Here is a 60,948-nt window from a genome sequence, read left to right on the forward strand (position 1 = left end):
AGGAACTCAGCAGATCAGGCAACATCTATGGAGGGAAATGGACAGTCGACACTTTGGATCGTGACCCTTCATCAGGACTGGAAAGAAAGAGGGGAGATATTCAGTATAAAAAGATGAAGGGAGGGGGTGGAGCAAGGGCTGGCAAGTGATAGGTGGATCCAGGTGAGGGGGGTGATTGGCAGGTGGGAGAGTGGGAGGAGGAGAGTGAGAACGATGTAAGAAGCTGGGAGGTGATAGGTGGAAGTGACAAAGGGCTGAAGAAGATGGAATCTGATAGGACAGGATGGAATCTGATAGGAAAGGTTATCTCCCCTCTTTCTTTCCAGTCCTGATGAAGGGTCTCGACTCAAAATGTCGACTATCCATTTCCCCCCTTAGATGCTTCCTGACCCACTGAGTTCTCGCAGCATTTTGTGTGTTGTTTCAGATTTCCAGCATCTACAGTCATTCATGTGTCTCCATTATCAGGTTGTGTATATTTTGATTTTTATTTCTGGCCGGGGTACAGAGAATTCAGCGAACTTGGTGGAAACGATTCACTATTAACTAGCAATCCACCTTGTTAATCTAGTTGTATCAAGGGACTGTCCCATGGTGAACTACAGGGGTTCAGAGCATTAGACATCAATATTATTAACCTACTCCTTTACTCTTACTTTACTCTCCTACTACTTTTAGATGTTATTGTGCCTTCCAACTTTTTGACTCTTAGTTATCCACAGAAAAATGAAACACCTACATTTCTAATGAGTGAAAAATAATTCCAGTGAGCTTGTTTTTTCATTATAAATCATCTTTCTTAAATGCCTTCTCAGGGAATATAAATTTAAAACTTGCTACCCAGCAAGTCGTTCTGATCAGTCCCAATTACAGAATAGGAGGAAAAAATGAAAGCCTTGCATTTCACAATCTCAGGATGTTTCTGAGGTGTTTTATGTCAATGAAGTACTTTTGAAGCATAGTCACTGTTGTAATTTAGTCCGTTATCGAAGCCTCCCACCTTTTTTGCTAAAAACTAACTCGGTACAACTAATCTTCCAAGATCACAGTGTTCAAAGTCATTGTATATTAATATTCTTAAAGCATTTATAAATATCTAAAAAATTAACAGGTATATGTTGATGAAATAAAAACAGACCATACCAGTAATACTCAGCAGATCAGTCAGCATCTGTGGAGAAACAAAGTTAACATTTCAGATCAATGATCTTTCAATAGAACATCCTGATGAACGTCAGTATAATAGGGAGGGCTTCAAAGAGGTAGGCATTTGTGATGTCTTCAGGGATCAATGAAAAGTGGGTGGAGAAGAGGGGCTGGGAACTATAATGGTGCCAAAGTGATGGCAAAAAGAAGCAGTTAGATACTGTATGTGTTGTACAGAAGAGGTAACACAGAATAAAAGAACTGGTCCTGAGGGAATAGATTATGGAAGCATGTCCTAGAGCAAAGAGAGAAGAAAGCATGGGCTGAGGTAGCTATTAACTTGCAGTTACCAAATGTTGGAGCGAAGGGTGAGAGTACTAAAGTTTGGGCAATTTGCAGCTTTTGGTGCAGAACTGGGAACATATTGGAGAAGTTGAGTATTCAGTTGGTGAATGTGTGGATAAGGCTCTGGTGGTGTTGGAGTACGATGGGGAGAGAGGAAGGCAATGCTGTAGTTAGTGGACACAAGCAGTTTTCTTGATGGGTTTTATCAACAGTCTGAAGCTCGGCTTGGGGTTGACACCAGTGGCTGTGGAGTTCCAGGGAATCGGTGCATAACTGCAGTGATATTATTACACCAGCAGTGTAACATATAGAGTCATAGAGTCATACAGTATGGAAACAGGCCCTTCATCCCAACTGGTCCATGTCGACCAAGATTCCCATCTAATCTAGTCCCACTTACCCATATTTAGCCCATATCACTCTAAACCTTTCCTATCCATGTACCTGTCCAAGTACCTTTTAAATGTTGCTGATGTACCTGCCTCAACTACTTCCTCTTGAAGCTCATTCCATATACTGACCACCCTCTGGGTGAAAAAGTTGCCTTTCAGGTTCCTATTAAATTTCTCCCCTCTCACCTTAAACCTATTTCCTCCAGTTCTTGATTCCCCCAACCCTGGGAAAAATACTGTTCGCATTGACCCTATATAGGGACCTTATGATTTTATACATCTCTATAAGATCACCCCTCATTCTCCTATGCTCCAATGAAAATAGTCCCAACCTGCTCAATCTCCCTCCATAACTCAGTTCCTCAAGTCCCGGCAACATCCTCATAAATCTCCTCCGCACTCTTTCCAACTTAATGGCATCTTTCCTATAACAGGGTGACCAAAGCTGAACACAATATTCCAAAAGTAGCCTCACCAAAGTATTGTACAACTGCAACATAACATCCCAATATCTCAGGACTGACTCTGTTTCACTGTCCAGGAGACACAAACCCTTTCATCCAGCTAACACCAAAGAACTTTGTTCACTGTACAATGGTATTAATCATCTTGTTTACCATCTTAGACAATGGTGTCACAAAATTAAATCCAAAATTTGACAGGAACATCACAATGGTGAGAAAGTTATTATCGTGGTCATCATCTTTGATAATAGAAACTGCAATTAAAATTGTGAAAATTTGCAATTTGTGATTCTTCATCTCCACACAGATGGTAGTTCAAATGTCACTTACTAACATTTGCAGAAAATATTTGGTCTGCAACAGGAAGTGGTTAAACCAGAAATGTGGCCCCAACCATTCCCAGCTGCAAAACGGCACGGACGACAAGCAAGTTGTCTGGTTTTCAAACAAGAATGTGCTGGATAAGCCTTTCTCAACCAGCGGAGGGACAAGCTGTAAAGAATTAAAAGTGGAACCAAATGGGATTGCCCCTGAAGGAAGGAATGGAGTTCATCATACTTGATTAATCTACGCCTGTTGCGCCTGACACAGGCAGCATGTCAACTCTGTACTGCCTACTCACTTACGCAATTAACACATGCAGTAAGAACTAACTCTCCAAATGAGTTGTGCACAACTCAGCAAAGGGTTAGTATCATTAGTTTAAAGCCAGCCTTCTTCAAAACATAAGAAATAGGAGCGGGAGTAGGCCATCCAGACTTTTGAGCCAGCTCCATAATTCATCAAGGCTGATCTTCTACTTCGGCACCATTTACCTGCATTCTCCCCATAACCCTAGATTCCCTCAATGTCCAGAAATTTATCGATCTCTGCTTGAAATGATTGAGCCTCCACAGCCCTCTGGGATAGAGAATTGCAAAGATTCTGAACGAAGAGATTTCTCCTCATCTCAGTCCTCAACAGACTCCCACTTATTCTGAGACAGTGACCCCTGTTGCTAATACCAACAACTTTTAAGCCTCTTTCTTCGATTTAATGTTGTCTTTAACTTCTCGTTAGCCACAAATGAATCAGGTTTCTTTTTGGCGGTTTGTGCCTTAAAGGGGTTTTTTTGCAATTTATCTGTTATTTCTTTAAATGTCAGGCATTGTCTATCCACTGCCAGACCTTTTAATGTACTTTTTTAATCAACCATAGCAAACTCTCCCCTCATACCTCTTCATAGATTGTTAAGATTTAAAACCCAAGCTTTGGATTGAACGACAGCACCTTCAACCTCAATGCAACATTTTATCATATTATGGTCACTGGTCCCTCTTCCCGAAAGAAGAGATCGTCAGTTAACCCATTCTCACTGACCTAAAATATCCTTCTCTCTTGATGGTTCCTCCACATATTGATCTAGAAAACCACTTTGTGTACATTCCATAGATTTATCCTTCAGTTTATAACTGCCAATCTGACTTGTCCAATCTATACTTAAAGGGGAGATAAACTGAGGCTGTAAGTGCAGGCAGAATTACAGGAGGACTGTACAGGAGGGCAATGAAAAAGGGCACAACACATAGGAGACTGCCAACTCCAAGATTTTCAGATGTTGCACTGGAGGCCTTGGTGAGGAGAGAAGAGAGGATGTCAGATGTGCTCCTTCTGAGGGGGTCCAGGGGGCTGCTCACTTAAACTCCCCAAAGGCAGTGGAAGCAGACGCAATAGAGGTCAATGCCTAGAGAGGAAACCATGCTGCAAAAAGTTCAGTGAGCCTACAGGGGTGGTTAATGTCTGTGAATTTACTTACAAATGCCTTGTCTTACCAAAGATGCTCCTCACCTCGAACAATGCTTAATTGTTCATCAACATTCACCACTGTCAGGTCTCATACCTAAATTTCTTTGGTTTATCTCAGCCTCACTCACTCAGCCCTGTGGCAAGCCTCAAACCCACATCCCTCAGCTTATACACCCTGCCAGCTGGCATGGCATTCACTGGTACATTTCCCTCTCTCAGGCGACAGGGTGGAGAATTGTTAGTGGGAGCATCTGCTCATTGGCAGTGAATGGCCATGACTACATGATCTGACTCACAAAGAGCGTGTAACAATCACCGCTAAGGCTGTGGTCAGATACAGGGCAGATGATAGCATTCTCATATCAAATCCTAGAAATCGAAACTATTATCCCTCAATTTCCTCTCATTTACAAGCTGTAGATGGCATAGACATGCAGCTCTTACTTTGGTCCCTGATTCTCACCACACTTCTGTTTTTCTTCTTTCAATGTCAGTAACCTTAACCTGGCCAGGCAGAGGTGAAAGAGCAAGAAGTCAATGAAAATAAAGACACCCTTACACTTAATGTAACTTACGAATCACAGCACAGATACCATACATAAATTAGTGTTAACTTGGAGGTGGTAGCCACGGGTGGATTCAGATGAGGAATTTGATGTGGTGGCCTGCAGAAGAAGATGGGTATGCACAATGAAATGCTTGGCATATTGTCAAGAAACTATGTGCAATGCCAAGTACCATGATGAAGTCCAGGTCCAAATTTGTTCAGAACTTTACACAGAACTTGAGGCCTAATATTTCCTTCATGTTGTGGGAAATTCTTGAAGACCCAAAGAGGGTGGGCCAATATCTCAGTTGCACTGCAAGCAAGGTCCATTCTTTCCTGGGAACTGCAATGGAAGCTCTGACTACTGCCATTGACAGCATTCATGGGAATTTCCAGGGCTTCACAGCAGTCCAAGCAATGATCTTACTAATTGATTACTGAGATCGCTGCATGTTTGGTACCACTGCATGTTTGGAAAGTGGATTGCAAAATGAAATCATCAGCCATGTAGACAGCAGCTAACCCTTGTATTTCAGTGGTCACCTTTTCAAGTTCAAGTTATACTTTATTGTCATTCACCCATATGCTATAAAAACACATGGAGGAACGAAATGTCGTTTCCCCCAGACTCTCACAACAGAGGACATACATAGAACAGTAGCTGTCACACTTTACTCTGTACTGTTGTTGTTTGTATCTGTACTACATCAATGCACTCTGTACTGACTCAATGCAACTGCACTGTGTAATGAATTGACCTGTATGATCAGTTTGTAAGACAAGCTTTTCACTGTACCTCGGTACAAGTGACAATAATAAACCAATACCAATACCAACACAGACAAAAAATTGTGCAAGTACAAATAGTGCAAAAAACAGTATATACAGAATACAAAATTAGTGCAGGGTTAGTGCAAAACCGAGTTGGACGATGAAAATACAGAACTCAGTGTATCGCACTAAATGTATAAACATGTTCAGCTGCAGCCAAAGTTCTTATACGCTGTTATGCAAACCAGGGCTTTTGACGCAACATTTGTCTGAAACTGCCTCCAGGGTATTCAGGAGCCTGACAGCCTGGGGGAAAAGCTGTTGTACAGTCTAGTAGTTCTAGCCTGGATGCTCTGGTCCCGCTTGCCAGACGGCAGTGAGACAAATAGGTCGTGGGAGGGATGAGAAGGGTCATCTATAATTCTGCAGACCTTGCGTGTGCATCGTGTGTTGTAGAGATCCAGGATGGAGGGAAGAGGTAATACAAATTCAGATGGAATGGCTGACTGCTGTGAAATGATGGTGTCGTGACTGCAGCCAGGCTACTGGACATTGAACTTCATGTTATGTTACCCTTGGTCACATAACAGCTGGTGTTTGAGGGAGTGGAATCCCTTTGAGCTCCCGTGGATCTCAGAGTTGGCATGTAGTGCATGTAAAGAAGTATGCAAGCAATCGATGGCACCTTGTATAAAGGGGGTGGGGAGGGGGAGATTTGCATTCCTCACAGAGCTGCTTGCTTTCTCTATCTGCTGCTTCACTGCATGAGAGAATGAAATAAAGTCAGCTTTCTTGGAACAGTGGAAGACCACTTAAGCAACAGCAGATGACAACCTGGAATTTGCTGTAAATAGCTCCAGCTCAACCCAGAAGGATGCTGATGCATTAAAGTTCATGTAGCCTGTTACCTTGATAGTAACAAACAATCTGCCGGAGGAACTCCGCAGGTTGAGCAGCACCTGTGATGGAAAAGGAATCGTCGAAGTTTCATGTCGAAACCCTGCATCAGGATCCAGCATCTGCCGTCTCTTGTGTCTGTCCTGTGAGATAGCTGAACCAGGTGGCTGACTTCAAAGAGAATGTCTCAATGTCTGACATATTAAGAAAAAGAGAAAATGTTGGAAATATTCAACAGGTCAGGTTGCATCTGTGGGAAGAGAAGCAGAGTTAATATTTCAGGTTGAAGGTCCTTTGTCAGAACTGCAAAGGAGAGAAATGAAGCTTGTTAAGCTGCAGAAAGTGTGGGAGAAGGAGAGATGTCTCTGATAGGGATAAACCAGGGTGATCATGTAGATCAACTGTAAATATGGTTATCTGGTTTAAAAGACAGAAAATGCTGTAAATGCTCAGCAGCTCATGCTGCATCTGTAGCAAGAGTAATAGAGTTAACATTTCAGGTTGAACACCCTTTGTCGGATATGGGAAGAAGACAAAAGAAGCAGCAGAGAGGGTGGGAGAGGGATGATGATGGAGTAAAACGTGGGTGACCATGGGGATAAGCTGTAAAGAAGCTTATCTGGTCAATGAATGAATGGGAACAGTTAGAGAGTGAGAATATAGACAAAAGAATGGAGGAGTTGCAAAATGCAGAGCAGGAAGACATGCCCGGCAGGTCAGGCTGGACATGTCCTCCACTTACAGAGAGAAAAAAAGAAAAAAACAAATAAGCTGAGTCAATATCACAAAAGGATGACTGATACAGACAGATAAATACCTGAAGTTGTAGAACTCAATACTGAGTCCAGAAGACTGCAATGTACCCAGGCAGAAGGTGAGGTGCTGTTGCTCAAGCTTGAATTGGGCCTCATTGTAACAGTGCAGGAGGTCACAGATTGATAGATCAGAGTAGGACTGGGATGGAGAATTAAAGTGGCAGGCTGCAGGAAGCTCAGGGTCACCCTTGCAAATGAACGCAGGTGTTCTGAGAAGCGATCACCGAATCTGCATTTGGTTTCTCCAGTGCAGGGAAGACCGCATTGTGAACACCAAGTGCAGTACACTAGAATGGAAGAAGTGCAAGTGAATCATTGCTTCACCTGGAAAGACTGTTTGGGTCCCTAGATGGTGGGAAAGGAAGAGGTGAAAGGACAAGTGCTGCATCACCAGCAGTTGCAAGGGAAGGTGCCGCAAGGGGTTGGGGGTTGATTGGTGAGAATGGAGGAATGGACCAGGAAGTCACAAAGGGAATGGTCCCCGCAAAATGCTGAAAGGGGAGGAGTGGGGATGTGTCTGGTAGTGGAATTTCTTTGATGGCGGTGGAAATTGCTTAGAATGATCTGTTGAATCCGGAGGCTGGTGGGGTGGAAGGTGAGGACCAGGGAACACTGCCCTTGTTCTGGAGGAGACGGGACAAGAGCAGAGGCACAGGAAATAGATGAGATGCAGTCAAGGGCTTTGTTAAGAATGATAAAGGGAAAACCACTCTTCAGGAAGAGAAAGTAAGATGTACAAAAAGCGATATGACTATTCTTCAGAGAAATGTAGAGTTAGAAACAATCTGATTGAGATTTATAAAATAGTGAAGAGAATAGATTTCATCCAGTTGATTGCTTGTTCCAGCTAAATAGATTAAACATTTTTAAGTTGCATAATGCAAGATCTACTTAGATTTCATGAGGTGGTTCATTCCCAAGAGATCTGGATTATGCAGCGAACACCATTTCATTAAGTACAGGCCGTCCCCAGATTACAAATGTCTGACTTATGGATGTGCCTAAATACGAATGAGCTCCCATAATATTATTAAATTCAGAAGTCCAAGGTACATGCTGCTCGTTCCTACACACAGCAGAACTAGTGTCCTCTCTCTCTCTCTCTCTCTCTCTCTCTTTCTCTCTCTCTCTCTCCACTTTTAGTAACGGTTCTTTCTTATCAGTCTTATGTGCGTTTTGATGCCATTTATTACAATACTATGGAGGTATGGTTACTATATCGAGTGATTTTTGTGTGTTTTCCAATTTACAGTAAAATCGATCTACAGATGTCTGTAAAAATGGAATCTGTTCATTACCCAGGAATTGACTGTATCTCCAAATCATAGTAGGACCTGTTTTTGACATACAGAGATCACCATTTATTGAAGGTAGGAACTACTAGACTGGTGTCTTCCCCTGCCAATGTTTACAACAGGCTGGTACTTAAATTACTGTTAGCTGTACAGAAATTCTGATTAGCGATTTATAGTAAATGACAAAATAGCAGAATTCTTTATTTTGTGATGAAATACCTTTTCCTGAGGTTGAGAGATTACAGTAACCTTAATAAAACAACTGACAATAGGACACCCTTCCTTTTCTCTCCACCTGCCCATGCGACAAATTGTCAGATGAGGCATGTCATCCAGTGACTGACCAAGTCACTTCTTCCTGACAACAGTACTCTACCGTGAGCTCTTACTTTTAAGGTAAAGTTCCACTGCCATTAACACTAGAAACTGTAGCAAAAACCTGCAGATGCTGGAAATCAGAAGCAAAAATGCTGGCGGCACAACATCTATGGGGAGAGAACCCACCATTCTATACAACGTAGGAGATTTCTTGTGAAGCATCATGTAGCAAGGCTCAGAACTGTCCAGACACAAAACATCTGCTTCAGTAGGGCCACATGGAGGCACAGTAGTTCATGCTGCTGCCTCACAGCTCCATTGACCCAGTTTCAAAGTCAAAAGTCAAAGTCAAAAGTCGAATTTATTGTTAAATGCAGAAGTACGCACAGGTGCAATGAAAAATTTACTTACAGCAGCATCAGAGACAAATAGCATCATATAAACAGCATTCACAAGTAAAACATAAATTAAACATAAATTATACAAAATTTTTACAAGAAAGAACACAATTATAACAAAAGAAAACAAAGTCCATTTTAGTGCAAAGTGATCAAAGTGATCATAGTGTTGCTAAACTGTAGTGATTAGGGTCATGCCTGAATGGTTGAAGGGAGGTAGCTGTCCTTGAACTTGGTGGTGTGGGACTTCAGGCTTCTGTATCTCCTGCCTGATGGTTGCTGCGAGAAGATGGCGTGGCCCGGATGCTGTCTGCGTTGCAAGTTCTCGCCACTGCTGTGTGAGTTTTCTGTGGGTGCTCCGGTTTCCTCCTACATCCCAAACACATGTTGGTTGGTAGGTTAACTGGCCACTGCAAATCGTCTCCAGTGTACGTGAGTGGGAGGAGAATCAGAAGGATGATCGTGTGACAGAGAACCAATTATAGGGAAGTAAGTGGGAGAATGGGATTGATGGGATTGCTTAGAATTGATGGGCCAAATAGCCTCCTTCTATGTTGTGAAAAATATGTATGTGCATTATAGCTCTATACTGTGCTCAATGATCATTTTGTCCCTGTGGCTGTATTAATTCTTGCATGTCTTATGCTGGTCAGGGGTATGTAAAAGTATCATGAGCCACTTGTGAAGGAAATGTCCCATGTTTCTTTCCCCACAGTGACCACCATGCAGTTCCTGCAAAGACTGAATACTGAGAAAAACGACTAACATTCACAGATTCACAGAAACTAGCCTCCCCTCCATGGACTCTGTCTACACATCTTGCTGCCTTGGTAAAGCACCAGCATAATTAAAGACCACACCCACCCTGGACATCCTCTTTTCTCCCCCCTCCCATCAGGCAGAAGATACAAAATCCTGAAAGCACATACCATCAGTCTTAAGGACAGCTTCTGTCCCACTGTTATAAGACTATTGAATGGTCCCCTAGCATGATAAGATGGACTCGTGACCTTACAATCTACCTCGTTATGACTTTGCACCTTATTGTCTGCCTGCACTGCACTTTCTCTGTAACTGTCACACTCTATTCTGCAGTCTGCTATTAGAACATAGAACATAGAACATTACAGCACAGTACAGGCCCTTTGGCCCACAGTGTTGTGCCGACATTTTATCCTGCTCTAATATCTATCTAACGCTTCCCTCCCACATAGCCCCCCATTTCTGACATTCATATGTCTATTTCTCTATCATTCATTTCTCTATCATTCATGTGTCTAAAGATCATTGCCAAAGGTGCAGCAATCTCTTCCCTCGCTTCCTGTAATAACCTTGGATATATCCTGTCTGGCCCCAGTGACTTATCTATCCTAAAGTTTTTCAAAAGTTCCAGCACATCCTCTTTCCTTACATCCACATGTCCTAGCGTATCAGCCTGTCGTACTTCTGCTCCTGAGGAAGGCCCAATATGGAAGGAAACTACAGCCTGGAACATGATTACAAAGCCAATTAAACGTTATCTGTTCAAGACCAAAAGTTTTTAATAAAACATTCACCTTAAAAAAGACTCCCTTTCTTATGTTTATTCTATTGCTTCTATGGAGACAATCAAGCTTTTAATATCCACCATAAGAAGATATAGTACAGCTAGTTTGAAGAAGAAACAACATCCAGTTCAACTAGTCCTGGTAATCATAAAAGGCAGCAATAGTAGGTGGAATCATCAGATGAACAATTATTATTATTATTGTTTTCCCTTATACTATCTCAATGCACTGATGTAATGAAATTATCCATATGGATGGCATATAAAGCAAAGTTTGGCCATCTATCTGCCTCCGCTAACCGTATGATTGCCTTTGTTACATTAATGGCCAAACGATCCATTTTGCTTAAATGGAAGGATCCAATACCCCCTACTACTTTTCAATGGTTCTCTCAAACTATATCATGTTTAAACTTGGAAAAAATTAGGAGTGGTACTGTTGATCCTTTGCATAAATTTGAGGAAGTTTGGAGTCCATTTGTTCAATATTTTCACATGACATAGATCCCCTTATAATAACCTTTCAATTTAGAGGAACGGAGTTGACAATATAATATTGCTCTGTTTCTATTGAGAAATTTTAGTCCAGTCTTGTTTTCTGTTTTTTTAATTTTTTTTTCTTTAGCTTAGTTTGGTTTGATATATTGTTTATAATCTTTCTTATTGTTTTGTGGATTTTTTTTCTTTCCTTTATATTTTATAATAAATCTTTTTCTTTTATATTATATTCATTCACTAACAGATCATTGGATATACAGATTTTTTTTATACTTTATTGTTCTTTATGATTATCCATGTCATGATTGTTCTCCTTATCTCTTTGTATTACATGTATAAACATTGATATATTAATCTGTATTAATTTGAAAACTAATAAAAAGATTGAAAAAGAAAGAAAGCAAAGTTTTTCACTGTACCTTGGTCCATGTGACAATAATAAACCAATTTACCAATTTACCAGATTAAAGGTGTCATGGCAGTTTCCTGAGATCCTTGAGTAAGCATCCAGTGTAAGAAATGGAGTGCCATATCATTCAATTCCAGGTCAGAGGGTGTTGCCAAGATAGAGGACAATTACATTGCAATCATGTGAGCAGCACAGAAAAAGTCTTATAACATGTCTCACCAAGAATGCGACAAGGAGCACTTTATTTAAAGAAAGAACAATGACTGGATACAGCATAATGCAACATCCATGACCTTGTTTTGCAGGAAAACAATCCAGCAAAGGGGATAGACAATATATTATCCCCTTTTATTGAATTCTTGGTCATTGTAACAAAAACAGTACATGTTGTATCTTGTTTTCTGAACCTCCAAATAAAAAGATTCACTAAACATGTAAAACATTTCTTTCCCAAAGATGTTCTACATTAAAGGAAAGTTCTAACTTTTTCATTCCAGATCAGTGTTGGAATTGAATCATGAAGAAATGTGATTTGAGACTGAACACATGAAATAATGTTCAGTCACCAAATACCCAAGAGTAATTGGGGTTTTCAGCCTCCAACATTACTCCAATAATGCTCAACTTAAGTTCAGGGAAAATTTATCGCCAAGGTACATTATGGTCAGAGACTGAATATTGAATTTAATAATTTCAGGTAACCTTTTTTCTCCATCCTGTACCTTTCTGTTTCAATTTGTTTCATTTTTCTTTTCAAAGTAATTGTTGCCTATCACAGACATTTTCTCTGTTCTCTCCATCCTCCCTCTTCTGAAATTTAGAACACATTTGCCCTCTCAACTTTATAGTTCTGGAGAGGAGACCCGAAATGTGAACTCATTTTCCCTCTCAGTGATGCTGCTTGATCTCAGAGAGTCATAGAGAGTTAGACAGCAATGAAACAAGCCTTTTGGCCCACTAAATTCACTCTGACCATAATTAACACCAATGTTACACTAATCCCATTTTATTCCACTGCCCCCCCCCCCACATTCCTGCTGATTTCTTTCACCATTTTCTTGTGCACAGAACTCCACTTCTGGATTCAGTTCTATTGAAATCAAAGCATTTGAATTATGTAAGCAAACTTCAATGCATATATGCTACTGTGTTGCACAGTTAGTATGTGACCAAGGATAAATTTATTTTCAGTACTAGTACTAAAACACCTTTTCTCCTCCAATAATGGGATTCATTATGAAGCTTTTTGAGTATATATTGAAATAAGTCATTTGCTTCAAATGTTCAAAATTCCAGGCGTGTTTGGAATATCATGCAAATTTCTGAAGTAAATACAGTATTAAGTGATAGTATACTGACAAAAGATTACCCCTTTGTTTGTGGAGTTTGTATGTTCTCTCCGTGTCTGCGTAGGTTTCCTCCGGGTGCTCCGGTTTCCTCCCACATTCCAAAAATGTACAGGCTAGGAGTTGTGGGCATGCTATGTTGGCACCAGAACAGTGGTGACACTTGCAAGGCTGCCCCAGCACATTCTCAGGAGTGCAAAAAGACACATTTCACTGTGTGTTTTGATGTACATGTGACTAATGAAATAAGTATCTAAAATATCTAAAAACTGTTCCAAGTTGCTTCGTCAAGCTAATGTCTTGGTAGGACATTTAAATGGATATTCCTGATCAATCATTCAGCATGAAACTGGATTTGCATACCTGGCCAGACCTGTGAGTATGCTAGATTCTTTCTTTAGAAGGACCAGATTTTCTTCTTGTGCTTGCCCCAAACCAAATTTATTCCAGTATTAGCTGTTTTATTATTCAATCATATTTCAACTTTGTTATTAGTCATTATTCTTTCCCTCTCTATTGTCGCAGATTGCTTCCCCCATTTCTAGACATATTTAAATCCTGTTATATCTTTAACATTATAAAATTTTGATGTGAGGCCCGAAACTTTGACCTGAAATTTTAACTCACTCCACAGATGCTTCACAGGCTACAAAATATATGGGGTATTTTTTGTTTTATTTACCAAATGTGCTAAACTCAGTTTCATAACTTCTCATAGAGGGATTTTGATTTGAAAATATTGGGTTGGTAATCAAATATCACTCCACTGCACTACTGCAACCAATATCTGCTGCAGGAGTGCATTGGAATCACAGAAGTAGAATGAGTAGACTCCCTTTAATGGCACTGAACAGGGTTCAAGAAAGAGTAAGAAGCTGATTCTACCACTTAGGTGTCTATATAGTAGATATACATAGAAGTGCACGAAGCAATCTGGAAAGCAAATGGGAGAATAGTCTTTATTGTAATGGAGTTGGAATACAAGACTCAATACTCCACAACAGTTCATGTAATATTTTTATAAAGAAAGACAGCTAGATTAAGAAGATCAGTAGATTCCTAGTGATGTTATTTATCTGGACATCCAGAAGGCATGTTTTATGTTCCCTGTGAGACCGTTAGTTCAAATTGAAGCTCATGAAATTGAAGATAAGTCATTGACTAAGCAACAAAAGATGGAAAGTTGGGATAATAGGCATGTCATCAAATTGCCATAGCCATTGCTATAGATCTCACATGTACATCGAAACACACAGTGAAATGCATCTTTAGCATAGAGAGTTCTGGGGGCAGCCCGCAAGTGCCACCACAATTCCTGGTTCTTGAACCAACCTGCGCAACCCTAATCCTACCTCAGCAATGGAACAGTGCAGACCACCTTGCACAATCATAAACTTGCCTCAGATTGTTTTTATTTGGCACTAATGTCTTGTTTTGCATGGTCTTTTTTTTTTCATTGTCTTGTATAATTTATGTTCTGTGTGTTGTCTGGATCTACATGCCTGTGATGCTAAAGCAAGTAAGTTTTTCATTATACCTGTGCCAATAAACATTGTCAGTTATGACAATAAACTTGATGGGGTACAGAAGCCTAAAGTCCCACACCACCAGGTTCAAGAACAACTTGAACCATTCGGTTCTTGAACCTACCTGCACAACCCTAATCACTACCTCAGTATAGCAACACTATGATCACATTGATCACTTTGCACTACAGCTGACTTTTATTTTGTTCTAATTGTGTTCTTCCTTGTAAAAATTGTGTATGATTTATGTTTTTTCTTGTGGATGCTGCTTATCTGATGCTATGTGCCTGTGAAGCTGCTGCAAGTAAGATTTTCATTGCACCTGTGCAGACATGTACTTCTGCATATGACAATAAACACGACTTTGACCTTATGATCAACGTGCAGTTAAAATTAAGTATAAACTTGCTGTAGAATTCAAGATTTACAAGTGGAAAGACTTCTAGTGGAAGCTATGTTTAACAGCTAGTTATGAATTGTAAATTGAAGCATTCTGCAAACAGAAGACTATTGAACGGTTCCCTTATACAATGAGATGGACTATGACCTCACGATCTACCTTATTGTGACCTTGCACCTTATTGCACTGCACTTTCTCTGTAGCTGTGACACTTTACTCTGTACTGTTATTGCTTTCACCTGTACTACATCAATGCACTCTGTACTAACCCAATGTAAATGCACTGCGTAATGAATTGACCTGCACCATCAGTATACAAGTTTTTCACTGTACCTCAGTACAAGTGACAATAATAAACAGGAGCCTGAGGGCACATACCACCTGACTTAAGGACAGCTTCTACCCCACTGTGATAAGACTATTGAACAGTTCCCTTATACAATGAGACGGACTATGACCTCACGATCTACCTTGTTGTGACCTTGCACCTTATTGCACTGCACTTTCTCCATAACTGTGACACTTTACTCTGTACTGTTATTGTTTTTTACCTGTGCTACATCAATGCACTCTGTTCTAACCCAATGTAACTGCTCTGTGTAATGAATTGGCCTGTAGGAGAGGTATGCAAGACAAGTTTTTCACTGCACCTTGGTACAAGTGACAATAATAAACCAATTCCAATAAGGAGTACTTTTTCTTGGACGGTGCACAATGTCTTGGCAGCACTTATAAACGGGGAGAGGAGGCTTCAGTGAGATAGGAGCAAACCTCTGACATGCTATTGAGCTTGCAAAAGCGGGGAGGCATGTGCCGGCCGACAGGGGAGAGGGCAGTGCTCCTTTAAGAGACGAGCCCGGCTCTCGCCGCGGCGCGCAGCATGCTGGGAGCGCCAGCACCAACGGGAATCTTCGCATCAAGATGGCGGAGCGGGGAGCCGAGGGGTGGCGGCGGCCGCAGCAGCAGCGAGGTCCGGGCCGGTTGTAGGAGACGTCCGGGGAGCCTGTCCTCCACCTGCTCGGCAGCGTCAGCCGCGGCGACACAGGACAGAGACAGAGACGGGGCCGGGGCTGGAGAGCCAAGGCTGCCCTCGCACACCCACCCCGCCTCCCGGCACGGCCTGCCCCCTTCCTCCCACATCCAGCGCTGCCCCGCTTCCCACCCACTCTCGTATGAATTCCGCCGAGGGCGACTCGGAGTGTGCGCCAGCAGAGGCGAACGCAAGGTCGGTGTTGGAAGCCAACTCGAGGCCCAGGCCTCTTCAACCTCCTCTTCAACCTCCCCTCCCCTCCCCTGCTGCTGGGACCTGAGGCCTACCCTGGCCCCTCTGGTCTGCTCTTGGCCACAGGAAGGGCCAGAGGTTTCACTGCTCTGCTCTTGCTCACTGCCTCCCTCTCTATTAATGGGTCCTGGTTAAAGTGCTTTACTTAAAATAATTTAATGATGTGTCAGCAAGCTTCAGTAGTTTTTTTTTTGGGGGGGGGGGGTTGTTGTGTCAAACCAGAATTCAATTTTAGAAATTTGTGACCTCAACTATCGCTGAATTTCTTGAAGGACGATTGAGAGGTGCATTGTCAGTCCTCCAACTTGCAGTCAAAAGACCAAAGAAGGGAGGGTGTATTTTTGACCTGTGTTGCTTGTCTAGAATTCAAAAATGAGTAAGTGTCACTTGGTGATGCAAAGTGCCATTTTCTGTTTTATCAGAGTCCACTTGTGTGGTTCTTAATGCAGGGGAATTAGTAGCAGCAAATGTTTTGCAAGCTTTTACTGTTTTAAAGCTGTAAAACTGCTGTAGTAGATATATAACTTGGGATTCAAGATGTTCTCCTATGTACACATTTGTTTGCAATGTTTTTGTGGTTTGTCTTGCAAGTTAATGTCAGTACAATGCATGAGATTATGCTTAAAAAAGTGAATCGTTTGCCTAATTAGGTTACAGGTGTAAAGTGTATCATACTGAAACCTAAGCTTTCTTTGAACTGTATAATTGGAAGTACAAGTGTAAAAAATTTAGGAAGTTGTACTGAACCTGTTGTCGGCTGGAGTAGCATTCCATATCTTAGATTCCATACATCCAACATTTGAGAAGGAAGAGTGTGAGTTGGCCATACAGTTCATTAAGCCTGTTTTGCCATTCAGTAGGATCGTGGTTGATCTGATCATGGACTTTATGTCTAGTTTTCCTGCCTGATCTCTGTAATCCTGTCTCTGATGTTGAAGAATCTATCTCCAGTGTGAATATACTTAATGATTAAGTATCCTCAGCCTGTTGGATTAGAGAACTAGCAGGATTCATAACCCTGTAAGAAGAAAACATCCACTCACCTCGGTTTTAAATTATTTGAAGGCTTTTGAATGGAACCAGGAATGAGGCCTTGTAAGTACATGAGTAGACTGGTGAGGCTGTAATTCTCCTTGGAGCAACAAAAGTCCCAAAGATATTTGACCAATGTTTAATATCATAAAGGGTTTAGGGAGAATACTTAAAGAAACATGCCTCCAGTGGCTGAAGGCACAGTAGCCAGAAGCCTGAGATTTAAGGTGATTGCCCAAAAAAATGGAGGCAACAAGCAAAACAAAACATAATTGTACAATAAATAGTTAAGATTTTAAATGTATTGCTTGAAATTTTGGATGTGGAAGTTTTCAAAAAGGAATTGATACATGGGGGGGAATAATTAGTACTGACAAAGAATTGGGGAGTGAGATTAATTGGATTGCTCTTCAAAAGAGTCAGCACAGACTTGAAAGTCAGAAGGCCTGCTGATTGTAATGTTCTGATTCTGAGTTTTTTATTGTCATTAGTTGTCTTTTATTGCAAGTAAGGTCTCTGTGTAAGATGTTGGTAGACACATTTGTAAATTTTTTTTGGAAAACTAGATTTGATGAGAGTGCTGCTGCAGTAGTGTACAAAAGTAATTTTATTTGTTAACATGGTGGGTGCCACTTGACAACAAACTGAATTTTAGGGGCAGTACAGTGTCCACTCTTCAAGATGGGCAAACATTATTTCAGTCTTGCAAAAATTGTTTCACTTGTTGTAAAGGCCACAGGTGTCTAAATATCATCCTAAATATTAGATTGCACCGAATTGCTTCAGGGTTTGGTGAATCAATAATTTTCATAAAACTTGATTAATGAGAGCAGGTGTATGTTGGTTAGGGTTTAGTGATCAAATGTGTATTGACCTGCATCACTGAAACTCCTGTCATTTGCCCAGTGGCGCAAATTCCTCGTAGTGTAGGAGTTGTGAATATTTTGAAATAGTAGAATTTGGTACGTCACTTTGGGAATATTTTCATATTTCAGCTTCTACAGTTTTTTCAATAATCATAGACATTCTTTCTGTCAAAATGGAAGTAATTCATAAATGAGTCTGTACTATCAGCTAACATTTATTGTAAAGGTAGATCATTATCTTAGAATTATCTTGAAGAACTCCTCTCTCACAGGTAGATAGAGTAGTTAAGAAAGCTTGTGGGATGTTAGCTTTCATAAGCCGTGGGATCGAGTTTAAGAACCATGAAGTAATGATGCGGCTTTACAAAACTCTGGTTAGGCCACACTTAGAGTACCGTGTCCAGTTCTGGTCACCTCATTATAGGAAGGATGTGGAGGCGTTGGAAAGGGTGCAGAGGAGATTTACCAGGATGCTGCCTGGATTAGAGAGTATGTATTATGAGGAGAGACTAAAGGAGCTAGGGCTTTACTCATTGGAGAGGAGGATGAGGGGAGACATGATATAGGTATACAAGATATTAAGAGGAATAGATAGTGGACAGCCAGTGCCTCTTTCCCAGAGCACCAATGCTCAAAACAAGAGGACATGGCTTTAAGGTAATGGGTAGGAAGTTCAAGGGAGATATCAGAGGAAGGTTTTTTACCCAGAGAGTGGTTGGTGCATGGAATGCGCTGCCTGGGGTGGTGGTGGAGGCTGATACGTTGGTCAAGTTCAAGAGGTTGTTAGATCAGCATATGGAGGAATTTAAGATAGAGGGATATGTGGGAGGAAGGGGTTAGATAGTCTTAGGTGTGGTTTGAAGGTCAGCGCAACATGGTGGGCCAAAGGGCCTGTATTGTGCTGTATTGTTCTATGATTCTCTGATAATAGAAGTGCCACCTTTAGTTGGACCGGGGGTTCTAATCACAGATACATTTGCAGATTGGGCTAGAATACCTTGGGTAGGCACTCCAAACATCGAAACATCCGTACCAGCATATCGCTCCGTGGATTAACATTCTGCAGGCAAGATTGAAAGCTAAATTGGTTAATGGTGGTGTGCCTGAATTGGTCATTTTCCTAGATCGAAGTGTAAATTTCCTACTCTGACTTGTCCATTGTCTGCTCTGGAACTTGTGCAGACGATAAAATTGGACTCTGGGTTGATTCTTGTTCATGATAAAATGGTACTTGAAATCACTTGGGCTAAACAAGTTTTAACCCAATCTGTGACGTTTTAGAAAGATGAAGAAATGGAAGTGGGGATGATGAATAAAATCTTGAGATTTACGTTGTGATGTCTTTTTACTAAACATTTCAGGCAATACAGTAGCTATTCAAGTATTGTGCTGAAAGAACACTATAAGCAAAATTATACTTGAGGTTCAAAAGTTTTTTTAGGTTTATAATTTGGTCATTTTTTTGCACTCGATCATATTGCATGAATGTTCTCTGGTAAAGTCTTAAATATGACCGTGATTAATATTTTTAAGAGGGCATAGCTCCAGTTCTTTGAATTTTTGGATATACAAGTTGATTGTTGATGATTAATATCTTCTGAAGGAGGTAACATTGAAATTGAATAAGTCATCAAAAATGAAAGCTGAGAATTAAACCACAAAATTAAAGTAATTGAATATTAGTGAACAGTTAATATAGATCAAGTCTAATGTGCAGCTGGCTTCAATCTTTTAAGTATCACATTCTAAGAATGTTAAATATACCAGCAGTACTAAGAAAATTCTTAGTAAAAATGGTACTTGTGGGGTGCTAAGTTGATGCTTCAGTTAGTTATTTCTGAGCTGCATTTAGAATTTAAGGTTTGAGCTTCTAGTTTTGTTCCCAAAACCTGACAGAATCAATTGATTCAGAAATTTTGGAATATGGATTATACCCAAAATTATATGTGTTGATGTTTTCTATCTTTAATGGAGATTCAAAATCCATGGCATCTCCAGCCTTGTCCATACAAGTAGCAGTCAGGATTTGCTGACCTTTCCCCACTCCCCATCTTAACACTGCAGGTTGAAGTTGAGAGGCCCTGCTAATTGCAATGGTTCTAGAAGGTTCTCCCTAGTGCATTCTGTTTCTTGGGGAGTAAAATGAATACCAGTAGGGCTTTTTCCATATTCAAAGTTTTTTCATATTCAAAAAAAACTCACTTAGTCACATGTTACAAACAATGTTCAAGGTATATTCTAAATATTCTTTAGTATATTTACACTTAATTTTGATTTTGTTATAAATCTGGTTATTCGCAAGTAAAACACTGGAAAACTCATGGGAGTACATTTTTCATAATTTCTCCATTTCTAGCTTTTAATAAAACTGCTAGATTACTGCTGTTAAACACTTCAAGGAATGCTTTAATAAGTAAAGAATAAGAACCAGTTATGCTCAATTGTGCTGTCCAATCTTGCAGATTTGTGCAAGCTTATTTTTCTAATGTAAATAAAACTTGTATGCAACTTAATTAGTACTATTTCAAAGGCATTTGGAACCCAATTTCTAGCACTGCACTTAATGTAGAAGTTCTGTCCCCTTGTGTACCTCTTTCCATAATCAACATTACTTCCAGGAACTTTAAAGAGATGTGGAATCATGTATTTGAAGAATATGCACTTTATCAAAGCTTCTAGATTGGAACTTCTTTTGATATAAATTTATCTGATATATTACTTGGATACATAGCCCATTAAGAATCTTTATTTAAGCACTGGTGTTTACGGAGTTTGATATGTCTCTGCTGGGTAGGAGTGATAATTTTGCAGTTCATTTCTCACTGAGGGTTAGGAAAACACAAAAGTTACTCGCCTTGAATATCATTCAGTAAACCCTGCCCAACATGACTGTCGAGTTAAGACAGGATTAGATCAGCTGCAAGTCTCTAAGGTCAAATAGCACAGTTGAGGCCCTTGTACTGATTATAACCATTTGGCTGAGCTATATGAAGTGTTCTAAGAGTTGATGTCTTCGGGAATGAAAACTGGAAAAGAAAAAGCAAGGCTCAATTGCAGCCTGTCACCAACTGTTCTGTGTGTGTAGAGTTTGGAGGTTCTTTTTTGTTTGCAAAGATCTTGTTTTCTTGCAACCCACAAAATGCTGGAGGAACTCAGTGGGTCAGGCAGCATCTATGGAGAGAAATAAATAGTCGTTGTTGACATGTTTCACTGGTTGTTGTGTTGACACCAAAGAACTACATATTGACATTTTGAATATTAAAGGAGAGGAAAAGTCCTGTTATATTACCTTCACAAAATGTGGCTGGAGTCTGAAATGTCCCAAATAAGTCTTGTAAGGCCTTTCTGACTGCAATATGAATTAATCTGAGCCGGCAGTCAAAATGCTTTGCTTCAGTAGGGGCATGAAGATGGTCAGGTTCCGAAAAGTTCAATCTTGTTGGACCTAGTATCCAATATAACCAACGTTGTGGAAATTGTATCTCTACTATTGATTTCTTTTTCCCCCTAAATGGTTATCCAATTTGCTGGTGCCATCTTTATAGTTTTAAAAAAAAATTGGACCTTTTTTTAAATGACATCTGGAAGTGCTATTAGTACTCAATTTTGTGTGGTGTATTTATTTTTAAAAGTGAAGGACTAATGTAGGAATGCAAGAAAAAGATGCTGATTAACAGCTTTACTGAATAGATTCTTGCCTTAATTACTTTGGTTATGAAAAATAACTTCCAAAAATCTAAATTTTTTTGCAAAACTATTAATGAAACATTTATTTAATTGGAAATGATAGAGTAATATTTTCTCAAACTCTCATGTTAACTTCAGTATAATTTCTACATGTTTTAATGGCAGTCTTGTCAATATCAGGATGTTTGGTGTTTAAGTTGCCAGTCTTGTTAGAATATGAATGTGGAAACCAATGATCATTTAAGACCAGAAGAAATTCAGGAGCTGTAGCATGTTTTACAGCTTAATGGATAACTAAAGCTTGAAACATCAACCTACTTATGCAGATTAAGTACGTTTTTTGTTAAAACCATGCAATTTTAGGAACACTTCAACTTGTAATTCTTGCTGATAATGTAGTCAAATGCACAAAACCTACAATAGCAACCTTGGTAAAGTGAGTTTAAAAATATCAATTTGTTTGTTAAGCATGAATCAATAAGGCTTTTGGCAGAGGTTTAGCTGAAATGCACAAAAAGTTAAAGAAAATTCTGGGAATACAACTCGCACATGAAAACCTCCTTGATTTTTCATGGTGCTTAAATTTGGCCTCCAGTATTTTGGCAATGATCTGAGGAAATTCCTGGTTTATGAATAAACCACAATCAAAATACTGCAAACACAGGAAATTTGAAAATGAATCAAAAAATGTTGCAAATACTCAGCAGGTCAGGCATGATCTGTGGAGAATTAACATTTTGGATTAGTGACTTTTTGTCAGAGTTGGAGGGGGAAGAAAAAAAGCACATCAAGATTGTAATGACTGGTCAACTAGCTTTAAATTACTACTTTTCTCTCAGATGCTGCCTGACCTGAGGCTTTTTCTACAAATGATTTGAATTAAGTGAGATGGGTAACTGGTAGAAATGGATGGTTGGTAAGCGAAAGTATCCATTAAAGGAAATTGCAGACGCTCAGAAGTATATCAGTTACATCTAGCAGAAAGTGGTAAAATGCAGAATGTCTTGCATCTTTTGGTCAAGTCTCTCTATGATGCCAGTTTTGGTGGTGGTTCTTGAGTTTGGGTGGATTTCTTATTGTGTTGATGGTATATTTTAAAGGGGCATGAGGTACATACATAGATGGTGAATGAGCCTGGGGGAAAGAGAAAAATAAATGTTGGAATTGAGAGAGATAGGACACTGCAGTTGCTGGAAGTATGAAATGAGAGTGTGGGAAATGCCCAGTAGTTCATGATGCATCTGTGGAGAGAGAAGCAATTAAAGTTATAGAAAGTGAAAATTTAAAAAATTGCAGGTGCTAGAAATCTAAAATAAAAGAAAATGTTGAAAATATTCAAAGTCAGGCCACATCTGTGGGAAGAGAAACAGAGCTAATATTTCAGGTCGAAGACCCTTTGTCAGAGGTTGCAGGTTGATAACCTGGCATCATGCTTGCCAGTTCTGACACAAACTGGAAAGGCTGGTCTATTGAAATTGTTGACATCAGTGTTGGAGTCTGAGGGCTGTAATATGTCTGGTCAGAAGATGAAATGCTATTCCTCATTTGCATTGGGCTCTGTTGGAACAATGTGAGGCCAAAAGCAGAGGTCAGGGTGGTAGTGGAATGGAGAATTAAATTGACAGGTAACTAGAAATGTAAGGGTCACCCTTGTATTCTGAGCAGAAGTCTTCTGCAGAATCATCACTGAATCAGTATGTGTGTTTTTCAGTCTAGAGGCAATCACTGTATGAGCACTGAATGCACTATACTAAATTGAAAGAAGAAAAAATGAATCACCGCTTCAACTGGAAGAAGTTTTTGGGTCTCTGAATGGTGGAAAGATAAAAAGGCAGCTGTTGCATTTCATGTGGTTGCATGGTAAGTGGCAGGGAGAAGGGTGAGGTGTTGGTGGAGATGGAAGACTGAATTAGGGAGTTGCTGAGGGAATTGTACCTTCAGAATGTTGGGAGAGGTGGGGAGTGTGATTGGTAGTGACATTGAAAGTGGCTGAAATTATGAAGGGTGATCCATTGAATGTCGAGTCAGGTGAGTGGAAGAATTGAACGAGAGAGGGTGTAGAAATGGAACAGATATACCTAAGTGTCTATAAAACAATGAAGCAGGGAAAACCAGTTAAGGAAAAAGGAAAGACCTCAACTGCACTGGTGTTATCATTAGCAGATACAACAGTGCCAGAGAAACTGCAAGAATATAATGGAGTCCCAGAAGGAAGCAAAGTGGAAGAGGTATAGTCGACATTGCTGTGGGAGTCTGGATATTGGAGTTAGAAGCTGGTTTAGAAGTTTAATTACCTTGCAAGTTGGTAGTGTCAGCGCAGGAGATTTGTTAATAATAAAAGCTGGAGTTCTGGTTATATCTGTATATCTAACTAAGCATTAATCTTTTGAATTGTAGCTCATGTAACTTTAAATGTTTTGCATCTAGTCTGCAGAAAATAAGTATTTTGGGTGGTGCAACTTAGTTTCCTTTAACGTGTAGTTAAATGTTGAGAGAGACTTGATGGGTGTAAAAATGTGGCACTCAAACTGTGAACAGTCATTGGGCAAGTGACCATTGACCAGATGCCTATTAGAGAAACAGTGAATTGCCCAATCTCTTATGTCTCTGATTCCTTATCAGGGGGTGGGGTGTTGTGGGGGTTGATCCAATCTGAAGGACCAAAGGAAATTTCAGTTTCAACGTAACATGATAAAATAAAAGCTTATTCCTGGGCATTTTGCCATTGTGTATTGAAACACTCATCCTTGTGAATGCTGTTTTTGCTGTCAATTTGCCACTCTTCCCAGTCCTCGGTAGAAAAATAATATTGTAGGTTAACAAAATGAAAGTCTGTTTTCCTAACTCTTACCCTCCACTCCCCCACCCCCCCCCCCCCAATGCATGCTTGATCTACTGAGATTTCCATAATTTCCTTTGTTTCATTTCCAACTGTAACTTTAGAACATCGACCCATGTTGTTGCCAGTTGTCTGATATCTGATCCATGGGTAAGGGGCAGAGATCTACAGCACAGGAAGTATATTACTTCCAAGTAATGGCAGTGTTTCAGTATAAATGGACCACAAGATAGCATTAAGAGAAAGTCATTAAGCTTCTGATCTCTGTTAGTTTGGCAGACTGTTTCCTTAATCTGTTAAGGTGCATATACCCAATTTATTAAAAGTTAGGTAAAAACAAAAGGAATTTCGAATGTTTAGTAGAATTCTTGAAGACTTGACCAGTGCTGGTCAGAAACATTCTAAATACCTTAATATTTTGGCATTATTTCCCTTTATCTAAAATAAACTCTATCCTTAGAACTTTGTGATACCATGAAATCAATTTCTATGGCAAAGTTGAATCAAATTCCATGGTCATGACATATCTTACAATTATACTTTTATATCTCAAAGTGCCACTCATTTTGAGGGATACCAAAAGTGCAAAATTGGCAAATAGCCCTCAATTTATAATTTGTGTTGGATGTGCAATAGAACAAAATCAGACTGTCCAGTAGCTAGCACATAAAGCACTCCAGAGAGAGCACCTGAAGTATAGCCAGCTGTTCGCCACTATCAGAGGCCAGAAGGAACCTTTAGTTTCTTATTTAAGGGGCCCAAGAAGTGGAATGCTCATCAGAAGCACTAGAACAGGAAAGATAATGATTTTGGAATAACTTGAGGCAGATTTGAGACTCTGTGGGAGACACATGAGAACTGGAAATGGAAGAGGTAGCATCACTTTTACAGTAGACCTGTGGTGGTACAGCTTGACCAGGGTTGGCTATAAAAGATCCCATTAGAGACTGGCTACCAACGTTTGGCCTGACGGGGTCAGCTTTTACTCCCAGATAAAAAAAAATACTTGCGACTCATACCCTGTCACACAAGCCTGGTCCTTAACTCTAAGCAGGTTGGGACAATTACTCAGCATCTCTGCACCTTCAAGGCTGCTGCATAAAGATTGAATATGGGAGGGAAAAAAATGCAAAGTCAGCTCCAGAATGACTGTGGTCGGGTCCCAATTTTATACTTGCAACCTTCTGGATCCCAGATATTGTTGAAAGGATAAGTTTCTCCTTGTACGCGGGGGGGTTTAAACTAGATTTGCAGGGGGAGGGAAACCAGAGTGTTAGAACAGATAGTAAGGCGGAGGAGAAAAAAGGTCATGTGAGGACTGCAAGTATAAACAGACATCAAAGGTTTGTACATGATAGAAATGTTCTCAGGTGCATCTATTTCAATGCAAGGAGTATTGTAGGTAAGGCAGATGAGCTTGGGGCGTGGATTGACACGTGGGATTATGACATTATTGCTATTAGTGAGACTTGGATGCAGGAGGGGCAGGACTGGCAGCTTAATGTCCCGGGGTTCCATTGTTTCAGACATGATAGAGGGGGAGGGATGAAAGGGAGAGGAGTGGCATTACTAGTCAGGGAAAGTATCAAAGCTGTGCGGAGACAGGACAGCCCGGAGGGCTCATCTACAGAGGCCATATGCGTGGAGCTGAGGAACAGGAAAGGTGTGGCCACACTAATAGGGTTGTATTATAGACTGCCCAATAGTCAGAGAGAATTGGAGTAACAGATCTGTAGTGAGGTAGCAGACAGATGTAGGAAACAAAGTTGTGATAGGGGATTTTAACTTTCCACATATTGACTGGGACTCCCACACTGAAAGGGCTGGATGGCTTGTAATTTGTCAAATGTGTTCAGGAAAGTTTTCTAAATCAATATATAGAGGTACCAACGAGAAAGAATGCAATACTCGATCTCCTATTAGGGAACCGGACAGGTCAGGTGACCGAAGTATGTGTAGGGGAGCATTTTGGGCCCGGTGACCATAATGTCATTAGTTTCAAGTTACTTATGGATAAGGACAGGTCTGGTCCTCAAGTTGAGGTTCTAAATTGGAGAAAGGCCAATTTTGTGGAAATGAGAAAGGATCTAGGAAGAGTGGATTGGGATGAGTTGTTTTCTGGCAAGGATGTGCTCAGTAAGTGGAAGGCCTTCAAAGGTGAAATTTTGAGAGTACAGAGTTTGCATGTTCCTGCCAGGATTACAGGCAAAGTTAAAAAGCGCAGGGAACCTTGGTTTTCAAGGGATATTGGTGATTTTCTTAAGAAAAAGAGATGTGTATAGCAGGTATAGGCAACTAGGAACAAATGAGGTACTTGAAGAGTATAGAAAAAGTAAGAAAATACTAAAAAAAGGAAATCAGGAAGGCAAAAAGAAGACATGAGGTTGTTTTGGCAGATAATGTGAAGGTAAATCCGAAGGGTTTCTACAAGTATATGAAAAATAAAAGGATAGTAAGGGACAAAATTGGTCCACTAGAAGATCAGAGTGGTTGTCTATGTGTGGAGCCTCAGGAGATGGGGGCGATCTTAAACAATTTTTTTGCATCAGTATTTACGCAGGAAACTGGCATAGTGGATATGGAAGGAAGGGAAACAAGCAATAGAGTCATGGAACATATAGAGATTAAAGAGGAGGAGGTGCTTGCTGCCTTACAGCAAATAAAGGTAGATAAATCCCCTGGGCCAGATAAGATATTTCCTCGGACATTGAGGGAGACGAGTGTAGAAATTGCAGGGGCCCTGGCAGATGTATTTAAAATGTCCTTAGCCACGGGTGTGGTGCCAGAGGACTGGAGGGTAGCTCATGTTCCGTTGTTTAAAAAAGGATCTGAAAGTAAGCCAGGTAATTACAGGCTGGTGAGCCTGACATCAGTAGTGGGTAAATTATTGGAAGGTGTTCTGAGAGATCGGATATACAAGTATTTGGACAACCAAGGGCTGATTAAGAATAGTCAGTATGGCTTTGTGCGTGGTAGATCGTGTTTAACGAATCTTGTAGAGTTTTTCGAGGAGGTTACCAAGAAAGTAGATGAAGGAAAGTCTGTGGATGTTGTCTACATGGACTTTAGTAGGGCCTTTGATGAGGTCCCACATGGGAGGTTAGTTCAGAAGGTTCAGACACTAGGTATCCATGGAGAGCTTGTAAACTGGATTCAAAATTGGCTGTGTGGGAGAAGACAGAGTGGTAGTGGACAATTGTTTCTCAGACTGGAGGCCTGTGACTAGTGGTGTGCCTCAGGGATCTGTGCTGGGGCCATTGTTTGTTGTCTATATCAATGATCTAGATGATAATGTAGTAAATTGGATCAGCAAGTTTGCTGATGACACTAAGATTGGAGGCGTTGTGGACAGCGAGGAAGGCTTTCAAAGCTTGCAGAGGGATCTGAAACAAATGGAAGAATAGGGCAGAAAATGGCAGATGGAATTTAATGCAGACAAGTGTGAGGTGTTGCATTTTGGAAGGACAAATCAAGGTAGGACATACACAGTAAATGGTAGGGCACTGAGGAGTGCAGAGGAACAAAGGGATCTGGGAGTTCAGATACATAATTCCCTGAAAGTGGCATTGCAGGTAGACAGGGTTGTAAAAAAAGGCTTTTGGCATCCTGGCATTCATATATCAAAGTATTGAGTACAGGAGTTGGGATGTTATGGTGAGGTTGTATAAGACATTTGTGAGGCCAAATTTGGAGTATTGCATGCAGTTCTGGTCACCTAACTATAGAAAGGATATCAGTAAGATTGAAAGAGTGCAGAGGAGATTTACTAGAATGTTGCCGGGTCTTCAGGAGTTGAGTTACAGGGAAGGATTGAACAGGTTAGGACTTTATTCTTTGGAGCGCAGAAGAATGAGGGGAGATTTGATAGAGGTTTACAAAATTATGAGGGGTATAGACAGAGTTAGTGTGAATAGGCTCTTTCCACCTAGATTAGGAGAGATAAGTACGAGAGGACATGGCTTTAGGGTGAAAGAGGAAAGGTTTAGGGGGAAATTCTTCACTCAGAGTGGTGGGAGTATGGAACGGGCTGCCATCTGATGTAGTAAATGTGGGCTCACTCTTGAGTTTTAAGAATAAATTGGATAGATGCATGGATGGGAGAGGTCTGGAGGGTTATGGACTGGGTGCAGGTAAATGGGACTAGTGGAATAACATTTCGGCACAGACTAGAAGGGACGAATGGCCTATTTTTCTGTGCTGTAGTGTTCTATGGTTCTACCATGGGTCATATATTCTTTACCATACAAAACCATACCATACAGGTCATTTATCTCATTGTTTGTGATTTTTGTCACATGCTATTGCACTGGTCTATAATGAACAATTGACTTCAGTTCAGAAGTAATTTATGACTATTACGTATTGGTGCAGCTCGTATTGGTTTATTATTGTCACCGAGGTACAGTGGAAAAACTTGTCTTACATACTGATCGTACAGGTCAATTCATTACACAGTGCAGTTACATTGAGTTAGTACAGAGTGCATTGAAGTAGTACAAGTAAAAACAATAACAGTACAGAGTAAAGTGTCACAGCTACGGAGAAAGTGCAGTGCAATGAGGTGCAAGGTCACAACAAGGTAGATCATGAAGTCATAGCCCATTTCATTGTATAAGGGAACCGTTCAATAGTCTTATCACAGTGGGGTAGAAGCTGTCCTTAAGTTCGGTGGTGCATGCCCTCGGGCTCCTGTATCTTTTACCCGATGGAAGAGGAGAGAAGAGAGAATGTCCTGGGTGGGTGGTGTCTTTGAATATGCTGGCTGCTTCACCAAGATAGCGAGAGGTAAAGACAGAGTCCAGGGAGGGGAGGCTGGTGTCCGTGATGCGCTGGGCTGTGTCCACAACTCTCTGCAGTTTCTTGTGGTCCTGGGCGGAGCAGTTGCCGTACCAAGCTATGATCCATCCAGATAGGATGCTTCTATGGTGCGTCGATAAAAGTTGGTGAGAGTCAAAGGGGACAAACCAAATTTCTTTAGCCTCCTGAGGAAGTAGAGGCACTAAGCTTTCTTAGCTGTGGCATCTATGGAAAGGCCTTTAAATACAAAACTTTTATGGAATTGTTGAAAAGCCATGCACTTATGCATTTTCTTCCTGATGCTTGTTGCAAAGAGCAACAGTATGTTTTTTATTATTGTCTCTTCTTTCCCCCCCTTTTTTTTATTCTGATCATTCTTCCCAGGACCCTGTTTGTAATAAGTAATGAATATCAGAATCTCAGTTCATTTGCTACTCTGAAAGCAAAGATTTGCTTATACTAAGGGATGGCTGAATGCTGCTCAGGCTGCCATTTGATTCTGTCCACGAGAGGGTCAAGTTTGGTGAAGATGTATGGCATGCTTGCATTCATCGGCCGAAGCATTGTCTAAAAGTTAGGACGTCATGTTACAGTTGTACAAAATGGTGCACTTAGAGTATTATGTGCAGTTCTGGTCGTCACACTGAGGAAAGATGTGATTAAACTAGAGAAGGTACAGAAAAGATTCTCAAGGATGTTGCCTGGATTAGAGGGCTTGAGTTACAAGGAGAGATGGAACAAAAGAGACTGAGAGGTAACATGATAAAGGTATGTAAAATTGAGAGGCATAGATGGGATAGATAGCCAGTGTCTGTTTCCCTAGTAGGTGTATTTAGAGCTGGAGGGCATAAGTTTAAGGAGAGAGAGAGGAGGTTTAAAGGGGGACTGAGGGGTAAATTTTTCACACGGTACTTGGTATCTAGAATGAGCTGCCGGAGGAAATAGTGGAGGCAGGAATGGTAACATGTAAGTGGCATCTGGACATGTGCTTGAATGAGCAGGGCATCAAGGAATATGGAATTAATGCAGACAGGTGGGATTGGTAGAGATAGGCATGATGGTCACCAAAGGTTTGGTGTTCCAAAGGGCCTGTTTCTATACTGTACATCTGTGAATCTGGGTTAACCTGATTTGCCTTAGCAAATCTGTATTGGCTTGCCTTAATTGGTTAATCCTGTGCATTCCATAAATTTGAGCATATAATTTAGTCTGGCACTTCACATTTGGAGATGGTGATGTTCAGATGAAACATTAAAACAAAAGTTAAATGTTTTAAAAAAAAAAACTGGCATTTGGAAAAAAATTGAAGGGATGCTCCCTTTACCAATACCATTTTAAATAAAAGCATTGATCATTTTGCCTTGTTTGTGGGATTGTGCTGTATGCATTAGGTGTTGAAGTTTTCTTCATTGTAACTGTGGCACCATTCAGTAAATAATTAGCCGTGAAATACTTTGTAATTTAATGCTCATTCTTATTAATGTTTTGGAATCCCTACTAATTCTAAACTAACCATAATAACATAAATAAGTGCTGGCATAACAATTGTTTTCTTAATTTCTATTGTGATTGTTTTGGGTCATTCATTTGATTTAAAGTTACATTTAAAGTTTTTGGCTTTTGGATAAAAGATGGTGAAAGAGACTTTTATTAAATTGCGTTAGTTCTCTATTCTTAAAGAGAAACGTATGTTTGTCTATTTTTGTTCCTACTTTTTACTTAGTGTGTAGCATCTGGTAACTGGGAAATAAAATATTTTAGTTAAGTTTGTAAATCTTAGATCTTTTAAGTATTAACAGGATAAAACTTGTGTGAAGCTGAGAGAGCATCTTATTTTCATTTTAATCTGAAAAGGTTTACAAGAATTGGGCAAAATGAAAGAGGTACAAGTGCTAAATTGTGACAAAGCATGTTACAGAAACTTCCTTTTTGAGTTTCATTTTATCTGGAGCAGCAAATGGTTCCCTGATCTCAAACACTTTTTACTCTCCATACTGTGACCACCCCCTTCATTAGCCTGCTTGAACCTTTATGACCCATCCAAAACTCAGTCTTCTAATTGGCTTCTCATGCTTACTATTTCCTTTGCTCAACTCATTTGCTTAGGCTGTAACACAAAATTCAGTCTTTGAACTCTTATTTCTCTGTATATCTTTCTTTATACATCCTCTAATTCTCAAATCCCACTTCTGAACAGGCTTTAAGTCACTTTAGGAGTCTGAGTTAAAGGTGTTATACAAATGCGAGTCTTTTTGAACTGTGGCTAAACCTTTTCTCGCACTGCTTAGCCTTTTGTTTAAACTTGAGTAGTACATCATTCTATTTGAACTTTAAGTCGTAGAGCTTTGAAGCATGGCCCACTGTGTCTACATTGACCATTAACCATCCACTTTCACTAATCCTACACTGATCCCATTCTTTTATTACATTCTCCCACATTTCCATCAACTCAACCACCTCTAAGATTCTACTATCCATTTACTAGGGCAATTTACAGTGGCCAATTAACTTGCCCAACCCATATACCCTTGGGATCTGGGAGGAAACCAGAGTACCTGATGAAAGGTCACAGAAAACATGCAAACGCTGCACATGGTCTGGATGTCAGGATTGAACCAGGTCATTGGAGCTGTGAGGTAACAGCATTGCTAGCTGTGTCACTTTGCAGCCCTGTTCTCTTAACGTCATTGGAAATGGCCCTTCACTTTCTACAATGTTTACCTTTTGCATTTCAACTTTTGGTTCCATCATAGTTATCTAAACAAATTTATAGTACTATAGTGCCTGCTGTCATTTAGCAGTAGCCTTTCCTTTGCTGTAACCACTGATTGGAAGGGAGAGAGAGATTAAAGGCTGGGGTAATATTTCACGAGGCAGTCTTCTAATAAGTCAAGAGACTAGAAAATGAAGACAGAAAACGATGGCTAGCTCTGGGACAAATCCAAGAGCTCTGATTGTAAATATGCAACAAGGGCAGAGATTAATTCTTGGATCAGATTCAGAAGACTTGAGTGGAAGTTGTGATGGACAAGTTGCACAACCATTAGAGCAGATTTGATTTTTTAAACCCCTCTGCTTTAAGAGGATAACTCTGAAAGGAGTGTAGTGGAAGATGAGTTCAACCAAGGTAGCCAAGAAATTCCTAGTTGAGGATTAAAATCTTTCAGTTATCTGGAAACTTCATGTATTCTGAACTTGTGGAAAGGTGCTGACCTCCCTTCATATCCCATTTCTAAATGCCTTAAATTTCACACTCCTGGAAAAGGAATATTTCTCTAATCCTGAGCAATCAGCAATGTCTCAGCCTAATATGGTTTCTGAGTGTACAAGTGCTTCCTGGTTTTTCTGAGTTCTATGTTTGGATCTCAAACAAAGTGTGCATCAGAGGATTACTCCAAAATCCTATTGTTAAAACACCAAAAAAAATAATGGGAGTTGCTTTGGTGTATGTCAAATGCTAACCAACACTGCCCACAACTGCCCTACCCTAGACACCAGATGGGAAGTATAAAAGAGCTTAGCCGAAGGAGGTGTGGTGAAGAAAAATGGAGAAGGAGATGAAAACATGTGGCTTGATTAGGGTACCATAAGCAACTATAGTGCTTTTGTTTTTTTTGGGGGGGGCGTCTGAGTGTCATTTGAGGTGCAAAGATGATTGAATGAATTTGTGTTTATAAAATGCCTTGCTATTATTTTGCCTTCTGACATAATTAGGATTTAATGTCATGAGAGAACTGGAATTAGTGTATTGCTTTTTTGTAGTATGATTCTATGTTACTCCCTATAATGCTTTGGTGGCATTTTCTCAAAACTGTATCAGAGGCATAATCAGAATGAATAAAACACTAGAGCAGATCATAATCTAAATTTGAACTTTTAAAAACTCTACATGAATTTATTTTATTTAAAAGTCATCTCCCAAGGATTCATTATGGTCATTCTACAGATTTTTGATTTAATATAAAAGTGACAATTGCCATTTCTCATTTAACACTAGTTTGCTATTGTATATCCAGTGTGATCTGAGTGTGCTGCTCAACCATCTGGCACAGAATTGGGAGTCATCATTATACCTAAGCTCTAACTCTTCCAGTGAAAATGAAATGATTTCCTTGTGGTTGATATAAAACTGACAATAAATAGTCTAAAATTCTCAGTGGAGTTATTAGCACCATACTTGATTCCAACCAGACCATCTTTTTGGACAAGGATGTAAACTGTGTAATCACCAATAAATCATGTACAAATTCTTCCAAAGATCTGTTTTATCAGTCAAAAACTATGAATTCTTTATTGTTGCTCTTTAGATTGAGATCTTATTTCTTCAGATTTTTGATCTTTAATGTTCATTGGGTAGAGCATTCAGTACTCAGTCTAGAAATCTGTCTTGAATATAATCAGCGACTGAGCCTTCACTGCCATATTGTATAATAAATTCCAAAAATTCACCACCTCTGGGTGAAAGAATTCTCATCCATCTTCTGACTGACCATCCTTTATTTTGAGATTATGGCCCTGGTCTGGATACTACATCCAGAGAAAACGTCAACCCTGCATTAACTCTGTCAATGTAAACAAGAAAACTCTGGATGCTGGAAATCTAAAATAACAGAACATGGTGGAAATACTCAGAAGCAGAGTTAACATTTCAGGTCAAGGACCCTTTGTCCAAACTGGAAAGGAGAGAAAAGATACCTGTTAAATTCGTTAAATCTGTCGAGTTCCATAAGAATTTTGTACATTTCAATAAGATGGTCTCTCATTCTTGAGTACAGGGCTAGTTTGCTTAATCTATTATCCAACATAGTCAACTTCCCTGGATTCAGTCTGGTCAAACTTTTCATAGCACTTCTTGTATTGCAAGAATTTATCCCTTGGGTAGGGAGGTCAGACCTGTATGGCATATTCCAGTCTTGTCAGTGCTCTATACAAGAGGAGGAACATGTATCTACTCTTGTACTCTAATCCTCTTGCGGTAATGGCCAATACAATGCTTGCCTTCCTAATTGACTGCTGAACCTGCATGTTTGATTGTTTACTAGGACACCCAGGTACCTCCTAAACAGCAACACTTTCTAGTCTCTCACTTAAAAGTGCTGTCTTTTATTCTGAGTGGGTGAGCTCACATTTGTCCACATTGTATTCCGTCTGCACATATCCATACACATTTGTTGACTCTCCATATCCCCTAAAGCCTCTGTGCATCCTTCTCACATTTCAGCCACCTACCTCTGTATCATCAGCAAACATTGATATATCATACTTGGTCCCCTCTTTCAAATCATTGACAAAGATTGTGAACAGCTGGGATCCCAGCAATAATACAGCGGCCTACTGGTCATAACCTCTCAATTAAAAATTACCTGTTTTATTCTTGTTCTTTTTTCTGTCTGTTGACCAATGCTCAATCAAATCAATGTTACCCCTACTACTGTTTAATAATCTTGTCTGCGACACCTCTTTGAAGTCCAAATATACCACATCAGCTGGTTCTTCCTCATCTATTCAGATTAGAACCTCAAATAATTCCAACATATTAGTCAAATATAATTTACTTTTCAAAAGTTCATGTTGACTCTGTGCAATTCTTTTTGTATATCTTCCAACTGGCTATTTCTACTTAAGATTTAAGCACTTTCCCTACTACAGAAAAGTTTCCTGTTTTGTCTCTCCCTCAAATAGTAGGTTACATTTTACTATCTGTGAGAACCATCCCAGGATCAAAGGAATTTTCAAAAACAACCAATTAGCTGCACCCTTCAAAACCCTAGTATGCAGGTCATCAGATTCTGGGGATTTTTTGGCTTTAATCCCATTAATTTATCCAATGCTAGTTTCTTAGAAATCTTAATTTTTCCTAGAACTGTGGCCCTCCATTGATGTTGGGAGATATTTAGTGTCTAACCAAAATATTTAATTTGTCATTTCCTTACTCCCCAGTATCATTTCTGCTGTCCATAAGGTCCCACATTAACCTTTGCTAATCTCTCTTTACAAATCTATAGAAGCTCTTGCAATCTGTTTTAATTTTTTGTTAGCCTGCTCTTGTTTTCTCCTTTCCTCTTTACTATATTGTTGATCTTTTCTGTAACAAGTTGCCTATTGGTTATTTTAATGCACCCTGTGGTAACATTGTTTCTTTCAATTACAGTAAACAGAGAGAACCTTTGGCTGAAAACCACACAGCGAGCCGAATGTGAGTATTCTTACAAATTTACATACTGTTTTTAAACCGCTTTGAAATATTTTCATGTCAGGTGCATATTGACATTGTTTTGCTCTTTTCAGTCCAGGCCTGAGATTTTGCAAGTTTAAAAAAATAATCATTTTATGTAATTTTTTTAAAAAGAATATAATGAGCTAAGTGTTCTGCAGTAGACCATTAGGCCCTTTAGGTTTGCTCTGCTGTTCAATGTTATAACTGATCTGCAAGTCCAAAAATATCTCAGCCTTGAACATATGCACAGGCCTTTCGGGTAAAGAACTGCAAAAGTTCACAATCCACAGAAGTAACTTCTCATTGCTATTTTAAATAGTGGACTTGTTGTTCTGAGACTAGTTTAAGATTCTGTAGCCAAGGGAACCAGCCTCTTCTAACCAGTCAAGCCCTCTGAGTGTGCAATCACATTCTAAATTCCAGAGTATAAGCGCATCCTCTTCAATCTGTCATAGGACAATTGCCTCATCCCAGGAATCAATCTAGTGAACCTTGATTGCATTGCCTTTAAGACATATTTATTCTTCATTGATTAAAGAGACAGTACTCACCTAAACCATTTATAATTGCAGCATTTCCCCTGTTCTGTTTCTGCTATCTTGCCCACTCAAGTCTCTATATCCTTTTTATAAGCTTTTTGCAATGCTATCATAGCTGCTTTTCATTTAGCTTTGCTTTGAGAAATAACTTCTATATGCCCTACCTAATTTCAAGATTCCTTATTTCGTGAACAAACCTGGCACCTTTTGAATGCCTTAATTTTTTCTCTACTTCCCCCACCCCCCATTACATACGTATATTTGCAAAAAAAAACAGATTTGTCAGACATGATTTTCCTTTATAGATCACTACTTGTATTATCATATTCTATGTCTCTTGTCATATTTGAATAAATATTGCTACCTATTATCTGCAGTGTTTAAGGTTATAACTTGGTCGTCTTGGGATCAGGCTGAAGTTAGCACCTTTGATTAAGGAACATAATAGCTGTTTCATAACAACATGATCATAAGGCTAATGAGTTTTGTACACCTTGAGTTAATATTGGTTACTTGTGCAAGAATTCTACTGGCCAGGATCAGCATGTGTTTTTTTTTGCAGAAATTGGTTACTTGCAAGTTTTTTTTAAACAATTAGGACATGAGAGAAAATGAATGTGTTAATCTTGGTTGTTCTAAATGTAGGTGCCACAATAGCCAGTTTAAAATAACCAGGAGAGTAAACAAAAGTGATAAAGGCACATGAAATGACATTGAATCTGGATTGTTTGGTTATGTATTTAACAGGAAATTGTTGCTCTTACAAACATAAATGCCAGAACCCTGTTTAGCTTTTTGATCTTGCAACTTGCATTAAGTGCTGTTACCAGTTCTGCTGTGTTTTGTGAAGTACTTTGAAAGGCTTTGGAACAGGGCTAGGCCATGTCACACATCCAGCCAAGTGTCATTCAATTAGATCATGGATGATTACTTTTACAATCTTTAAAATTTGCATAATCTTCATATTAAACATTTTTATTTGTCGTAGCCCAAGTAGATTTTTGGAGAAATTTTCACCAAGCCGTTTGTATGGATTATTTCACATCATTTCTGGGTGGCCTAGCTCAAAGCTTAAGATTATGCTCCTTGTTCTGAACTCCCACAACAAAACAAATAGATTCAGCATAGGAAAAAATAGAAACTGTGCTTTGTCCTACTCAAGTCCAAAGTAGTATTCTGAATCTGGCTTTCCACACCACTTTACCTTCCAATGTCACCAGTTGATCATTTCTCAAGGCATTCCCTAACCCATGATCTGATGCAATGTAACCAAGTCTGCCAGGCAGGGTACATAGTTGCAAAAATAACCAATGAAACTAGCTATCACTTACTGCCCTCGTCATGTTCAGGTTTCTATTCTACAGAACCAGCCTGTTGACAGCATCTTAGACAAGTGTGACCTGTCACTTTTAGTATTTTGCTTCATGCTGATATTACTGGATTTCATTCCCATAGAGGTTTTCAGTGCAGCTGCTGCATCTATTGGGAAACGTTTTTGGTGGGCAGATGGCAAAGTTGAGTTTTAACAAATGTCACTATGATTTGCAAAGAATTTCAGAAATGGTAGTACTGCAGGACTTAAGAACACAAAGACTTGTATTAATAGTTTTTTTTCATGTCGCCACCCATGAGTACTGGTTTACAATGCATAAAACAGCAAACTATTTCAGGATGAGTTCAGTACTACATGTTTCATTGCTTTCTTTTTCAATCTTTTTTATTAGTTTTCAAATTAATACACATTAATATATCAATGTTTATGCATGTAATACAAAGAGATCAGGAGAACAATCATAACATGCATGATCATGAAAAACAATAGAGTATAAAAAATCTGTAGATCCAATGATCTGTTAGTGAATGAATATAAAAGAAAGATTTATTATAAAATATAAAAAAGAAAAAACCCAAAACAATAAGAAAAATTATAAACAATATATCAAACCAAACTAAGCTGAAGAAAAAAATTCAAAAAAAAAACTGGACTAAAATTTCTCAGTAGAAACAGAGCAATATTATGTCATCAACTCCATTCCTCTAAATTGAAAGGTTATTATAAGGGGATCTATATCATGTGAAAATATTGAATAAATGGACTCCACATGTTTCATTGCTGTTTTCTTTGATTCATAGACCTCTTGGGCTTCACTGCAATAGCTCGTGACGTCCCACCACCAATGGATGGATTGTATATTGAAAATATCTGATTATTAAAATCGTTTAGTGAAATGACGGAACTTGATAAGCACAAGTTTTCTAAGTGATACAGCAGATCATTTGTGTTGATATAAATTCAACATGGCAAAACTGTTCTATTTTTAAAATGTTGCTCCAAATTTTTGTAGTTCCCAGCGGTGTTACATCCCTATTAGTTTAGCTTTCCAGTTGTAAAAGGCTGAATTAAAGCAGGGAGCTGTATTATTTATGATTATGATGACGTGTCATAAGAGAATAAATACTTCCCTCTAACAAGGAAGGCAAAGAGAAAAGGCCAAACAAAAAGAAAATAATCCTGAGGAAAATAACTAAAGAACTGTTCTAGTGGATTTAAGGGGGCAAAGGTGGAAGAAAAGGAAGAAAAATGTTTATAGTTATAAAGTTGAAAGCATAGGGCAGCACAGTGGTGGAGCTTGTAGAGATGCTGTATCACAGGTCCAGTGACTCGGGTTTAATCCTAACCTCTGCTGCCTTTGTTGAGTTTGTACATTCTCTATGTGACTGCTCTGCGTCCCGCCCACATCCTAAAGCTGAGCAGGTTGATTGGCCATGTAAATTGCTCCTGGTGTGTACATGAGTGGTAGAATCTTGGGGAATTTTTGGGAATGTGGAGAGAATAGGTTACAATGAAAGTTAGTAGGGGATAAGATTGCTCTGTGAGCTGGCATAGACTTGATGGCCAAGATGGCCTAGTGTGTCAGAATGAAATCTGGAAGTGAGTTTTAGGAGAGGGGAAAGTGAGAGTAAGAGACAGCCATTCAGAGTCAGGGTGTGACAAGACAATGACCAAGCTAGCCATCCAATGCAGAGGGAATTATAGTGACTCTACAAAAGTAGAGTTGATGCCTGAGAAAATACATGAGGGAATGAGACATTCAAAGAGACATAGATGTAAGTAAGAGGAAGTAGAGCATAATACCAGAGTCAAGGAGCAAGGTCTAGTAGGAATGAGCTGAAGAGGAATGACCAATCCATAGAAGGGAGAATACACATGAGCTAGAAAGAGAACTAAGCAAAGAATATAGAGTCAACAAGGTGAAGGCACTAATTGGTTGAAGGAAGTCACTGAGGTTGGAGAGTGTGCAACAGCAAATGGCAGGCAGAGAACAGACTAAACTGAACAATAAACATTCAAAGGACAAATATTATTGTCACCAAACCATTAGCAGTTTGTCCCATAATCTTTTATTTTAAAAATGTTCAATTGTCTTAGATTTTATTGTATCCCAGACAGATTAATTAATTGATTTGGGTATTATTTTGTGCAATTCTGACTGTTGATGATGCACTGTCATTCGTTCCCAGTCACAGCAACTTTGATTCAGTTTGCAGAAGCTTAGTTCAACACCATCTGAAAGGCAACTACATACAAGAATGAGAGCACAAAGTAGTAGTAAGAGTCGGCCACCCGCTTTCTCAAGTCTGTCCTGTCATTCAATATTCTTATAACTGATCGACCCCAGCAGCTTGTGTTTAGACTGAGCTTAGTTACCTACAGCTAACTGTTCCCGCTATTGGGTACTTCAGTGAGGTCACACTCCAAGCTGATCTGTATATTTACCCAACAAGGCTTAATAAATATTCATATTCTGAAACATTTATTACCTCTCCCCTCGCCTTCCCCACCCCCTTCATGAGTATTTGCATAAGCAACAAAAATAAATCCACATCCATTGGTGTTTTTCTCAGTAAAAGAAACTTACAAATGGTGATCTAACTACACTCAAGATGAAAGAGGGCAAACTTGTGGGATTATCAATATTTGAGTGTGCCATATTAGTTGCGCCAAATAATTGAAGTGAAAATTTGATTATTTCTGGGAATTGTTTTAAATTACTGGTTCAAATGGACAAATTTGAAACTTGCAAATGTTTTAAGTTGAAAAATGAAACTAGCTGCATTTTATGGCTTGTACTCTAACATCTTTTCTGGGCTCCCAAAAGTAATCTCAAAGATGGGTAACCTATTTGTTAGAAATTGATAAGCACAAGTAATATATCAAGGTAAATAGGTGCTATCTTTTTAATTAGGGATTTGTTCAGGGATTTCAGAAAATTATATCATTGTAATTGACATGGAGGATTGAAATGTTTACTGAATCAGAACTCGACTGTTTTGGAGAGTTTTGTGTAATCTTAATTGCAATATCTGACTTTTTTAATATAAAAATGCATAGGTATACACACCAGCTAAGGGAGCCTAAAAAAATGGACAAGTGTCTTGATGTGCCTCTGGTGGAAATTATTAGCATTTATATTGTTGAAATTAGTGAAGGGCAGGTGTCTGTGAAGAACATGTAAATGTTAAGATCATTGATATTGTCTTGTATGTTGTGACCAGTTCAATGATTTTTTTGTTTGAAAAAAGCATGTCATGTAAAGATTATAATGGGCCTGCTAAAACCACTAGACAAATAGCAATTTTGAAGGATCGCTTTTGTTAAAGGAAAGAAGACTAATCATTTTTGAAGCATTCAGTAGTATTCATCACACCAATGGGACAGTTATCAAAACAATGTTCAGGCTCCCATGGTATAACAAATCCAATCAATATTTGCAAATTTTAAATTCACTTGAGACATTTGACCTCAGCAAATTGACCAGGCCCTTAATTTTCTTTAAATGGTAAATCTCTTTGTAAACAATGGAGAAGATTATTCACACACTCTTATTATACTTAGGGACTAGATCTGCTATAAATGAGAACATACTTTTCAATATTGTCTCTTTCCAGACTCAGCACTTCAAACGTTTTTGTAACATTTCTTAGTTCAAAATTGCTATTTTGTTTTGATATTTTGTTTCAACTAAATTAATAGGATTTTGGATTCTGATAAATTTATGTAGGTTTAAAAGATGCATGCTTCTGGCATTTGCCAGGTGTACTTACAGAATTTACTTGTGACGTTCTGATCCAAAAAACACAGTTTATTTCTAGGAAATGTTGTATTTGATCTCACCTTGGAGGTGCCTAAGGGAATGTTTCTCAATATGTGTTTATAAGCATCGGTGCATGTTTTAGGAAATCATTTGCCACTTTTCTTTCATAATCCCCAAGAGCACAACCTGGCAAGAACCCTGTGTGTACCTCTGCAGTGTTTCATTTAAAAAAAACGCTCGTGTAGACATCATGAGGGAAATGACATATAGGATAAGTCCAAATTAATCAATAAATTTGTCTTAAAATGCTGCAGTGTGCAGCCAGTTTCTGAGTACGTACTGTGATTGTATAAGTGATTTTGATACAATGACATGGTATAGTAGGTATACTTCAAAAGGATGCTAAACCAATTTTTATATCAATTCTAGGGCAGAGTAATGTCCATTCTGTTCTTTGTTTCCCGGCAATTGTCATTCCTAGTAAAAACATTCACCAACATAAAAAATTCTGCAGGTTGCTTGTGCTAAGGGAAGCAAATGTTAAATATCAATTAACAGCAATATTTTATTGTGCAGTTAATTAAATGAAACACTGCTGTGCTAATGCTGAACTATGCTTCATTTTTGGAGGCTGTACTAATCCCTCTGCCTACCGTTTTGAATGTTTGCCACAGGAAGCGAGCAGCTGCAAAGCATCTAATAGAACGCTACTACCACCAGTTAACTGAGGGCTGTGGAAATGAGGCCTGCACGAATGAGTTTTGTGCTTCCTGTCCAAGTTTCCATCGTATGGATAACAATGCTGCGGCCATAAAGGCCCTTGAGCTTTTTAAGATTAATGCAAAACTATGTGATCCTCATCCTTCCAAGAAAGGAACAAGCACTGCCTATATGGAAAACAGCACAAAGAGCTCTCATAACATCATCTGTTGTTCAGAGACAAAAGTGAATAAGCAAGATATGCAGGCTCAAAGAGAAGACTTTAAAGGTGAGTGTCAATATAGTGAATGACATTTACAGTTATGTATGATGATCTAGATATCTTTTAAATTCTGAAAGGTCTTGATAAAATTTGGAATTGCTTCAACTTGTGGGGAAGAGCAAAATCAAAGTTCATCAATGTAAGAAAATCACCAAGAAATCAAATAAGGAATTCAAAAAGGACTAATTTAACTCTGCAGTGAAAATGTAATCTTTTCCCACCAGGAATGGCTTTAAGAAGAGGCTATGTATTATTTAAGGGAAGAGGAAATCAGAAAATCTGAAGGGTGGCAGTAGGCTCAAATTGGCTGGATTAGTTGAGCCAAGTAGCCTATTTCTGTTTATATTCTGTGATTCCAATATACTTGCATTCCCAGGTGATAAATTTAGGAACTTCAAGGTCGTTTTAAATTACCAAGCACACTTACATTTGTAGTTAGTGATGAGGAGATGCAAGTATGTTGGCAAGGGAAAAATGCTGATTTGTTTGCAGGGCATTGATTTCTGACTTATTGAGTGATTCAGGTCAATTTTAAACCATAAATGGCAACAATAAATGAAGTACAGAAGCTAAATAAGACAACAGGTGCTATAACAGATTCCAATGCTGTTATATGTATATATGCAGAATATAATTCATCCAATATTCATCTAGATGGATTCTTAGAACTGCCTTAATTCAATTTTGTAAGGAATTTGAGCTTCAGGAATTTAAGCAGGTGTAATCCAGTTTAGTAAGCTTAAGCTCTTGCTACATTCTGTCAGTGTTGAGGATAAGCCCTATATGTTTGGCTGCATGGGGACTGAGTGCATTATGCTCCTATTGGCCATCTTGCCAGCATAATATCTGAGGCAACTCTGATCCAACCCAAACAGATAGCACTACTAAAATAGGTATTTTATATTCATATGGCTAGGTGTCATACCAGTTGATTACATATATAAAAAAAAATGTGTATTTTGAATATAAAATATGTAATTGGGTGTTTCAAAGTGTGTCCTCCAGTACCGTTCTGGCTTTCCATCCCCAACCCCTCTGTCTCTCTTTAAATTGTTGTTTAAAGCCAACCTCTGCTGCTTATACTTCATGCATTAATACCAAATTTTGTTAGTGTGAAGTACTTTGTATTCATTCATTGAGAGGTACAGCAAGGAAACAGGTCCTTTGGTCCACTGAGTCCACGCTAACTATCAGGCGCTACTTGCAATAATTAATCCCATTTTTTTTTTATTCTCCCACATTCTCAACTCGCCCCAGATTCTACCACTCACCTACACACTAGGGGCAATTTACAGTGGCCAGCTAACTTACCAATCTGCTTTGGGAAAGGAGGAAACCACAACACCAAGGGGAAACGTGTGGTATCAAGGAGTATGTGCAAACTCCACACAAACAGCACCCAAGGTCAAGACTGAACCAGGCTCTTTGGTGCTTAGAGTATGGACATCATTGGCAATCTTGCGATTTATTGTTAGTCAAGAGTCGACCACTTTGGTTGTGTTGCATGTATACTAGACCTGATATGGATTCCAGACTTGCTTCGTGAACTCTACAGGCACTTGTGACAACCTGATTCAGTTTGTGGTTGTATTGCTGAGACTACTTTTCATAATTCCAGATTTTTTTTTGTTGCTGGCATTTAAATTACTCAGCTGCCATGATGGGATTTGACCATTTCTCAGGGCCTATGGTCCAGAACGCCAGCTGTTAATCCATTTAACCACTCCTTCCACATCCTAAAACTCTAGTATACAGTATCTTGTGTTGAAGTTAGTACATACTGTAAGTGCCACTTAATTTTCCTGTCTTATGACAAGTACCTCTTGCATTCAGAAAAAGCTTTCAATGTTGTCCTGTGATCTTTCATTTAAATCACAAGAATGGTGAACTTTGTAAACCAATTTATTCACTGAACAACTTTATTATGTAGCAGATGTAATCATTGACTTTGTCACCAAGCTTTTCGTTATTCAGTTAGATATTATCAAGCTTGTTTTCTATTTGGCTAATGTTCATGTTACATTAGACACTGATTCTTAACCTCAGTAGATCATGGATAAACAAGTCTTGTAGAGGGGTAAAAAAAAATAGTTCATTGGTTAATCCTGACAAATATTGCACTAAATTTGCTTCAGGCTTGCACCCTCCAGTGCAAGCAGTGGTTTTGCACAAAGTCATTGACACTGAGCTTGAAAGAACTTGGATGTTATGTTGTAGTGTTAATGAGCAAGTCAAATTTTTTTACCTTCAGCTTTTGATTACATTTGTATTTGAAAGTGTTCTTGTATGGCTAGAACCTAAATAGGGTATGAATCTTTAATGTTCCTCAAATACAGAATATTGAAATGTCGTTCTGATCTGAGCTTTGAGTACCTGGATGCTAATAACTTTGCATCTTGATTCTTGCCCTTTAGGCATTTGACAACTTGCTATATTTTTTCTTTGTTGCAGAGGGTAGAATAAACACCCATTTCTGGAGATAGTCCTCAGATGAAAATGAAAAACCAGTTAGACAAGCTATATCCTGTGTTTTTTTTGGGGTAATATTTTGCTCATTCCTGTGCAAACAGTAACATGATAAATATAAAAATGGTGGCCTGGATGTCACAAACATCCAATAGCATTAAGGTATATTCTATGAAGTATTTTGGCTGTAAATATTTTGTGATATCTTGAAATATAAAGCCACTGTATTAATAAAAGATGCATGTACTTGCAGATCAGCATATTTTTAAAAAAAAAGTGTTTTAATACAGTGTAATTGGCAATTTACCCCAACCAGCCCTTTTCCCTTAATATTTCTCAACCTTCTGGGGGAGCCATTTTATTATAAATAAACTTCAGATGTTCTTAGATGTGTACATTTCCAAAAGATACATTTTTTCCTAATTTGTCCATTCTTTTACAGCTGCTTTGAGTGAATGATCAAAATCTGACTTGTTTCATTTCTTGCATATTGCCTTTTGGATATCATTTTGTACTCTACCACTTTAAATTAGTATACTAAATCCTGTGTTTACTTTTTAAGGCATAAATGTCTTACCATTATGTTTCTAATGTAGATGTGAATTACCTGACAGAGGAAAAAGTATACGAAATCTTGGAATTGTGTGGAGAGCGTGAAGATTATTCACCGTTGATACGTGTTATTGGTAGAGTTTTCTCTAGTGCAGATGCCTTGGTGCAGAGCTTCCGTAAGGCCAAACACCATACAAAGGAAGAGCTAAAATCACTACAAGGAAAGGATGAGGATAAAGATGAGGATGAGGAAGAAAAAGCTGCCACTGCAGGATCCATGGATGATGCAGAGGCCTCTTCATCAAGAAGCTCCCTTGGAGGCGCACAGACAAGAGAAAACAATGTTCATAGATTAGGACCTGATGAAGTATCTATCGATGTTGATGCAGTCAGACGGGTTTATAATAAATTGCTTTCCAATGAAAAGATAGAAACAGCATTTCTTAATGCATTGGTGTACTTGTCGCCAAATGTGGAATGTGATTTGACTTACCATAATGTGTATTCAAGAGATCCTAATTATCTGAACTTATTTGTTATAGTCATGGAGAACAGCAACCTTCATAGCCCTGAGTATCTGGAAATGGCCCTTCCACTTTTTTGCAAAGCCATGAGCAAGCTACCCCTCCCAGCTCAAGCCAAATTAATTCGCTTATGGTCAAAATACACTGCAGCCCAAATCCGTCGAATGGTGGAAACATTTCAGCAGCTCATTACGTATCGGGTCATAAGTAATGAATTCAATAGTCGAAACCTGGTGAATGATGATGATGCTGTTGTTGCTGCTACAAAATGCTTAAAAATAGTGCACTATGCAAACATTATCGCAGGAGATGTGGATACAGGGCACAATGAGGAAGAGGAAGATGAGGCAGTTGCTGAATCCAGTGAGATTACCTTGCAAGAGCTACTAGGTGAAGAGCGGAGAAATAAAAAAGGGCCTCGAGTGGACCCCCTCGAAACTGAATTGGGTGTGAAAACAATTGATTGCCGAAAGCCACTTGTTTCTTTTGAAGACTTTATTAATGAACCACTAAACGATGTACTGGAAATGGATAAAGACTATACTTTTTTCAAAGTAGAAACAGAGAATAAATTCTCATTTATGACCTGCCCCTTCATTCTGAATGCTGTAACCAAGAATTTGGGACTTTATTATGACAATAGGATACGCATGTACAGTGAGCGACGAATCACTGTTCTTTACAGCCTTGTCCAGGGGCAACAACTGAACCCTTATCTTCGACTTAAAGTCCGACGTGACCACATCATAGATGATGCACTTGTTCGGGTAAGTTTGTTTTTAACATGCAGTGGAAACCAATTTTGCTACAATGAGTGTTTGATGTCTTCGAACTCACTAACAAATGAATGCAAATTATATGTTTTGCTGCAATAGACCATAGAAACAAGTAACTTTTTCCATTTGGAATGAAAATTATTTCTTTTGTGAGCTGCTTCATGTATTTAGAGTGAAAGGTTCTTTGTGGCTTTGCTTTAGCCATTCATATGTTAATACTAATTTATGGCTTCAGTGTGACTGGACATAGTGTGAAATCATGTTTTTATTTCTTTTTGGTATCTGGGTATAGCTCTCAACACCAGCATTTATTGCCCATCCCTAATTTCCCTTGAAGGTGATAAATAGCTGCCACTGCAGTCTTTCTGATGAAGGTACTCCAAAGGTACTGTTGCAAAGGGTGTTCCAGGATTTAGATTTGACAGTGATGAAAGAGCAATGATGCTTCCAAGTCGAGATGCTGTACAGCTTGGAAAGGAACCTGGAAGCGGCGGTGTTCCATACACATGCTGCCCTTGGTGGTAGAGGTCGTGGCTTTGGGAGATGCTGACTGAGTAATCTATTAGAGTAACTGCAGTCAAATAACCTTCCTAGATGCATTCCTATAACTCAGTTTGGATTTGTGCCTGAAAAATGAAATGTGTCAATGCATTTGGTATTTTCACTTTTTGCTGAGATGGCCATTCCCTTCCATATCCAAATGTGAAGGGAACCATGAGGTCCAACTATTTAATGTTCAAATACAAGTAAATGTTAGCAAAATGGAACAGGAGGGTACTGGTTCCCTTCTGTGGTACTGAATGAGCTGGATTCTGTTTCAGTTCCACATGAGCCTGCAAGCCTTTCACTCTTTGCAATGCATCTCCTGAGGTACCCACCTGTCGATTTCTGAAAAGGGCACAGATGAATGAGTTCTGGATTGGCAGTGATATGCAATTGATTTAGCCTGCTGGCCCTCACAACTTTGACACACTAGCTAAGTCAACAACATTAACCAAAGGGATAAGATTCACATAATTTGACCTCCACACTTAAGGCAGATTCAGGAGATCAGACGGAAGCAAATTGAAATATAGGATGCTGAATTTTTAACTTCAAAATGCTAATTGTAATGTCCTCCACCACCCATTTTAAAAAAAAAATTAAGACTATCATGTCATGAGTTTATGTTTGTGCAAGTGCAAATACACATTTACCAATGACTTGCAGCAAAACACATAGATACTTTGAAATTTAGTACATCACTTGTGACTAAATGGTTCAAACTTGCTGTGAGCGTCTTTTTTAAGGTAATGGTTTAGTGTTGCACATTATTCCCTTTCTTGACTCTTATTTTTGGCGATGATATCCCCCATAGGTTTAACATCCTGCTGTCTCAGCTCATGTGGCCTATTAGGGGAGGTGCCAACCTCATGAAACTATCACAGCATGACTTTTAGAAGTAGTATATGATGCACTTCCCATGAAAATTAATATTAGAAATTTCATAATTACTGATCAATATTTGAGTATCCTAGATATTATCACCCAGTATTATAAATGACATGATGGCTTTTGCTTTGTGTGCTTAAGGTAGGTGAATTTTGCTAATTCTAAGTTTAAAAATTAATGTGCACTGCAGGAATTTACTTGGTATCCGTTCATGCCAATTTCTTCCTGAAGCAAACTGCATGCTGTTTTTCCTAAAATTTAGATTAGTGTTGTCTTATCTATTGACGTTGTCTCTAGGATGAATGTACATTTGATTGAATTTGACGCCAAGATTGAAACCATGTGGTTAGTCCACTATATTTTATCTTTTGCATATATGGAAGTAGCATTTGTGATACTTCTGTAGAGACTTAGTTGCACCACCATGATGCCTATGTGCTTAGGTGATGTACTCCTGAGTTCTGGAATTTGTTCCATAATCCTTTGTCCCCCACCTCCATTTTCTTTTGTGATTATCTCCTTAAGACTTTGACCTGGTGCTTTGTCATCTTTTCTGATATTTTCATATGTATTCTACAGAGGTATCACAAATGCTACTTCCATGTATGCAATAGATAAAATATAGTGGACTAACCACATGAATTTTGTTTGATAGCTTCTGCAGAGTATCTTGGGATATTTTGCAATGTTAGAGGCATTGTATAAATGCAAGTTAATTGTGATTTCTTCCCTTAGTTTGCTCCTCTTGTCTCAGTTGTGTTCTTGTTTACATTGCTCCTCTTTTTTCATAACTCAGATTTTAGACTATGCTTGAGAAATAAGTGAAAATGGAGAAAAGATAAAATTTCTTTATTAGTCAGGTGTACGTCAAAACGCACAGTGAAATGCACCTTTGCGTAGAATGTTCTGGGGACAGCCTGCAAGGGTCGCCACGCTTCCGGTGCCAACATAGCATGCCCGCAACTTCCTAACCCGTATACCTTTAGAATGTGGGAGGAAACCCATGCAGTCACGGGGAGAACGTACAAAATCCTTACAGACAGCGGCCAGAATTGAACCCAGGTCGCTGGCGCTCTATTAGCGTTACGCTAACCGCTACACTACCATGCCTGCCTTGATGAATCAGCACTTAAAGTGGCTTGATAAGATGAAGTGGGTGGCAAATAAAAATTCCACTTGTACTTTCAAGATGAAGGAGAAAGGCAAAATTGAATGAAGATGCTAGACATGGAGGTGGGGAACAATGTTGGGAGTAACATCTGTGAAAAGAGAAACAGTTAATGTTTCAGGTCATACCCTTTGTCAGAACCAGGAATGAATGAAAACAAGTTAATTTTTGAATGACAAACATTCAAAACTAATCTTTCGACTGCCTTTGTTAAGCCTTTAACAGGAGGAGAGGTGTACTGCATTATAGAATTCTGAGCACTCTGATATCTGAGGCAGTGGTGTATAGATTCTTTAGTGCTATAACTGTTTGCAGCCAGTGTGTAACAACTGCCTAAAATCACTTCTGAGTAAAATGTTCATGTTTTTAGGACTATTAAGTCCTGATAAAAGTTTGGCCTTTGATCTCTGATGTGAACAAGTGAAAGTAGAATTGAAGTAATTTTGGAAATGTTGATCGTGTTTAGCAGTACCTGTGGAGAAATAATTAATGCTTCAGGGTAACTGACCTTTTTATTTGTACTTTCACCAGTTATACTGTCAGGCATTTAACATGAGAATTTAATTTTTCTTTTTCAATCTTTTTTGAATTTCAAATTAATTCAAATTAATATAATTACATATGGCCCAAAGAGATGGGGATAACAATAATAACAGTTAATATTATACTCACAAGGAGTAAAATATATAATCTGGACCTCCCGCTCTCTTGCTAATTTAAGTGTTTCTCTACGGATGCTGCCTAACACAGGCATTTTGAGCATTTGTTCTTGTATCAGGTTTGCAACATCTGCAGTTTTTTAACTTCTATCTTATGGAATAGCATGATTTCACATTTCATATTGCATCGAATAGGAAAATATAATGTAATGGACAAAAAAAATGGACATCAAAAGTCCTGGGTTCAAATTGTACTATTGTAAATGAAACTGAATTAATCAGCAATGGTGTAGAGTTTATTGTGAAAGTTATCTGCCTGAGAATTTCAGCAGATCATTATTATCCTTCAGGAGAGGGAGCCTGCTACTCCATCCTTCACAGTACGGTTTGTTCATCACAGCAAGGCAACCATCCTCTCGGTTGCCTACATTCCAGGAACTAATTGTAAAAATTAGGTCATATGTATTTTTGTTTTGGCTTCTTCCTAATGTGCTGAAGTGTAAACTTCACTATAGGACGCTATAATACTAAATACAGAATTTTTAAATTTGTAACCAATTTTGTAGTATTTAAATTATGGTGAGCACTGGAGGAGTGAAATCCATGAATTAACCATGGTGGTGCTTGACATAATTCCCCTGTTTTCAGTCGATAGTAGAGTTTGGGTTAAAACTTTGAAGGCACCATCTGCTGTACTTGTGAAATTTACAAACTAAGTGAAGATAACGTATTACTATATTCAAGCAAACATACTGTGTATGTCTATTTTGATCACACTTCATCATGAGCAGATTTTAAGACTTCCCAGTTTCCTCATTGGCCTATCACCAATTTTATTTTCCCCATTTTAAACACAGTTCAAAATAGTAGAAGGCACTATAGCAAAGATGAATATTGCCAACATAAAAATAGGGTGACCACACTTTATTCAGTTTTTGATTTTCTAATGATGAAAGCAGTTTACGTCAGCACTAACTTTAAATGTACTATCATATGTCTGATTCCACTAAAAGGATAATTTTGTTATTTCCATTAAATTTGGAAGCCATTTAGTTATGAACAGATCATGAATGCAGCTATGGCCTAACAAGGCTGTAATTTGCACCTAAGCAACAAATGCGGGGCCACCTTAAGTGATGGAACAGGTGACAATGAAAAATGAGAATACATTTATGGATAATTGAGGAGCTCAGATTGGTACTTCCAAAATGTGAATAAATTGTGTTCAAGTTTGAAGTATTTTTGAAGTGAATATTATGTACAATCTGAATGAATAAATAATCCATCAACATTTAAATTGTTTACAATAGCTGGAGATGATTGCCATGGAAAATCCTGCAGACCTGAAGAAACAACTCTATGTAGAATTTGAAGGTGAACAAGGTGTGGATGAAGGAGGTGTTTCCAAAGAGTTTTTTCAGCTTGTTGTGGAAGAAATCTTCAACCCTGACATTGGTATGGATTTAGGCTTTGTAATGCTCTAATTTTGGCACGTTGGCTATAGATGCAGGAATTTACCTAGCTACTTCTATTAGCACAAAGCCACATAGACTAGAAAATATGATTCCACCTGTGTACTTTGGCCAACTTTAAGTTAGTAGCAGTAGGAGCAATAGAGTTGGCCATTATCCAGAGGGAAATCGCTTATGATCCTTGATACTTTGTTATTTAATGACTGCTGCAGGAAGTGCCCATATTTGAATGTTGGGTGAGAAGTAATTGGGCTTAACTGCAATTGTTTTCAAGGGTGAATATCAATAATTCTGTGTAAAGTGAACACCTACAGCAGAATTGCCAATGTTTATGGAGCGATAACACAGCATGATAATGCCATCTGGAGAGGAAGAAACAGGCTTAAAAAGGAGGAATTATAACTTTTTTAGGATTGTTTAATATGCATAAATGTAGGTTACTGCACTTCAGGGAAAGATGCTACAAATCCTTTCTGAAATCTTTCTCACTAACTTTTAAGCGCAGACTATAAATCTTGTAAGAGTAAAATTAACTTTTGGTAGAAAATAATCCCTTTTCATATGCTGTAGGGCTGTAATACCTCTGTTCTATTGCTGAACCAGTTAAGTCATTTAGTTGCTTGTCTGAAGCTTGCATGTTGTCCCTGCGACTGCATGAGTTTCCCGTGGATACTCTAGTTTATTTAGTGGGTGCTTGATGGTCCATTTAGACGGTGGACAGAAAAGCCTCCTTTTGTGCTATATGACCCTGTCACTTGATCTAAAAGCCTTAATGTGACCACAATTATGTCTAATACTATTTACAGATGATTTGTTATCTCGCTAAGCTGCTGTTGAGTAGCAAGGGGCTTTTCTGCATGTCAATTTATCTATTGGAACTGAGAGGATCAACAATCCAAAGTTCATATAAATGTTCTAGATTTGATGAAAGATTGTTCACTTTGCTTTTTTCTCTGCTCTCACTCCAACCCCGCCCACCCCCCCCCCCCCCACCACAGGAATGTTCACATATGATGAATCTACAAAATTGTTCTGGTTCAACACTTCCTCATTTGAGACTGAGGGCCAGTTTACGCTAATTGGCATTGTTCTTGGCCTAGCCATTTACAACAACTGTATATTGGATGTGCATTTTCCTATGGTCGTTTACAGAAAACTGCTGGGCAAAAAGGGAACGTTACGTGACCTTGAAGACTCTCACCCGGTAATGTACAAGCATTCAGTTATTTTTGTTAATTTAATTAACATCTCCATGATACCATAAGAGGTTCTGGAGCAGTTTCCTCCCAGCTGTATGAGCCAGTTTCTATTAATTGGTATTTAAATCCATTAATCTATAGTGATAGAAGTAACAGGTAAACCAGTAAGTTGAGGAGGTGAAGTAAGAGGGAAATGGGGGAGATGGTGAAGGCATTACTGAAAGGGAAACATTAACTACACAACATTTACTTAAGTTTTCTATTCATTTGAACAAAGCAAGTACAAATTAGGAAGTCATTTGAATAAAATTACTGCAAATTAAGAGTGGGGAGCATTTTGCATGCTGAGTTATAACACTCAGCATTGTTTTACACATTCTATTAGTAACCCAGTTCTGTTTTTAACCATATTTAATACAACATCTTCTCATTAAAGTAATATTTAATCAGTGAAGACTTCTATGAAACACTGAAATTCATGTATATTATTTATGCCCCCCCTCCTCCCCCACCCAGGTCTTATATCAGAGTTTAAAAGAACTTCTTGAATATGATGGCAGTGTTGAAGATGACATGATGATCACTTTCCAAATATCACAAACTGACTTGTTTGGAACTCCAGTGATGTGTGACTTAAAGGAGAATGGAAATCAGATTCCAGTGACAAATGAAAACAGAATGGTAAAGTCAAAATAATGAATTCCAAAGTTTGGATTTAAAAGACCATAGACTGGAGTAATACTGGTATTTCTCCATTGATGTAAAAATGCAAACATAACTTCCCTTGGCTCCATGTGTGACTGCAAAATGGACTGAAGTCTTCTGGCACAAGACCTCTTCAAAGATGGGCTCCCTTACATGATTATACATAGCACTAGTTTTAACTATCACTCCAGCATGAAATGAAGTGGGGTAACTTAAGATTTTTTCCTCCTGTTGCTGCAGCCTCTGTTGTCTTGCCTCTGAGCTGATGCATGATGGCTTCTGTCTTTTTGTTTGTTAGGCCTTAAAAAAAAAAGAAAAAACTATTTGAATAAATTAAAGAAGCACGAGTGTAAGATTGGATTCCTTGAACTCGTGCTGTCCCATGAGTATGGGAGATTTTCCTAGATGGGGGAGGTGGAGGAAATGGGGACATAGAAAATAACGAGCCAATGCAAGACGAGTAATAAAGGAGAGGAGCAAAGAACTAGAGGAGAAGTGGACATTTGAAGGAAGTGATTTTTTTTCTCTCTCCATACTTGAGCAATGTCACAAAATCAGTGTAAAAGGGTTTTTTTTTGCCTGTTGCCATAGGCATACATTGCACAATTTTTCAGCATTTCCATTGAGTGCCATCTGTGGAAACAATCCATGTCTCTTTCTCAAGATCGTAATACATTTGATATGACAAAGGTCCAATGGACCTTCTAGTTTTGTGGTCTATCTGTTGCAGAAAAATAAACACTATGTTTGAGAACTTCATTACAAAAGTGTATAGCACTGGAGCAGTCCCAGTAGTTGGGAATACATTTGGTAAGTGAATGTCGAAAGGGGCGTAAGTCATGTATACTAGAAAGGTTGAGGGAGAATGTGGAGACGCTCTTGAGCTGGTCAGTGGCAGACATAGTTTATAGAATGAACTATGAATTAGTAATTGTAAATTTTCTTTTGATAGATGAATACATTGGAATTTCCCACTGTCACTGTACTAGGCTCTAATGTGGTGTTATTTTGTACCAAACAGGAATTTGTTGACCTTTATACAGACTATATTCTCAACAAATCAGTAGAAAAGCAGTTTAAAGCCTTTCGAAGAGGTTTCCATATGGTAACCAATGAGTCACCACTCAAGTATTTATTCCGACCAGAGGAGATTGAGCTACTAGTCTGTGGAAGTCCGGTAAATCAGTATTAAAAACATATATACTAAACTTACTGATTAGAAACCATGAACTTTTATATTATTAAAGTTGATAAAGAGAGATCTCTCAAATTTAGAACCTAGATTTTCAAGCACTTGAAGATACTACAGAGTATGATGGTGGATATTCCAAGGACTCCCGTATTGTAAGGTATGATTTTAGGTTTACTTCAATTTCCCAGTTTGCAGTATTGTCTAAAGTCAACATTGTAGGTAATTTACTGTATCATTGAACTATATCTTCATATTTGGTTTTCCCATGTTTTTACCTAGTTTATATTGTCATTGATTTCAATATGCAAGCTGCCATATAGTGAGCCATCTTTTAAAATGCATTTCTTTCAGCACCTGCTTTGACTTAAATTCACTCCAGTTCAGCCTTGTCCTTTGTTTTTTAACTGCATTGATTATGGAGGAGCCTTGTTTGTCTCATCATTGACCAAAGGGCTACACAGCAATATCCAGGGTGTGTAATCATTGCCTTTCACCAGATGCAGTCACTTTTGTGCTAAGTAGGATTATAGCAAGTGGAATATTTTCCATGGATTTTGTTCACACATGACAAAATCTTAGTCTATCTCATGTTATTCTTCCCAGTGATCTTTCCTCCATGTTGTTAGAAATGGGGTAATTGCTGATTATTTCATTCATAGCTCCTTTGATAATGAAGCAGTCCTGCCTGGGTGCAGGAAGATATGGACAGTGTTCAGATTTGGACTGATAACTTATGTTTGTTACTCAAAAGCCACTTCTGGTCTGCCTGCCTTCTTTCGATGCTAAAGAGCAAACACTGAAACCCTAGCATAAATGTCCCAGCAGTCACATTGATGAGAATGTTTACTTGTTAGGATGTATAAAAAGAGTTACTTCAAGAGCATTTTAGAGGCTGGATGCTCAGTGGTAAGTAATTCCATGTAGTTTTTCCCCATCTACAAGGTTTAAAATCATGGTGTGATTGAATGCAGTCCACTTGCCTGGGTGAATATGCTCCAACACTCAACCCAAAACTATTCAGGACAAAGCAGCCAGTGAGTTTGATACTCTACCAACTTAAGCCTTCATTTTTTTCCATCGGCATAACTGTGGTGCTATTGTCATCTCCAAGATTCCTTGCAAATTCATCTTCATTTGGAAATTTATTGCAATCCTGATCATAATCCTTTAACTTCCTACCTAATTGCAATTTAAGTGCACCTTTACTGTGTGGGTTGCAGTATTTCACTACCATCAAGAGCATTTGGGAATGGAGAATAAATATTGATTTACAGTGAAGTCCATATCCTCAGAACAACTTAAAAGAAATTAATTGCAAGTCCAGCCTCTCTTGATAGCACATGCCCTCTAATCCAGGCAGCATCCTAGTAAACCTCCTATGCACACTCTAAAGCCTCGACATCCTTCCTATAGTGAAGTGACCAGAATTGCACGCAATACTCTAAATGTGGTCTAACCAGACAAACAACTGTTAAACTGTCTAAAAAGGAACTCAAATATTGATTGCTCTTCCTGGGATCTGTGAAGGGGACATAGTTTTAATGTGATGAGAGGAAAATGGAGGAATATGGGCATTCTTTAGGTAAGAGGGATTAGCTATGTCAGCACATCATTATGGGCCAAAGAGCCTGTTGTGTGTTCAAACTAAAGTGTTCCTGATTCATCAAAGAAAAGCTTGTTAGAGCAGTATTTCTATTTCTGTACAACAGAAATATGGCCATAAGTTGACATGGGAAATTAACAAGATGGAGTAGGTCTGATCTTGATATGCTTTAGGGTCTTAGTTTCAGCATTTGAAAATCTGTGTTACATGAATATTTTTGGCTGGAATTAATTTTGTTTTCTGTTTTTGTGAAAAGAACAATTGATCATTGTGACTCTACTATGATATGGCAGTGTTGCAATGAGTATTCTTTTGGTTCTTTATTTTGATCTGGAGCTTCATGTTGCTGAGAGAATTGATTACAAGATTTTGTGTATTTAGAAGTTAGGCGTAATAAAATTTCATCTGAACTGTCATGCAAAAAGTTTTTCCATGCAATTACTAAATTGTTAAGGAAGTGTCTATGGAGAAGTTTTAATACAGTAGATACTTCACAAAACGTTGAACTTGACAGGAGCAACAAATTAAGGTAGTTGACCAAGAACCAGAACCAATAGAAGGGGAAGATCTTGGGTAATGAGTAGCTGGAATTTAGAATTAACTCAGATTCTGTAGTTTTTCCTTCAAAAGCAAATTAGTTAATACTGGAAGGGACGGGGGAGGGATATTTTCAGGGATGTGAAACAAGTGTGGGAAAGTGAAATTAATTGAGTTGCTCTTCAAAAGTGTAAAGTTGATAGGGTGGATAGCTACCTGTGCTGTACTTTTAATATGATATACAAGTTGAAAATTAGTTTCCATGTTGCAGTAGTTTCGATTTGAAGATCATTATAAGGGGTGTATAACTTTAGTAAGAAGGGAACCACGTATTTTCTAACCACTCAGTTCATTTTTCCATTCATTTCTCATAGAATGATAGCAATTTAGTTTTAGATTTGGACTACCACAGTTGCCATCTCCAACTTCCTTTTTATGGTTTCCAGAAGAGTACTTCTCCCTCCCCCCCCCCCCCCCCAAGTTGGAGTTCATCTTGTGAAGTGGTGAAATTCATGATGTCTTTTATTTGCTATGTGAAGGAGTCTAAACATTCTGTCACTTTAATGTCACTAATTTGCATGTAATACTTGGAACGGGTTGGCACCAAGTAGTTACAGTAATGTGTATAAAGGTTTGTTATACGAGTGGTAAATGTCGAGATCCATTATTTTTAAGGCATTTATGAAAGAAATAAAGCATTGTGTGTTTTCAAACAGTATATTAATTCAATAATTAGTAAATATTTTAATTCCTTATCAGGGAATTCTGGGAAATAGTCCATGCATTTTCAGAGGAGCAAAAGCGACTCTTCCTGCAGTTTACAACAGGCACAGATCGAGCGCCAGTTGGTGGCCTTGGAAAACTTAAGATGATCATAGCTAAGAACGGACCAGATTCTGAGAGGTAATGAGTCTTTTAAACTATTACTAAAGCTATCTGCTTTCCCTCTAGTTACATATATTAGTGTATATGTGTACAGTATTTCAAAGCAAAAATTCTGGCATCTCACAGCTGTGAATCAGTGTTATTGGCAGTTACTGGAAATCTAGCAACGTTGTTCTTCAGTTAATGTACAAGACATTTCTAGAGTACTGCATTCAAATCACATGGCATACCTTGTCTTGCTACCTAAAATGCAAACAAAGCTGACTCGATGACTAAATGGTGGTAAAGGGGTTTCTGGGTTTAATGTTTGGAATAATTGTAGAATTTTTACTGCACAGCATTCTATTCTGTTCACCTCAGCTGTGCTGGCTATCAAAGCACCACTTGTTCGTATTCCCTTTAAATATTTACAAATAATTATCCAATCCTGTTTTAAAAACAATTACTTTGGTTCCATTTCTATTTCTTGCAGAATCTTTCAAGATCTGACAAATCCTTTAGTAGCTACATCTGAGTTTTCTGCACAAATTCTTCATAATTTTACTTTGCATTTCCTTCAGTTTCTCAATCAATTTTATGCAGCCTTGATTGGTAGAGAACTTGGTGTCACAGAGACTTGCATTTATACCAGTCTGTCCAGTTAGTGCACTCTTGTCTCAGTACTGGCCTATTTGGATATCTCCAGCTATTTACACTGCAATGACAGATCATCTCCATGTACTCTCTATGGCACATCTAAGTTAGAACACCCAACAGTGAACTCAATATTCTAACTGCTCTAAGTGATTTTGTTTTTACACAGGGTTAGAATAAACTTGTGTTTGCAGAATGCTCCAATTTACTATTCATAAATAGCTGTTAAATATAGCTTTACCAGTGCCTTTCCACTTGAGTTCTATGGCAAGTTTATACTTTATCATGAAGCATGCAGTTAAAATTAAGTCAAAGTAGAATTTATTGTCATATGCACAAGACATTGTATGCACAGGTGCAATGAAAAACTTAATTGCAACACCATCACATGCACATAGCATCAGATATACAACATTCATCAACAATAAGAAAAACATAAGCATGAATTATACATAATTTTTACAAGAAAGAATGAAATTAGAACAAAAGAACAAAGTTCATTGTAGTGTAAAGTGGTCAGTGTTGCTATACTGTGGTAGTGATTAGGGTTGTGCTGGTTGGTTCAAGAACAGAATGGTTGAAGGGATGTAGCTGTTCTTGAACCTGGTGGTGTGGGACTTCAAGCTTCTGTACCTCCTGCCCAATGGTAGCTGCGAGAAGATGGTTTGTGGATAACATGGAATTTTAAAGTAATACCTACTAGACTTGAATAACAACTTATTGTCTCCATTGTCTAACTCCAGCTTGGAAGCAAAAAGTTCTCTCCTGGGAACCATAAAATAGCCAATGTTTCTGCTTATAATACTCTGAAAGTTCAACATATTGGTGCTGAATATATGGTAGAACCAGCTGATAGACCAAATTTGCTGATTAGCTTCCTCAAATTAACTGCAAAAACTAAAAAGATTCAAATACAAGATTCTATATTGTGAAAATGGTTTTATCTTTAATACTGAACTTGATGTATCACTTTTCTTCCAGATTACCGACATCTCACACATGTTTTAATGTCCTCCTACTTCCTGAGTATTGCAGCAAGGAAAAGCTCAGTGAGAGACTACTAAAGGCCATTACCTATGCCAAAGGGTTTGGCATGCTGTAAAAGATGAATGTAAAGCGTGTGATAAAAAGTAAAAATTATGGGTGTCAGTGTCCCTGTGTTTTTTTTAAAAAAGGCCATAAAATAGCAACAATAGTCACCCATGACTCTGCCTCCCCTCCTGGGGATGTGGGGCTGGAACAGCAGATGTCACTCGGGACACTGGGATGGAACAGCAGGTTTCAGCTACTTCTACAAACTTTCGTTAGTGTGACTTTCATATCATTTGCTTGTATGTACAGTAAACTTTTTCTGAATATTTATTTTAAAGTTCCTGTGGGGGGAGGGGGAAATTACTCAATCATATGTTCCATTACTGAATTGATCCTTGAATGAATTTAAACAGGAAAAATTGTCCCAAATAACGTTCCTTGATTATGATCAATGTAATTTTTTAAAAACTACTTTTGTTTCTTTTGAGGCATCAGTTCTGGGAGCACTCTTCTTTTCCCCCACCCCCATCGTTGCTTTGGAGTTTAAGATTTAGAGTGGTTTGGTGCAAGTGCTGCTGTTCTAGTCCCAGAGAGAATTTTTACTTACCTTTACATCTGATAAAGATGAAAAAGAACCTGGAATGTTAACTGCATTCTTAAGATCTTGCTTTAGTTACAGCACAAAAATTCTTGAAGATTTTTAAAAAAATATAAAATCTTCACTGCTCATTCTTGCAAGTCTGGAAATAAATTTCTGTTTAACTTTTCAACTCTCTTGCTGAATGTTGGAATGCTGGTCCACAGGATTTACTGACTTCCTAATTCCACTGTTTATTTGACAATTTTGGAAACTCTCCCGTACAATGGCAGAAAAGTTATTGACTTCATTGGGGGAAAAAAATAGAAGTGGAAAAGTATGCAAAAGTGCCCTTGCAAGAATTGGAGCCAAAGTTTCCTCTTTTGTCTTTCCAACAGATTCAAAATTTACTGTGCTTTTTTTTTAAAAAAACTTACTGTTCCTTCTCTTTTTATCTGCTGTACCTAAGCAATATATTCAGCAAGAACAACATTGTGCTTAATCCTATAGGCCTTTCGTCATTTCTAATGGAGAAAAGGCTAATTGCATATGAATATGTGATATGCAGATTGTAGGTGGTGAAAGAAGGTATCAGCACTATTCAAACACTTTTTACTCATTGAGAAATGGACAAAGGATGTTAACAAGAATGATACTAAATAAAATGGAATACAACAATATCTTTATTGTTTACTGGTATGATAGGTAATCAAATTGAATGGTGTTCAGAATGTTTTATTATGCAACTCTAGGTAAAACATAAGTCTACATATAGCTTGACAATCTATTTTTAAGCATCACTATCCTGTAGTTTTAATTTATGCAACTTTTGTCCAGTTCAGATTTTAAATAGCCCTACCCATTACTGAAAGGCATGAATCATACTGTTTGTGTATACCTATCCCATAATTTTCCCAGTTTATTACCAACTTGGACAGATTGATTCAATCTGCTGTTAAATTGTCTTTACTGAATATTGTAATGTAATATTAAACAAAGAGCAATGGGCCTTAAGAAATTTCCTGGAATTAAAGGATTTTGTAAAAGGCCACCTAAAACCAGGCTAATGATGCTTTATAGTATATTTTATCCGAACTTGAACAATTAGCGCAAGCTACTAATGTTTGCACAGACATTCTTTCTGGGGCTTCTGTATTTTTTAGCTGCTAAAACACCTAGTCCTTTTGGCTTTATGCCCCTGACCTGGTATTCTAATACAAGCAATTCGTATTTTAAAGAAAAGTATATCAGAAGCTTTTGTTGAGAGCTTATGCAAATGTTACATCAAAACAATTGTTAAAA

At 38.6% G+C, this 60,948-nt stretch overlaps 1 protein-coding gene across 1 annotated transcript; it reads left to right on the top strand.

The window, feature by feature from the left end:
• The first annotated feature begins 15,654 nt into the window (after nucleotides 1-15,654).
• Nucleotides 15,655-60,326, top strand: ube3a (ubiquitin protein ligase E3A). The gene is made up of 11 exons (XM_052026435.1): nucleotides 15,655-16,123; nucleotides 35,553-35,597; nucleotides 41,928-42,241; nucleotides 45,298-46,544; nucleotides 51,122-51,266; nucleotides 52,282-52,487; nucleotides 52,999-53,163; nucleotides 54,209-54,364; nucleotides 54,463-54,536; nucleotides 57,279-57,422; nucleotides 59,019-60,326. Exons 1-11 carry the CDS (start codon nucleotides 16,071-16,073, stop codon nucleotides 59,137-59,139), a joined length of 2,670 nt encoding a protein of 889 aa, XP_051882395.1. The 5' UTR covers nucleotides 15,655-16,070; the 3' UTR covers nucleotides 59,140-60,326.
• The last annotated feature ends 622 nt before the right edge of the window (nucleotides 60,327-60,948 follow it).

The sequence above is a fragment of the Pristis pectinata genome, chromosome 11 (genome assembly GCF_009764475.1).
Source record: "Pristis pectinata isolate sPriPec2 chromosome 11, sPriPec2.1.pri, whole genome shotgun sequence".
NCBI lineage: Eukaryota > Metazoa > Chordata > Chondrichthyes > Rhinopristiformes > Pristidae > Pristis > Pristis pectinata.

Bases quoted from the DNA above. Each gene is read 5' to 3' on its own strand.
- ube3a (XM_052026435.1), top strand. From the start codon at position 16,071: ATGAATTCCGCCGAGGGCGACTCGGAGTGTGCGCCAGCAGAGGCGAAC. The intron at 54,537-57,278 runs GTATGATTTTAG...ATTCCTTATCAG, and splicing joins AAGGACTCCCGTATTGTAAG to GGAATTCTGGGAAATAGTCC. The intron at 57,423-59,018 runs GTAATGAGTCTT...CTTTTCTTCCAG, and splicing joins AACGGACCAGATTCTGAGAG to ATTACCGACATCTCACACAT.